Source organism: Centruroides sculpturatus, unplaced genomic scaffold (assembly GCF_000671375.1).
Source record: "Centruroides sculpturatus isolate CEXI.00-Female unplaced genomic scaffold, Cexi_2.0 scaffold255, whole genome shotgun sequence".
Taxonomy (NCBI): domain Eukaryota; kingdom Metazoa; phylum Arthropoda; class Arachnida; order Scorpiones; family Buthidae; genus Centruroides; species Centruroides sculpturatus.
Window position 1 is genome coordinate 186753 of NW_019384705.1, and position 68976 is coordinate 255728.

At 30.9% G+C, this 68976-nt stretch overlaps 2 protein-coding genes and 1 pseudogene across 5 annotated transcripts in view; all 3 read right to left on the bottom strand.

Moving 5' to 3' along the window:
* Positions 1-2181: 2181 nt before the first annotated feature.
* Positions 2182-26975, bottom strand: LOC111627656 (leucine-rich repeat-containing protein 14-like). 3 transcript variants are annotated; one of them, XM_023371255.1, is made up of 8 exons: positions 26571-26699; positions 22559-22801; positions 16176-16421; positions 13355-13573; positions 12634-12803; positions 2706-3178; positions 2512-2634; positions 2182-2429 (listed from the first exon to the last, which is right to left on the bottom strand). In XM_023371255.1, exons 2-8 carry the CDS (start codon positions 22773-22775, stop codon positions 2240-2242), a joined length of 1638 nt encoding a protein of 545 aa, XP_023227023.1. In that variant the 5' UTR covers positions 22776-22801; positions 26571-26699; the 3' UTR covers positions 2182-2239. The 3 variants fall into 3 exon arrangements, with proteins under 3 accessions (XP_023227023.1, XP_023227021.1, XP_023227022.1); XM_023371253.1 differs by lacking the exon at positions 26571-26699 and adding an exon at positions 26844-26975 and having other exon boundaries at positions 2183-2429; XM_023371254.1 differs by having other exon boundaries at positions 2183-2429; positions 26575-26720.
* A 1653-nt stretch (positions 26976-28628) lies between these two features.
* Positions 28629-30460, bottom strand: LOC111627670 (annotated as a pseudogene).
* A 13052-nt stretch (positions 30461-43512) lies between these two features.
* The window catches only part of LOC111627657 (ubiquitin carboxyl-terminal hydrolase 36-like), an 88408-nt gene continuing 62944 nt past the window's right edge, over positions 43513-68976 (bottom strand). The window contains exons 11-12 of one of the 2 annotated variants that reach the window (XM_023371257.1): positions 61671-61769; positions 43513-43940 (exon numbers count right to left, since the gene is read on the bottom strand). In XM_023371257.1, the coding sequence (XP_023227025.1) occupies positions 43821-43940; positions 61671-61769 (219 nt within the window). In that variant the 3' untranslated portion in view covers positions 43513-43820. The remainder of the gene's footprint in view (positions 43941-61670; positions 61770-68976) is intronic. The other variant, XR_002757044.1, reaches the window with a different exon arrangement.

The following is a 68976-nucleotide window of genomic DNA, read 5'->3' on the forward strand; positions in this document are numbered from 1 at the left end:
CCACCCGAGGTCCTAGGCTTCCACCGGCTAAACTGGATGAGGTTGGTGCTCTGTAAAGCGCATGCGCGAATCCGGCTTTTTGGATGCTGACAATACAGCGTTTCCACTCCGGTACTCCGCCACTAATATTCGAATATACAATAGCGATGTTATCTCTTTTTTTTTTCACGTGTAGTATAGAAATTTGTAATAAGATACATAATGCGGTTATAATAAAATATTGTGCGATTATTTTCGTATAATTAAAATTAATATGTATTTTATAAAAAATAAAATCCCGTTGTTTTAGAAGAATTTTCACTTTCGTCTCTTTTTTGAACATCAATCTTTCTAGTTTGTATATTAAAGATATTTGTTTATTGTATGCTGAACTGTTGATTGTTATAAAATGCTTATTCTGCATTGATAACTGTTATAAATTTGAAAAAAAATAAGGAAGAAATGGCATAAAATATAGTTTACAAAATAGTTTCAACGAATTTAAGGAACAGACAAAATTCGACAATTCGATTAATGGGCGCTAATAAACACAATAATAACTAACGCTTGAAGAAAGTGAGTGAAGAAAAGGGGTGTAATTTTTAATGATATTTTAATTTAAAAGTTAATCAGGATCTTAGGCCCTTAATCTCTCCGTTTTTCATCTAACACCGTTCCCGAGAAAATAGATAATCGGTGTTCTACTGTAAGTCTACTGTTTACTTTTAATATTTAAGTCATGCTTTATACAGTATTATCATTTTCTTTCTAAATATAACATATATTTATAATATCTGATTAAATATCAATTATATTCAAACCAATAATTACTATCATTAGTAAAAGTTGTTACATCTTTTCATACAGATGTGTTTACATGATGTGATTGTTATCACATTATTTAAATAGAAGTAATGACAGATAATACTTTAATCTATCAGTTACAGAGCTGTTGTCGTCTTGATATTTCTTATTTATTAAATGTAACAAATAAAATTTTACTTCGTCGTCATATTTCTACAAACAACCATGTTCAACAAACGGACGAAACTCTTCCCAAATTTTGATTTATTTTTCTTTCATAAAAGTGATGTGAAAATAGTTATTTAGAACCACAAAAATAAAAAAATACTTTCTCCGTTATTAACTATAATTATTGTTGATTTAATATTTCGTGATTACATGGAAATACTTTAACTAATAATTACAATTTTAAATGTTTACAGTATACTCTCTACTTATTGCATTCACGGATGACGTTATCAGTCGGTTACTGCTATCAAAATTAGCAGGTTACATTATATAAATATATACATTATAAAAATTTCGCTTAGTGTAATCAGAATTCGATTTTCTGGTGGATAAACAAGGTGTGGTCCTCAACATCCATCTCATTGAGAACCAAATTTTGCCTGTTCACCTCCGTCCCCAGGTGTCATGCATAGGACCCCTCCTTTGGAATGTTCTTGTGGCAATGAAGCAATAGAACAGCTCGTTTGCTGAGGAGGGCTGCATAAGCTGTCCTTCAGCCCGGAGAAATCAGAGGCATGCTTGCCGACCAATATACCGAATCCGGGGCAACCCCATCCAAAGGGCGAACGAGTTAAAGTACCTTGGTGTTATCATTGACCAGATGCTATGCTGGACGCCCCATCTGAGGAGTGTTCAAGAAAGGACAAACCTCAGGACAGCAGCACTATTGAGACTAGCTAGGCAAGACTAGTCTTGGCAGAGAAGCAATTTGAGCCATTTATAAGATGAGCATAGAACGTGTTATCTGAATGTGGTATTTGGTGGAAGGATTCTGCCAAAGACAAACAGAGCAGGACGCTGGTAGTTGCCTCTGGTAGTCAGCCTTCTACAGAACAATGGTGGAAGGTATAGAGGCTAAGCATTGTAATCATATGTACTGTATCTGGTCAGACTTAGATGTCAGACAGATGTACTAAGAGTCCATCCTGCCCATAGGATTGGACTAGACTGGGATGTAGGTGAACTGACAGACAATGGTGTTGAAATATACACCAATGGCTCTAAAGACGATAGCTTAGTAGGGGCAGCGTACAATGTTTCAATGAATGTTTGAATTACCAATTTCAAACATTAAGTGAAAGCTGTTGAGTTACACTTTGACTGAAAATTCTATGAATAAAAATCTTTTCAGTTTTTATAAATTAACATAAATTGGCAGCTTTAAAAATTAAAATGTTTTTATTATAAAAAATCTTAACATTTTACAAAATTTTGTAAAACTCTTCGTCTACACCCAAATAATCTTTTTATTACAAAATGTCTTCCTAATTTCTGTGGCTTCATTTTCCTGTGGCTCTTCGTCAATGGTAGGATAGGATAATCTGATAACCTTTAAACTATCGATTAACTGGAGAAAATTTAACTGCTCGTTTATTTCGCGACAGGCTATTAGTTTTTGTCTTGCATAATTGAGATAGCTTAAATAAAAAAAAAAAATATGTTTTACTTTATAAAATAGATAATGGAATCATTTGAAATATTATAATATAATAATTTTACCTAAGATTAGAAAATGTCGATAAAATCTTTGTAAGTCCTAGTAATTGTTGGGAACTAAAACGACATCCTTCCATTTCTAATATATAAATGGTGTTTTTCAAAGCCTTTAGAAGTTTTTCAATGCTTCAAAAATAAATTATAAATCTTAATATATAAAATGTAGAAAATAACTTATTAATTATTTTGACCTTAACCTTTTTATTGAATGATTAAAGTTATTATCACTGATATCCAATTCCTTTAGTGTAGAAATGTGATGACTTTCTGCAAGATATTCTATATCTTCCCTGTTCAATCTGCAACCTGACACATTCAAATATTGTAAACCCTGAGAATAGCAGCGATGTCTTTTTGAATGTTTGTTTTCTTCATCATTATGAATCACTACAGAATCAGTTTCTTTAACTCTTGAATCACCAACATGGAATAAAATCATTTTCAGATAACCAGTTAATCTGTTGTTACTTAAATTTAGACGTTCGAGATATTGAAACGATTTGAACATGTCACATAGCAACCATTGCACATTTGAACTTGATGATAAATTAATACTATTATAAGACAAATCCAGTGACGTCAAGTTAAAAAAAAGAACGAGATTATGACTCACCATCTTGATACCTTCATTTGTTAAAGAAGCATATGATAATGATAATCCTTTTAAAATCTGAAAGATTAAAATTTTTTACTTAATTTTAAACAGAAATATATAATGTGCAATTAGTATCAAAATATCTTATTTCAATAAAATATAAAAGTTCTATTTTCTATTGAATTTATCACATAATGATTGTAATTAATTTATTTTATATTAACAAACGCATTTTATTTTTTCTAATAAATTTTATTTAAGAAATTAATTAAATACAGGACATTCAAAAACTTCTTTAAGAATCCAATAATTTTTAGAAAAATACAAAATCATTAATGAGAATATCTATGTAATGTTGCTGAATCTAATGGTGATCATCTCAATAATTATGACCTAATTTTGGAGTCAAATAATAATTAAATTTTTAATTATTGAGGATAACAAAAAATTCAAATTATGAATATTTTAATTCTTGAAGTTAGACTATTTACAAAAACATATTAATATTTTCGAGTCTATCATTAAATCCTTTTACACAAACCACAGAAGACACAGTTATATTGGTTAGAACAGTGTTTTTCAACCTTCTTGAATACGCGACCCCTTTACAAGTTAAAAAATTCTGCCGACCCCCTATGGCCATATAAAAACTATATCAGTGATTTTAAAAACTATGTATTTAATTTTCTCTCTGTTGAGAAATTATTGTTGATTGAAGTGAAAATTTCAGAAGAATCGACAATAACTTAACACATAAAGTATGAAACTTCCTTTAATTATAACATTCAGCACAGGAAGATGTTGACCTTTTTTTTTTTGTTTAGGATCAGAATTTTCAGCTTCTACGTTTCTACTTTTTATTTCTTTTTGCAGATCAGCTCAACACTTTTTCCGCTATCATTTTCTGGGGTGGGCCTTATTTAATTCTTGCTGAAATTGTAGTTTTTTTAATGTAGCGTAGGACCTACAAACACTTGTCTTTTTCTTTTACCCGTGACCCCCAAGGGGGTCGCGACCCACAGGTTGAAAAACACTGGGTTAGAAGATAAAACTTCTTTAAAAGACAAATAATAAAAGGTAAAAATTCACATGTTTAAAAATGATCAAACGCCAACCTTTTATTGTAGGATCTGACTTTTTTACATTAAAAACTTAAGAATCTTCTCACCAACCATCAAGTCCTTTTCCAAATTTTATAACTGGTTCATCCCTCTAGTGGTAGTTAAGAGTCCATCATCATCATTTGCATAAGTTCACAATGTTCAATGTTAACTTCATAATTTGAATAAGTTCACAATGTTCAATGTTAACTCAGGATATTCTTCAATATTTTAATTCTTGAAGTTAGACTATTTACAAAAACATATTAACTAACTACCACTAGAGGGATGAACCAGTTATAAAATTTGGAAAACGGCTTGATGGTTGGTGAGAAGAATCTTAAGTTTTTAATGTAAAAAACGTCAGATCCTACAATAAAAGGCTGGCGTTTGATCATTTTTAAACATGTGAATTTTTACCTTTTATTATTTGTCTTTTAAAGAAGTTTTATCTTCTAACCAATATAACTGTGTCTTCTGTGGTTTGTGTAAAAGGATTTAATGATAGACTCGAAAATATTAATATGTTTTTGTAAATAGTCTAAGTTCAAGAATTAAAATATTGAAGAATATCCTGAGTTAGCATTGAACATTGTGAACTTATTCAAATTATGAAGTTATAGTACAAAATTATTAGACATAAGAACAAATCTCACTTCAATATTGATCAAACTTTCCAAGAAATGCTTTGGTCTTCTATAATGGATTTCCAAATTCCATGCATTTCCTGTATCTATTAAATTAATGTAAAATGTAGTTCAAAACTAAATGAACTGAGATATACACACACAAAGATTACTAGAATTGTTAAAACCAGTTTGGAACAACTCTATGTTGTTATTTGTGATTCAATTGCTTCCAATGAATGTAAATAATAATCATTGGCACAATTCTGGGCTGCAATTTTTAATCATATTTTTGATTTAAATAAATCAAATATATGCTCATCAAATATATAAATCAATATATGCTACAAATCAAATATTTAAAATATATGCTCTTGATTTTAAGTATCATGCTCCTGTACAGTACATCATACTTTTTCTGATAACATAGTGATACTGGTCATATATCTAACTGTTCCTGAGAAAATTTTTGAATTGAATTGAATTGAAACCAGAAGTTCATATGTAGTTAATCAGAGCCTCTTGCCTCTAAACTTTCCATATCTGGTCTCAACTTTCATCTTTCTAACCCCATTATTGAGATTAAAGAACAAACTGTTTGTTTGTTAAGTTATGGCAATGAACACTTGGGTGATCTGCCTAGGGGGATGCCTTCCGGGAGGTCTTTTTAAGGGAAACTGGCCCCTATTTAGGTGCTACAGATGTGGAGAAAACCCGGAAAAAAACCATGTGGCCAGCCCACTGAGCGAGGCGCGAACCCACGACCAAATTCCCAGTGTACAGGGTACGAAGACTGCTCGGTCACTGGTGGGCCAAGAACAGACAGACAGACACCAATGGGAATTTATAGGTCTGCAATTTGAAAACTGCAACCCAATAAGAGTGAAACTTTGTGTCAACATGTCATCATTAGTATATCATACTTATTTATAATAAAATACATTATTTAAAACTGAAAAATATACATATTTTTACCAGCAAAAATTATTGACATTGTCACAATGCCTGGCTGTAATTTTTAATCATATTTTTAGGATTTATTCAATTTAAAATATATCTGATGCTCTCAATCTCAAATTAGTAGTGTCTTGTTCCTGTATATTGTACTTTTCCTGATAATAACAGTATGTTGTAACTAGGAACCCAGTAGCGTAGCGTAGGGAGCGGCAAAATTTCACAATAAATAATAATAATATCTTGTAAGAATTTGAACCATTTTATTTCATATTTTTGTCTACCTACGATTCGGACCAATTGAAATGAGCACAGAATAGTGTTACCACACGACTCACCGTCCGGGGATATTGTGCGCAACCTGTCAACCTTTTTTTTTTTTGGTTGTACGATTCATTCACAATCATATCATATACACCTCCAATATCCAATAGAGCTGGGTCACTTGCGTTACTCCTATCCAAGTCTCCCTAGTCACTAACTGTAACTGATTTAGAACTGACATGCTACTGCAAATTATTCTTTGCATTGCAAAATGATATACGCATGCGTCAGGAACTTCTGTTCGAACAAACCTCACCTGCCATCCGGGTCAATGATTTTAAAAAGGTGGCAATACTAGCACGGAATTTTTCATTACTTATTCTGTGACAAAACTGAATTTTAGTCTTTTAAATTGAGATACCTAAATAAGGGGGCAGCGAAATTTTCCTCCGCTCCAGGTGGCTGATACCCACGCTACGCCACTGTGGGAACCTATTCTGAGCTCTTCCGATAACAAGAGTGATACACGAGTCATTTGATAAGTCCCCTTAGTGAAAGGCAGTTAACGAATCTTAGACAAATCACCATTATGTGCTCTACGTTAAGTAGGTTTTGCTATGGGTAGTTGGTTGAGATGAGTCTGGGTTCCATGCTATCGATAGCTATTATGCTTTAAACAATCACAGTTTAGTTAACATAGTATTTTTGTCACATGACTGCAACCTGCCATTTTCTAAGTGAAGCACGTGGTTTTAGCATTGTCGTGTAGCAGCATTAATGAAGTAGTTTTTACTTTTGTTTTAAAATGTCTAAAAAGAGCACAATGAAGCCAGCGAACCACAAGTCAGCAGTTCAAGATGCTTGTCAATTTTATCGAAGAACACCCTAAATCAGTGTTTTTCAACATTTTTGAATACGCGACCCCTTTACAAGTTAAAAAATTCAGGCGACCCCCCTTAGGGCCATATTAAAACTATATCAGTGATTTAAAAAATTATGTATTTAATTTTCTTTCTGTTGAGAGAAATTACTGTTGACTAAAATGAGAATTTAAGGAGAATCGACAATAACTGAAGACACGTATATTATGTTCCTTTATTCCTTCTTATAACAACAATGGGTTCGGAATGCTGTTGATTATTTTTTTTAGGATAAGGGTTTTTCACTTCTACTTTTCTACTTATTATTTCTCTTTACAAGTCAGCTCAACACTTTTTCGGCAATCATTTTCTGGGGTGGGCCGTACCCACCCAGGCCCCTCCCAGGCGACACCCATCATTCGGATCTAGATGACAATCAAAAAACCAACTATACTATATAATAAACAGGTACAGCCTTCTTGCTAAAATTGTAGTTTTTTTAATGTAGTGTAGGACCTACAAACACATGTCTTTTTCTTTTACCCGCGACCCCTTGTGTAAGGCTTTGCGACCCCCCTGGGGGGTCGCGACCCACAGGTTGAAAAACACTGCCCTAAATTAATGTCAGGGAAATCAGATTCTTTGTTTACTGCAAAAGATCACCAGAAATTGTGGCAAGAAATAGCCGACCGTCTGAATTCTGATGGAGTCGGCTCACATAAAGATCCGGAAAAATGGCAAAAAGTAAATGTTAGTCATATATTTATATATTCTGCATGTTTAGTATTTTAAATAATTTACTGGGTCAATTTTGTCAGCCCATCCGTTAAGCAAATATTGTTTTTAAAAATTAAAATTTATATGATAGTCATTTATGTATAGTGTATAGTTTACTGTAAGTCACATATATAGAATGAATTTTTTTTACTAAACTAATGAATTAAAGCCAACATTTAAACTTAGATAAAATCTACAAAATAAAGATTTCTATTATTACATTCTGCTAACATTTTATAATTATACAAAGTATGTCTAAGTTTCTTTGTATATTTCTATATAATTTCATGTAATTAATGTATTTTTTAGTTCATTCATTAAGAATAAAATGACAAACTTAATTTTTCCACAATTTCTGCTGCTATAAACCTTATAACCAAATTAGAATTAGTATTATGATTAAATGTCAAATGCAATACATATTATTAAATATAAACATTATTTGCATAGACTTGGAGTGACTGGAAGGCAAACATTAAAAGTAAAGCCTCACAAATAAAAAAATCATCATTTCAAACAGGAGGTGGGCCTTCACTTAATCAAAAATTAACTGAAGTTGAAGAGAGAGTTTTAAATTTAATTGGTATAACTGCTGTTTATGGAGAATCCCAAATTGATGAGGCAGGAGTTCAGGTAATAAAAATCATATTGAAATTAAAACATGCTTATTAAACTACAGTAATTATAGGAACTGTATGTATTATAGGAACCAAATGGTGCACAAGGGTTGAGTGAAAGTGCACAAGACTTATTAAACTGTATGATTGACAATACTAATTCTTGTGTACAATAAAATGATTCTACTTGTATAAGTGAAGAATATCCATCTAATCAAAATGCATATTTCGAACTGCCTTCAAGTGATGATTGCAACCCAACTGATTGTCTACATTTGAATACTTCACTAAGAAATGTTAACAGTAAGTGGATATATTATTTTGCAATATTAAGTATTTAACAGATAAAAAATAATTTTAAAAAATTTATGACCAGGAAAAAAAAGGAAACATGAAAAATCTGTTGGGAAATGTATGGCAGAAAGCCTTAAGAGAACAGAAGATGAAAAGTTGCATATTTTAAAAAATATACAACAAGCAATGAATGAAATGGCAAAAAATTTTGAAAGAAAGGCTGCTGCTTTGCATGAAATTGCTGCTTCATTAAGGAACTCTATAACAGAAGCAGAAAATCAATAAACGATTTTACAATAAAAAAGGCCCTTTTCAGGACCATTCATTTGTGATAAAGAGTAACCAAATCTATTTTCAACCAATATATTATTACAAAGTAAATTTCACATTTCAGGAAAGTCTTTTAACTATTTACTTTATGCAAAATTTTAATTTATTTTACAAATTACTAAAATATGTTTCTTCTAGCAACAAAGATGGTTACTGGTTTCATAAGTCATCTGATATGAAAAGTTCCATTTATATACTAGATAATTATTGCATATCATTCTGTGCAAAATAAACATTATGTTCATTTTAATTATTCATATGTATTTTGTAAAAATTATTTGTCACTAAATATGTACAAGTATTTTATAAATTTTAACCATTAAAAATATAACAATGTTTTATTTCAGTATAGTACAAATGCTGCTATTGTTTAAAATTTACAGAATATAAATCAGTCAAATATAAGAATTATATCATTTTTTATTTATTGTAAATAATTATAATTACACAGCTATTATACAGTGTAATTTTTATTTACATATTTACATGAAATGGCTCCTGAAGAGTCGTTTTTGAATTTCTCTGGCTTTGTTGCCAAATGAAACATCATCTCCAAGTCTGGATACTGTGTGTTCCATTTCTCCCATCATTCCATCATATAAATCTATATTCTCATCAATAGAAATTTTATGTACTATGCACATATTGTGTAAAACAACACATGCATTAATTATTAATCCAGCTTTATAAGGTGAATAATTTAACACCCTGTGCTCGTGTAAACATCTAAATCGGGACTTTAGAAGTCCATTACATTGTTCTACAATGATTCTCGTTGATGTCAAGCTGCTATTATAGTTTTGCTCATTTTGTTGCTGAGCATCTAATATAGGTGACAGAAGCCATGGTTCCATTGGATAGCCACTATCACCTATAAAAAGTAAGAAAAAAATTTTGATAAATGAATTTTGCCATACTTTCATATATATTCATTCATTCATTCATTCATTTATTTTAAATATATACATGTATGTATATATTTATATTTAAAATAAAGTGAAATAAAAACCATAGATGTTAATAAAGATAGTTAAAATATATTTTAAAATAAAGACAATTGACATATGATACAAAGATATTGCGTAACCATGGTCTTCTCTACCTTGTTTTGATTAAACTTTTAATATTTTTACTGTTCTATTTACATGTAATAAATCAAATATTCTAAACTTTCATGAGTACAAGTGAAAATATCAATATATTCATTTCACATACAACTTCAGTACCATCATTTCTAATAAACTAAGTGAATACAGTATTACCATGTAATTTGTAAAATAAAATAACTAAAAATAAATCAACTATTACTCGATAAACATATATGAAGCATTATTTAGAAAAGTCTAAGAAATATGTAATATTCAATATCAAAAATCTGTTGGTTTAATTTAACTAACCTATTAACCAAGCATTGTTATTCGTTTGGATTCTTCCCTCTATAAAAGCTCGTCTTAATTAATTAATTAAAAACCCCTTAAGCCCCAAACCTGAGATTTCTCGGGCAAGTTACATAGTGTTACATAAAATGCGGTCCTTAAAGCCATTTTTGATTTTTTTTTGAATTTTTGGAATGTTTTTTAAGTCTCCAAATTTATTCAAAATTTTTTTCCTGCGCGAAATAATTTTATCGCGATTTTAATTTACCTTTAATGACGCGTGCTTCGTGCTTAATTGCTTAATTGCTTTTTAATAGTTTTTTAATGGGAGTTTGATATCAAATTTCATTCATCGTTCTAAAGTTGTAGTGCACTGATTTTCCTTCAGTAAAGTTATTTAAAGCTAGTTTCTGATGTCAAAAACGACCTCCGATAGTTTTTTAATTAATAGATTTTATTATATATAAGTTTAATTAAGTCGTGGGGTCGGAATCTCAATAAAAATTTTAATTTTTAAAAAATATTTAATAATATAGATCTAGTTAGTATTCACCCTACTTTAAACCCTTCTCCTCCCGAGACGTCTATGAGAATGTCCCGGGAATTACAACACCAGCTGTTCTCAAGGTCATCCAGCTGTGTAAACAATGACTCGTCAGTGTCAAATTTCACAGAAAGACAAGACAAAGGAAAATAAAATTTGAAGCTTTTTCTTCAAAATTAAGGCATTTCTTTTGTTTTTTTCAGTTTTAAGTATTTTTTATGTTTAATTCATTAAGTATTTATACATTCATTTTTCTATACATAAAAGAAAATTAATTCCATATTACTCTGAATACATATTTTATTTTAAACTTTGCTAAATGATTATTACTCTTTAATTATAAATACATTATAAAATGTATCTTATGTATAGTATATTTTATAATTGATTACTATAATTTAAAATTTATACTTTTATATATAGTGAAAGCAGTAAATGTTAATATTAATTAATTAATGTATCAAACTATAGTGTATAAAGTTTAATTTCTTCAAAGCTGCAGCTTACATTGTATATATAAGAAAAAATGTTTATTCAAAATTCTTGTTAAAAATTAACTTCAAAACTGTAACCTGCATATACTAATCTCCATGAAACTTTTATATATTTATATTCAAAGCTATCATTTTAATTTATACATATGCAAATGAAACCTATTTCAGAAATAATGTTCATGCTATAGATACTTACTTTAAATTTGAACAAAAAAGCAATTATTCATAAATAGTTAAGGTAGTTAATTTTAAGCAATACAACAACTTAGTTTATTAACATTAAGCTACTTACTTTTATTTCTGCAGATAGAACATTTTTCTTAAAACACTTTGGCTCTAACATATCTCGTAATTCATTATATATATATAACTAATGGTTTCGGAAGACGATAAAGTTGTTTAAACTGTGTATCATTCAGCTGAAAAGCATCAGCTCAAAGATTAAACTGAGATTCGTGACGTCGAATTCTAATTTCCTCTCTCTCCAATTGTTCGTGAAGTAAAATCATTCTCACACTGAACGACGCCATGTTGTTTTCACTTTTGTTACGTTCCTAACGGCAGCTAGAGAGTGACCAATAACAAAAGCTTAGTTATTGCTTGTGGCTATCGGTAACAAAAACAAAACATACGGCTTGGAATAGCATTTTCACAGTTGATTAAACGTGAATCACGTGGTTCCGATAGAAACTGGTTTTTATCGTATTCGTTAGATTAATGATACTACTCAGAATAGGTCCCCTGTTCTGGAAAAAATTTTTGAATTAAAATTATGTGACTTCGAGTCCAGACCAGAAGTTTGTATATAGTTAATTGGGGCCTCCTGCCCCTAAGCTTTCCATATCTGGTCTCGACTTTCATCTATCTAACATTGTTCTCAAGATTAAGAAAGGACAGATAAAAAACAGTGGGAATTTATAGATATACAATTTTTTCATATTGTAGCCCAATAATTATTATGTACTAACTATTCAACATGGGAAAAAAAATTCACAAAAATACAGTAATTTGCTAAATAAGAAAGACTTTCTTTTAAATGGTCAAGCTATGAACAAGTAAATTATTGATATCAAACAGATAAATATTTCAATAAATTAATTTAATAGGCTTAATATTTAAAATCTGCAATTACAAAATATTTGAAATTCTAAATAAAGTAAATTTAAAACACTTTTTGGGAATTGCTCCCTAGGAAAACAAGTTTATAGATTTATTATTTATAAACTTAAATAAGTAATTTTAAAGTTATTATTTCTGTATTCAAAAATATAATTTTTTCAATGATAATACTTACGTAAGTTTGTAATGAGTTTAACAGAGATTGAAGTGAGTCAATGAAAAGTCCGGATAATCCTACTTTACAGAATTCCAATTTCAAAGGTGAAGCACGAACTTCAGTCGACTGAAGCATATACAATACAAGTTCAGATGTTTTGGAAATGATGCCATCTATTTTTATTTTATCTGAAATAATGACATTTGTAAATATTGAGTTTTAAAAATAAATACAGTAAAACTTGTCCAAAACAGAATCTGAAGAAGAAGATTAAAAAAAAAAAAGACTTTGAAGCAGAGTACTTTTCTATATTATAAACGGTGTTCCATTAACTTGTGCACTACTTGTGTTCTGTGTGGTTGGTGAACATGAAAATTAGTCTCAAATCAAGTCTCAAAGTGTTTTGAAGATCATTAGTCTTAAAAGCTTCAGAACTCTAACAGAAACTTAAAATCTAATATGCACTAATGAGACTTTCAACAGTCTAAATTTTTGTAAAAATTTGATGTATATTACAAGTTCTGACATAGTTCTAAGAATCTTGAAAGATGTTGATAGACAATAAACAGAAATGATTCCTTGAAAGACAATATAGTTCCCCCCCCAGAATAATATATGAACATTAAAGGTTGAAGCCAGAAGATATCTTTAATAAAATTCTTCTTTAGATTAAAAAATTTAAATAGGATCATTGTTAATAAATTATTTTGCATCAGAAAATAATAAAGACATAACTTACATGGAAATGATGGAATTTTTGGCTGATTATCTAAAATTAAATTAAAATCCAATTTTGTTTTACATCTCACATTAAAAGGACAATCATTCTGATAATAATAATTTCTGCTTTCACCATAATGTAGTAGATTTTCTTTTCCCATAAAATAGTTTATTTTTTCTTCTCTTATACCACAACTTAGTAAGATAACTTTAATAATATAATATATTTTATCATCACCTGAAATATGTAAAATATCAAGTAATTAATAAGATTAATACTTAGAAAAAAAATTTTTATAAATCAACAGAGTATATAATTATTTTATTAATATTTATTTACTTTATTATTATTTTATTATATTTATTAATAAGTTTTATGAGTTTTTCCAATTAATAACTTTACATTTAATTACAATTTCTTATGTATATTTTTATCAATGGTTTTAAGATAAATAAATTTTATCATCTAAAACAATAATTCAAAAGTTAATAATCAGAATATTCTGCCTTTTTTAAACAGAAATCAAAGACATCAGTTTTTGGAGTTTTTTGAAAACATTTATATTCATTTAGTAGTTTTTATTAATAAAAATCATTGGTTTTGAATATTAAGCCCAAAGAACAAATCAAAAACAGACTGCACAACTCCATAGGAAGTATAAGGATTAGTGTAACATTAACAACACAAGACCCCATGATTTATTTGAGATTGTTTATTTGTAAATTTACAAGTTGGAAGCAAAGTACTTCCAAAAATACTAATTAATTTAAATAAAAAAATTATTCAGGTGAATATTGTCTTCCTGTCAGTGATAAAGGAATTAAATGATATATTTTATTGATTCATAAGTTATGATTTTTCCAACAAAATATCTTCAAAAATCTTAATATATCAAGTATAGATAATTAAATTACCATAATTTTGTATGGATACCCAGCAGGTTATCTGTGTTTATAAGATAATTTGAAAGGGGATGCAGATTATGGAGCAGGCTATACTTGTAAAAACACAGTAGTGTTCTATTGTATCTTAATTTATTGAGCACAAATTTTTATGTCCAAGTGTTCAGAACTTAGTAGTAAATATTGGTGAAAACACCCCTGTGACACATGATATTGAACTAGTATGACAAGAAGGATTAGATACCTTGATTACTATGAGAAGAAATATGTTTTTTTTTTTTTACTAATTACAACATTAATATTTGGCTTGAGCTTAATAAAAATTTAATAATAAAACATTAGATTTTATTTATTTTCTGACTAATAATTAACAAATAACAGTAAGTTAAATATTTCGTTCAGTTTTCCAGTGTTTTTCAAATTTTTGATACACCATTACTTTATTCATATTTTTTCACATTTTCACTCTTACTAACAGTACTTCATTTATCTGGTATAGTTTATTTTATTATCATTAAAAACTGTAATTATTTTCAATACAATATTTTTAATTTATTCCATTCCTCATCTGACAACATATTATTGATATTATTTTTTTTAAACAAAACTAAAATAGATTGATTTCTTAAAATGGAATATTTTGTATATATTCAATAAAACATTCAGTTAAAAGAATGTTTATATAATCTCTCTTTATCACAAAAAAAAATTTTAAGCTTTTTTACTTTCATGTGAGACTCAGCCTTGTTTACTTACTTAACAGCCTGACCTAAATCTTTAACGATACCATTTTATTGTTTAAAATATCAAATTTTACATCTGGGAGTTAATCACTCAGCAAGTTCTCAGTCGCTAAAGAACGCGTTCTCATAACCTCTCGAGCTATTGTTGCAAGTTTGTCAAATGAATATAGCAACAGACCGATGTTTGGGGTAGTCGCTGCTCGTTCCTCCGACACATGGTTACAGTCGTCACCCAGTCCTCTAACAGAAGTTGTCAGCTCCAACCCTTCATGTTCGTGCTGTGTCTCCTATTTGGATTAACTTCATCACCAAACGGACTTATTAAGTGCCTAATATAATGTCAGATTAACTATAACTTGAATTAACATCATCGCCGAACCAGAACACTTGATTAAGTCGTCAAGAACCTCAAGACCTCCTAACCAGATCCAAATATGAATCAACCAAACTCCAGGTATTTATTGCCACGCAAACTATTGTAAACTCTCTCTCTCAATAATGCTCATTTAAAGCCTACTATCAAAACTAAAGACACATTGTAAGACATGTATTGCCTATCATTACCCATTAAATGGTTGTTATGTTAATCTAGTCTCTGAAGGAATCACTTCCAGTGCACTGCCTCTCACTCCATCCCAAATCAGATCGCCCAGAAACGCGACTGCTCGCGTGACCTATTTCCAAATCACTGTCTCAGTTTCCAGGTCAATCAAGATCTGGTGGTGTCTATCCGGACAAGGCATCGAGGAGGTGTTGACCCTCCGGTGACATATAGGATGTTCAAATGAGCATACAACTCACTAGTAGTAATATGAGGAGTCTGGCAATGTTTTAGTTCAGACTTAGTAATGCTATCAGCCAAGCAGTGTAGTAAAAATCTGACTTGTTTACAGTGTTCCATCAAGTCTGACTCTAAATATCACAAAACTCTTCTACTGGTATTACTTGGGTTATATTTTTGTTTTAGTACGCCATATTATATTTTGTGTGTATACATGTTTGTGTATATAAAATGCAAAATAATCAATCACTCTTAGCAATCTTATACCTTCCATTCAATTGAATATTCCATTTCAACTAATTAGAAAATTCCCATTCTTGTGTTAAAATACAAAAATCTATCAACAGAAGATTTCTTGCTAATTACATCAACCTTACACATAATTTCTGATAGAAGTTAATTTTAAAACATACCTATTGGAAATCCTTGAAGATCCAAAATTCTCAGTTTTGATTTTGATAATTTTGAATAATTACTTAGATAATTCATAAAACTATTAATAAGAGCAGAGGTATACATTTGTTGTTGCTGTAAATATAAGTGATTTGTTTCATCGTAGATACCCCTAATATGGGGATAAACTGGTTTCACTAATGATGAAAGGCAAAAAATTGGATCTGACCATACATTTAGCAAGATATGAATAGATGGAAGATTTCCTGAAAGAATACAAATAATTTTAAGTTAATGGGAAGATAACAGTAATTTATATTCCTAAACATTAAATTATGTGTTACTAGATTAATATATAAAAAAATGTTTATATACAATATTCACATAACCATACTTAACAGAAAAATAATCTGGATTATTAAATATTTATTTCTGAGAATTGTGCATGACATTCAAAACAAACTTGATTTTTCATTTACAAGCATGTTTTGAATTGATATGAATTTATTCCAAATGACTAATATAATTTTCTTATAAAAGAATATTTTTTATAATGCATTATTTAGCAGATGCAGACCATTTACATTTTGAAGAATCAATTATTGTTATTATTTTTTCCTACATGGAATTTATATGGTTGTCTAGTATTATGCTGGACAAAAGTCAAGGTATAACTATGGCAAAATGTTTTGTTTATATGCTATTTGCATCTGTGTTTAAGAATTTCCTGACTATGTGACATGTCTAGAAAAAACATATGTGTGACAGCCTTCTGCATTATGTATATGTGCTTTTGTGAAGTCCTGATGTTTCAAGACATTTGTGTAGTGTATGTGGTATGACATACCATTGGCACAATAAGTACAGTACTTTATCTATTCTCTACAGATACTTATTTCCTGAGCAAATACTGAGTATTTAATAATTTTTTCAGTCTATGTATTTTGTATGTTGTAGGTGTTTGGCATAAATATGTCTTAAATATGATTTTGTTTTGTTTGTCAGTGAATGTAATATTGTGATGTTTTGTCTATGATTATGACTAGTTACAGTGTGTTGTTTTCTATGACTGACTGAAGTGTGTACTTTTAGTATGGTTCCTGGCTTTTAGTAGTTCGTGTTTGCATGCAATGTTTAATACATTATATTGCTATTTGGTTATGTTGATACAGTAATCAGTTAAAAGCTTACAACCTGATGTGATGTACAGTTTCATGCATAATATGGCCTTTCCTACAAGTGTCATCTGTGAGTGTTATGTCTTTTAAAATGTGCTTCCTGTAGTGCTTTGTATTTAAGAGCCAGTCTTTTTGGCAATTATGAACTCTTCCTTATCTCCAAAGATACATTCATGAGTTAGCCAGCAGTTTGAAACAGTTCTATCAATGTTCTTATTACTGTTGTTATGTATATTTAATACACAAAAAATTTTTAAAAGAATGTTTAATCCATTTAATTCTTTATGTATTACATTATAATATATATATATATACAAGATTATATATTACAACTTTATAGTCATATAGAAATATTCCTTTCTTAAAATAAACATACCATACATGTTGACAATCTTTTCAAGATAGTTCTCCATATTTAACAACTGACAATAATGAACTAACATTAGTTTAATCATATCTTTCAAACTATTCATTGTAGTAATTTATGAGCCTGTAGTTAATGTTAAATTATAAATAACTGCATTTGTATTGTTTAATTGATCTATAAAAAAATATGTTAATTAAATATGTTATATTTTATTTTGATATTAATTATTATTAAATAATTTAAAATTTGATGTTTTAACTAATGTATATTGTGTTTATGAAGAAGGTATATGATGGATTTTTGTCATATGATGTACAAATATTTAGGCACAGCTTGTTAAATCATATTAAATACTTATGAAATATTCTTGAAATACAGTATGTGGCAAAAAAATCAAAAAAAGTGTTTTTTGTCGCAGGTGAATGAATGAAGAAGAATCCATTTTTGAAGATGATTATTCTCCTAGTTAAGTAGTTCATTGCTGAGCTGTTCAAGAACTGGCACCCTAAATATGCAATGGTATCATGCATGATACCATTGCATGTAATCAAATGTAATCAACAAATTCAAATCCAATGGCAGTATTGAGTACCAATGAACAGTATAAACACTACAGTTGAAGCAACATCACCATTTGTTACAGCATCTATTGCAAAAAAGTTGCAGAAAAGTCTTCAACATCTATTAGTCAACACTGGTGTGAGTATGAGAAGCATTTGGGTGCATTCCAAAGAAACAATTAGCTTCATACATGTTGTAATTGCTTTATTATATAGCAGAGAATAATCCAGATTGATGCCTCAAGTTTTCTGAATGGGCAGCAGCCCAAATTAGAATCTGACAGCAAACATATACTTGGAGATGTTGAAAAATACTGTCATGCCATTAGTCCTGGATAAGGATGTGATTTTCCACAATATTTTCAACACAATGGTATACACCCTCATTATGACACTCTTTTGTTAGATGTTGGTGAATCAATTTCCTGGATTACAGATATGTCATTGTGGACTGATTGAATGGCCCATGTAATTCCATATCTCTCTTTGTTGGATTTCTTTTTTTTTTTTTGAAGATACTCAAAGGCCATTATTTATCAGCAGAAAATTAATGATATCAAACATATAAAAAGGAGAATGAGGCCTGTGACATTATATCATCAAATATACTGTCATAAATCTGAGCGGAAAGATATATAAGCATGTATAATACATACTGGTGAACATATGCAACTTTGTGCATTTTGCTACATATGAAGACTTTTGCCACACACTATATAAATACATATATGATCTATATAAACAAGTTAAGTTTCAGTTTTGCTTCAGTTAAAAGTTTGAATGTAATAATAAAGTAAAGTGAAAAGAAACTCAGACAAATGTTTCATTACTTTATTTATTAATAAATAAATACATTTTTTACTTTCCCAACTCTATTATATATAACAGAGAGAAAGTATGGTAATCAGTCAAAAAATGACCCACTTTCAAAATTTTTTACATTTTTGGACTCAGGGAACCTTGAAATATCAAGAAATGCAAATAAATTTCGGGTTTTTTTTCTGTATTTATGGATGTTAGTGTATGTATATGTGTGGCACAATTTTGTTCACCCTCTTTGAAGCTTAATAACTCCTGTACCTTTTGTCAAAAATTTCTGAAATTTCGTAGGGAGGTTTGTGTTTTAGGGGGATTGACACTATTAAATTTTGGTGGTTAAAGGTTGCTGAGGTGGGGAGATAAAGGGAGTCGTGTGTTATATCTCGAGTAGGGTCAAACTTAATGACAATTTTACTTGTTATTAGCATTTAAAATTTTTCATAAAACCCATCAGTACCCTCAAAATTAAGCTTTTTGACATTTTAAAAAATATAAAAATTTTTTAAATAAAATATAACAGATGGCATCACAAAATTTTAAATTTTCCAGGAAAGTTAAGCAACTCGTTGCTGAAGTTTTTAATTTGTTATGAACATGATGTCTGTGATAAATCATCATTAATTGATTAAAGCATCAAGTTTATTTTGCAGTCTCTTCACTTGAATATGAATCTGTATCATGAGTTGGGTCCAATAGATCTCTGGGATCTGTTCCAATGTTTAGTCATCCTTATTATAAAACCTTGAGGGGTTTTTGTTTCCCATCCAGTTTGATAGACAAATTTATGGTAATCCCAAAACTTTTTCAATTGGATGGAGCTGGAAAACATTGGATAGGATATTTTCTTTAACCACAAAGTAAATTCCGAATTCTCTTTAACTTAACCTCAATTAGTTTCTGTCTAATTTTAACTTTGCTTGTATCTGAGTAATCTGAACTAAGTCCAAAAGACACATCCAGTCATGTTAGGATAATGTTCATGTATGTAAGGAACACAAACTTTTCAATACATTCTTGAATGTGGACTTCAGAGTTAATGAACCTTTCAATTCCATGAAAAATGGGTCAATGTGTCCTTTTACCCCAATTGCCATCCACAACAACATCTTTTTGAATTTCTTGGTTGGAAGTGGTTTGGTGAATTTCTTTATAGAATATCTGGTTGGACGAAGTGTGTGAATGAGTAATATAACTCATTGTTCATAATAACATCAGGTTAAATGGTCTGTCTTGTCCCTTGACAAAGCTGGACAGACCTGACAATTTTCTTGATCTGGATTTACTTTAGGGGCTGTCCTTTGGTTCCTGTGCTCCCATTTCATTTCCTCCACTATTCATTTCATGGTTTTATAAATCCACTTCAAACTTTTCACTAGTGACCTGTAGTCCAGTCCAACTTTTTACTTCAAATCTCTAGAAAGACTTCCATTAGTTTCTGTCTAATTGTACAGTACATTGGGTCATCTTGCAATTGCTGTCTATGATTTTCTTCCATTCTCAAGCTGTTCTGAAATCTTTTCAAAGTATCAGAAATCCTGCTTTGAGCATATCCTTGGGCAGTAAAGTGAATGATATAGCTTTCATCATATTTCCCCATACATATATAAGCATTACAAAAAAAAAATATGTTTTTATATTTAATTTTTAATTTTAATTTTAACAAAAACTCTATGAAAGATAAATTTTTAACAGTATAAAAAATTAATAAATTTCTAAAACTAGATAAATCATAAATAAATAAATGATTGATTACATTTATATAATAATTACTTATTCAATGCATAACTTTTTAACATACATTACTTTTTGTTTTTGTAATGAAGTAAGCAAAACTGAAAAATCAACATGTTTATACAGTTCATACAGCACAGTTATCATTATTTGACAATTATTTGATGTTTTTTTATTAATACAAACATCAAGTTCAATAGTGAATTTCTATCAATATAAAATTTTAATTATTTCTTATTACAGTGGTACTTCAGGATATGAAATTAATCCATTTCAAAACTGAGATCGTATCCTGAAAATGTCATAAGATGAATCATTTTTCCCCATACAGTTACATGTAAAAGCAAATAATTTGTTCCAACACGAAAAACACACTCAAATTAAAGCTAAGTAGTACAGAAAAAAAAATAACTATAGTAAGGAAAACACTGAAAAATGTGTTTTATAGTTGTAAATGTATAAATAACCATAATAAAATAATAATTGATAAAAAAAATGTAGTTTTATTTGCACTTTACCTTTGAGGATATACGATAGTGGAGGTGTAAACTGGTGGCAGAAGAGAGGGAGAAGAGAAATGATGCTAAAACTTAACTTACATAACACAATGTAACAATAACTTAGAAAAGATATATAAAACAATACTAATTTTTTAATATTTTCTAAGTTACTTTTAAGTTATTGTTACATTATGTTATGTAAGTTAAGTTTTAGTATCATTTCCCTTCTCCCTCTCTTTCGCCATCATTTTACACCTCCACCGTCGTCTATCCTCAAAGGTAAAGTGCAAATAAAACTACATTTTTTTTATCAGTTATTATTCTATTATGGTTATTTATACATTTACAACTACAAAATTCATTTTTCAGTGTTTTCCTTACTATAGTTTTTTTTTTTTTTAATGTACTACTTAGCTTTAATTTGAGTATGTTTTTCACATTGGAACGAATTATTTGGTTTTACATATAATCATATGGGAGAAAATGATTCACCTTACGACATTTTCATGATACAATCTCAGTTTCGGAACAGATTAATTTTGTATCCTGAGGTACCACTGTATACTCTAAAATATTAAAAGCACCTTCTTATTTTGATGATATGAAACCGTGCTTTACAATTTGTTTATGCTTCTAACACAATAAAGTGTTATAAATTAAGACACATGGCGGGTTTTCTCATCTTTATTTAGTTGATACGTGTGAAAATTTTTACACGTTTCGGGCTCTTAAGCCCCTCTTCAGCCAACTAAAACATTAAAAAAGAATATAACATACATATAAAAACACAAGTATTGTAGAAATCATNACGTAAAGTCGTATGGTGAGTTTTTGTTCGTACCGTGGAGCAAAAATATGTTTGAATTTCATGTCGTATCCTGAAAATTTCGTATGCTGGGGCATTCGTATCCTGAGGTACCACTGTAACTCTATATCAAATGTCCTGATGAAATTTTTCACCCAAATATCTGGTTGTAACTTGTTTGATGTTCTTTTTGTTATGTTGGACTCTGTTATTATTCACATGAATGTGGAAGAGTTGTCTGTTACAAAAAGAGTTTAAAAAATTGGACATAATTAGATGATTCTTAATTCTTATATTATTACAAATCATCTATGATCTGCACAAGTTGATATTCCTAATTAAATGATAAATTTTTAATGCTTTAAATACATATCAATCAAAATTACATTTAAGCAAACATTTCAAATATAGTTATAATTTCATATTTATAAAGTAAGTTTTACCATTCTTTAAAGCAGACTTCATGAGAGCTGGATAAAAAGAAGTTGGAATATACGGAAACATTTTCTTAAAAAACTGTCCATCACTGACTGCTACATCACAGCAACATTCAAATAAAGATAAAAAAGATGAATGGCAATCAACATTAAGTAATTCATAATCTACTTCTTGAAGAACTTGATTCCAGGAATGGATGTGTGAACTGTTTAGCAAACTCATTTTCTTTCATAATCAAATCAATTGCACTGTGTGAAAAATAACCAATATCAAAATTCTGTATATAGTATTATTATTATAAAACTATAATATAAATTTTTGACATTAATAATTTTAGCTTTATTACAATTAATAAATTATATAAAACTATATGAAGCGCACATTATATGAATAAAAAGTTAATTATTTCTTTTATCATTTTAAAATAAAATTTTAAAAATGTTAATTACAATTTTTCTAATAAAATTTAACCTGCAATTATAATTTAAAGATCTTTCTAGCATATATTGAAATACAGGTATTCATCGTACAACACTACTTCTGATTTTGCTCTAATACAAGTTTGGAAATCTTCCATACAAAATTTTTAAGTGTAAACTTTGTTATTCAATATATATATNAATAAATAAAATATATATATATATATATATTTTTTTTTTATTTATTCAAGTAAGCACGCACGTTATCTCAAATTTGCCCATGGACTTTAAAATATTGAAATTTTCAAATTATTCTGTGCTTTCATCAGGTTAACTTTATTGAAAACTAATAGCACAAGGAAGAAAATAATTGCACTAACTTTCCTATCAACCAGGTGTCATTGTTGTTGCTTTCAGACTTTAGCCCTTAAGACTGTCACTGTGTTTTCTTTTTATAGATTAATCTTCTAAAATTTATTTAAAAATTTCTAGCTAAGTGTTATTAAACTTATTTTTAACTGTAGATAAGCAATTAGTCGTAAAATGACAAACAAAATACATCAGTATCTTGGTACTTGAACACAAATTCTAGGAAAAAGTTGTTTGGTACTCGACTGAACAAATGCAACCCTCTAGAACAGATTTTTGATTAACAACATATTTTTATTTTGTCATCCATAAAAATTTTATATGATAAAAATAAAAAATATAAAAATGTTGCTGATACTCCTGATCAAGCTCAACAATGAAGCTCACATAACAATATTTTGTAAAAAAGAAAACACCCTCATTTAAAATAAAATTGATGTGTAATACAGTTTTAATTGTTATTGTTAATTATTAATTGGAAATAAATTATCGATTGCTTTAATAAGCATATTTCTCTTAGTAATGAAAAAGAATAGTATACTTTTCGCTAACTTCTGGAATGTAACCCTATGTTTTGCATTATTCCTTTGTTTCGTATGGTACAAATTTGCATAAAACAGCACTTTTTTGGAATGTAACTATCGTGTTATACAAGGAATACCTTTATACAAATTTAGGGTAACTTGAGTTGTAGACATCTGTAACAAATACAATTTGAATAAACATGTGTAAATTCTGAAAAACTTATTTTTTTCACCCAATCTTATAAAAGAGAAAATAAATATTTTCAGAGCATTTGTATAAGCAATAGATAGCAGTATAAAAGTGGTAAGACTGTATTCTGTCAATGATGAAAAACTTGTGGCATATCGAAAAATAAGATAGTCTTGTTGAGTTCCAACTTTTGCATGTTTTATTGAATTAAATTTATTCTTCTTTAGTTTGTGACTGTTCATGTAGCCCATTTTTTGAGTGTGCGTGCCTATTTTCTGTTTCATAAAGTGACAACTGCATATGACTTTTTTTATGTTGCTTACTTTTAAACTCATTTGGGACAGCTGAAATTAAGGGGTAAAAAAGCATTGATGTGGAAGATGCTATCCCTTATGGCTACATCTTTGCAGTAAGTTGAAACTATCTTTTTACCTATTGAAGAAAATGCTATTGTAATACCTACATTGTATTAGATGACATCTAACAATCTACGCAACAAGGGTATTAGAAATGTTACGTGGTTGTAGGTAGAACACCTATAACAACAGACTAATCTGAAATATATTTTTTTTAATTCTAGGAACAGTTCAGTTATTAAACTAGATGTTATCTTTTATGTTTTGCGTGTCAGCTTATTTATTTCAGAGTTTCATGTTCCTGACAGTATAGGAAAGACATTGTCTGCAAATGCCTAAGGCACTGATGCCAATATTACAGTGATGTTACTACTATTAAGCACAAGTTAAGCAATGCTTATGGGCCCATAAAATAAGGGAGCTCACTGTTTCTACAGAAAAGTATAAATGTGAAATTATTTTTAATTATATAAGAAAATTATTAGTAAATTTTTAGTATTTGTTCTGATTAGGAACAGTTAATTTTAAACAAACAAATACTATTTATTTTAGACAGTTTTTAGTTTATTTTTCCTATTACACTTATCATTTTTCAACAGTGCAAAATGACAATGCTTTACACTATATAGTATTATAATACTATATTACAAATAATACTAATAATAACAAGAAAAAATTTACAAATAGCTGTTTTGTTCTGGAACTGTTTTATTGTTTTTCTCAGAAACATTGCACTCAGCTGTTTTGAAAAAAAAAATGTGGTCTGATTGTATTTAGCCAATAATACAATAGCAGAAAGTATGCTGTCCAATGGCATCACTTATACATTTAACAAAAATAGCAGCCCACCCGTTTCGGTACTATTTCAGGATCAATGTGCCGATTAGATTTAATTCATTGTTAGTTCAGTAGGTGTGTATATATATATATATGTGTGTGTGTTAATGTTTTGATAAAAAACTTTAATAAATGTATTCATCAAACAGACTCAAATTTATCATCATAAAGGTAAATATTATGAAATATAAATAAATTAGTTATCGATTCCGAGTACTTCAGGATTGTTCCACAAACCAAAATGTCCCAGAATTATTCAGAACCTAAAAAGAAATGAACATTTTGTGATCAGTATCAGTACATTGCTTTACTTGTTCAGTGTTTTCTTTTTTCATATTTCAAAATACTAAATGTAATCCTTATGCAATTGTTGTGATTAGTCTTCTAATTCTCTTGTTATTTTTATCTTTGTTACTTTTTGTTACACTAATAAACTAAAACTAATCATTTTTATTTTCTTTATAAATCTTTTTGTAAATTATTTTATGAATTTTTTTCCTTTTTTGTTTGATATTAAATTTGCTTATAAAAGAATTTTTAATATATCTACTTATAATATTTTCTAACAATTTAAAAATTTTGTTTAAATTCCTAAACCATCAAGAATTTGGAGGGGATACACCCAAGTATTGTAGAGCATTTTGCAATATTTCACTTAAACAACTAGAATTTCTAATTACGTCATTGTCGACACGCATCAGCTATTGTAATTTTATGTCGGAGTATTGATTCAAAATAAATCCAAACATTAGATCTACCTCGCCGGCAAAGTTACTTTTATTGTATTAAACGATAAGAATCGCCACGCAAATGCAACAAATTTCTCTGTCATTTTGTGACGGTCAGTAAAAGCGTGGCGATTTTATAATTTAAAAATGACATTAATTTCCTATATGAACCGACTATTAAGCTAAACAATAGAATTTTTGTTAATTGTTTTTAATAAAATGTAAATAAGGTTTAATTTATTTATAAATTTTCAGTAAATAAACTTTGTAATTATTTTTCTATTTTTAATATTTTAGCAGTCTGTTTTCATACTAAAAGTGATTTTCCTGTAAGGCTCTAAAACCTTAATGTTACAATCGACCCCCATATAACACTGTTGATAATTCCGTTTTATATGAATTCCATGTTGTACGAGTCACTTAGATTTTACAAATACGTGTGCCGGGCTGTGAACGGCTCACGTATTTGTAAAATCTAAGTGACTCGTACAACATGGAATTCATATAAAACGGAATAATCAACAGTGTTATAGGGGGTCGACTTGTACACGTTATCATGAAAAATATTTTTGAATATTGTAACAAAAAATTTACCCACGCCAATTTCCAAATGAACCGAATCATTGCAGAAATGTCTTGCAGGCAAATTACAATTTGAATATCGTTAATTTACACTTTATCACATGTTTATTCCACGACTCATTCGTTTGACAGTCACATGTTCGATTACAAATTTTAATTAAAAAAAGAAAAAAAAATAATCTTGTCAATTTATGTAGAATAAACCGCAAAAAAGAATAAATATACACGAATTTCGAGATTTGTAATATACATTAAAATTATTTTTAAAAAAAATAAAAAACTAACCTTTTATAATTTTACATTAATGACAAACATTGCGACCTTCGTACTTTCAATGTCGATCAGTGTTGCCAATTGTCTTGTTTATATTTCATCGTGTACCCTACACTACCCGCTCTATAATAAAAATACTGAAATAAAAATCGTCAGTGCCCTCTAGAGGCTAAATTCCGTCCATCCGCCATTAATTAAAAACTAAGGGCTAGTTAAAAATTTCGTGTGATAGCTCGCACTAAGATTTAAAAAGTTAAAACACATACTGTATGTCTATAGTGAGATGTTTGATAGTTTTATATTAAGTGATGTATAAAGAATATATTTCAACCGTTTGTTTTTATATACAGTATATATAAATAAGTTTGCGCGCTGGACAACTGTAAATTTCATTTTTATAATTTTATTTATTAGAAAAAAGCATTATCTTTAAAAAGTTGTTGGTCAGAAAGTGGGTGACCAGTTCAAAGTTCGCGTTTTTTCTTTTCTTGCGCCCTCTATCGTCAGAATCGGCCCGTAGCCGACGGGCGCCACAGTGCTCCCCCTAGTGACAACGATATAGTGATCAGAGGTACCGGGGGTTGAATCGGACGTGACGTCCTGACCGGGTCGTGGTGGTTGGTGCTTGCGTCGGTGTGACAGGATTGCTTGTGTTATTGACCGGTGGAGTGGATGTATCGTTTGCAGTTGTATCGATGAATGCTGGTTTGAGTCGATCTATGCTGATGACAGCTTCTCTGCCTTTTATTAGTACGGTGAAATGTTTATTGGATCGTGTAAGGACTTGATAAGGGCCATTGTAGGGAGGGAGCTTGTAGGGGTTTTTTCACAGAATCGTTTCTAACGAATACGTGGGAGCATTCCATTATTGAGGGATGTAGAAAGGTGATAATTTTATCATGTGCGGACGTATGGACTGGAGAAAAATTGTTCATGATATTGCGGAGGCGCTGAAGAAAGATGGGTGGCTCAAGGGAGTTATTATCTGTCGGTTGTACGAAGTCGGCAGGTAAACGTAGTGGTTCCATATACCATTTCCGAGCAAGTGTTCCCGACGTCGGGTTTAAACGTGGAACGGAGCCCGAGCAGAACTGTAGGGAGACTTTCTGTCCAGCGGTTGTTGTCACTGCATCGTAGGGCTTGTTTGAGTGTGCGGTGAAAACGCTCTACCAGCCCATTTGTTGATGGGTGATAGGGGGTTGTGCGGATTCGTTTGATTCCAAGGAGTGCAGTGAGTGACATGAAGAGTTGGGACTGAAACTGTCGCCCCTGGTCAGTTGTTATAATGGAAGGAACTCCGAATCGAGCTACCCATGTTGATATGAATGTTTTCGCTACCGTTTCTGTCGTTATGTCCGGGATTGGTGTGTCCTCCGGCCAGCGTGTGAATCGGTCGACACATGTAAGGAGGTACACGAATCCTTCTGATGGTGGAAGTGGTCCCACGATGTCCATGTGTACGTGGTCGAATCGGGTAGGTCAAACTGTTGCAGTGGGCTTCGAATGTGGCGGTTGATTTTATTCCGCTGACAAGTTATGCATGTTCTGCACCATTGAGTGGTATCCTTGAGCATGGCTGGCCATACAAAGCGTTCCTGATTTAGTTTCCGGGTTGCACGAGTGCCTGGGTGGGAGAGATTGTGAACGGAATTGAAGACTTCACGGCGAAAGTTAACCGGAATATATGGTCGTATCCTATTATTTGACGTATCGCACATGATTTGTAGTTTGGGATTGAGAGTGAGAGGTTGTAGCTGTAAGGAAGATTGTTGGGTAGACTGTAGTTTTTTAAGCTCTACATCGTTGTTTTGTTCCTGTGCTATTGCGGTGAAGTCTAAGGAAGAAGGTAGCTGGATGTTGTTGATTCGAGAGAGAGTGTCAGCCACCGGTCCACCAGATAGTGCGTTTGTCGTTTTTTCTGCTACCTTTCAAAATATCGTACATAGGTGCTTGGATAGCTGCAGCATTTGGGAGAAAGCGATGGTAAAAATTTAACATTGCCACGAAACGTTGTAGTTCGGCAATTATTCGTGGCCGTGGAAAATTTTTGATGGTTTGAACTTTCTCAGGTGAAGGTTGTATGCCAGCGGGAGTGATTAGGCATCCGAGGAAAAGTACGGAGGTCTGACCAAGGACGCATTTCGATGGGTTCAGGGTAAGTCCGTGTTCTTGAAGTCGTGTGAAAACTTGACGGAGGTGTTGTAGATGTTCGTCCTTGTCTACAGATTCAACCAGGACGTCATCAAAATATGGGACACAGAAGTAAGTCCACGTAGCACTTGGTGGATAAATCGTTGAAAGGTCTGTCCAGCATTTCGCAGTCCAAACGGCATGAATAGATACTCGTATAATCCGAACGGCGTAGTTATGGCAGTCTTAGGTACGTCCGCTGGATTGACTGGTATTTGATGGTAGGCTCTTGCTAGATCTAGGGTGGAAAATATTGTCTTCCCATGTAATAATTGCATACAGTCTTGTATGTGTAGCACAGGGTATCTATCAGGGTGAGTAATTGCGTTTAAATGGCGATAGTCCCCGCATGGCCGCCAGTCTCCATTTGGTTTTCTTACCATGTGTAAGGGACTGGCCCATGCACTCTTTGATGGCTGAATGATTCCCTGTGCCATCATGAACTCAAACTCTTTGCGAGCGGCGAGAAGAGTGTCTGGAGGTAGACGACGTGGTTTGCTAAACACAGGTGGACCCTGCGTTTCTATGTGGTGGTAAACCTGAGCCTTTTGTTTTGGTTTGTCCAATCGTGATGGATTAGTGTTATTAGGGAACTGGGCCAAAAGTTTGTGGTATGGTGAGTCGCCAGACACGACTGTGATGCTGGTAGAGGCTGGTAGCTTCTTCGTTGTCATCCCTTTGGATGTAAGTTTAGTTGTGGCATCAATCAAGCAGTTATGTTTTACGTTGACGAGTAGGTTGAAATGTTTCAAAAAATCTACGCCCAGGATGGGTTGAGCAACATCAGCGATGATAAAGGGCCAGCTAAAGGTTCGACAAAGATTTAAATTTATTGTGAGTAGTCTGGTTCCGTATGTTGAAATTTGAATGCCATTTGCTGCATAAAGGGTGAGTTTTCCTGGATGGACAGGTTGAGCTGCGAATTTTTTTGGTATGATTGATGCGTCTGCTCCTGTGTCGACCAGAAAGTGAAGTTCGGATGAAGGGTCGGCCATAAAGATTCTATTGACTTGGCATTTGCTCTCTGTGGCCACAGGGAGCTGCCTGTCTAGTTTCCTGATTTTTGGAATGAACAAGGTGGGGTGCATTTTTTTGCATTTGCACCAAAGTTAGTGTGGTAAAAGCATAAGCCATCTTCTGGTTCTTTGTAACGGCGTCGCTCACGGGATGGACTTCGTCCATGCGAGTCCTGGCAATTTCAGAAGTTGTATCTTGGGCGATGTTGGTATCTTGGTGCTCATACCAGGGTAGCGAGTTCATTCACTTGCAATGTTAATTCCTGTATTTGTTTCTCGATTGGATTGCTAATAGAGAATTGTTCCTGTTGGCTGATTGGCGTGTGGTTTATAACGGTCAGTTCGTGTATTTTGTCAGCCATTGTGGCGAGTTGTGACAGAGTTTCATTCGAGGCTGCCAGAATAGCTTGGATATTTCCTGGTAGTCGTCGAAGCCACAGCGATTTTAATAAGTCTTCACTGAAATAACCATTGCCGAGGTCACGCATCTTAGTAAGTGTGACGGGCGCTGGTCGCCCAATTCAAGTCCTTGTAATAGTGTTCGCAATTTGGACGTTTGGCTTTCCGAGTATATGTCGATCAGCCTTTTTTTTTTTATTGTTTTCAGGTGGCTTAGTTACCAGGTCGTGTACCGATTCTATTGTTGAAATAACGTAGTAAAATTTGGTTATGTCGGCGGAAACGTTAGCGATGGCGAACTGGGCTTCGAGTCGGGCAAACCAGAGAGTGGGTTTGTTCTTCCAAAATGGAGGTGGCTTGACTGCCACTCGAGAGATTTGCGGAACGCCGGCTGACTCCATTATATCAGTTGACGAAATTTTCGAAAATAGAGATATAAAATTGTTACTGACCTTCTTAAATTACAGGAAATAGTTAAGTTTCGTTTTTCTGATCTTGTGGTTGAACGATGGAGATGGATTATCCTTGTGAGGCACGTGTCTTCTTTGTTCGGGTCACCAGTTTTGGAGTTCGTATTTCGCTCGATGTTGAAGAGAATAAATCCAGTCGGAATTTAATATCTCTTTCTTTATTTATGAATATATACAGTTATGTACAACACAATATATTTACAGCCCGACATCGATCGAAGGTTAAAGTTGCTTTTTGCTGACCGCTTGTTCTCCCATCCGTTTCTAGTCGTTGTTGGTCGGAAAGTGGGTGACCAGTTCAAAGTTCGCGTTTTTCTTTTTTTTGCGCCCTCTATCGTCAGAATCGGCCCGTAGCCGACGGGCGCCACAAAATAATCCTTTCAAACCGATTAATATATTTACGTAATACGTGACGTAAAATCATGATGTGATCGTAATACATCACACATGTTGTTAAAAATATATTCTAACAATACGTAACGAATTGTTACAATGTATTGTTCGTTTTTTCTGTTGTAGATAAACCATTGTAAAGACAGGAGACGCCGACGAAAGGCGGAGAAGGCTCTCTGTGTCCTGAATCATTAAGGCTTGCTTGGGTGAAGACAGGAGATGCTGACGGGGCAAAGAGAATTCTCTGTGTCACGTTTCGTTAAGGCTCGCTCCAATAAAGAGGCCGACGAGAGATGGACAGTCCTCCGAGTGTCCCGCATGATTAAGGCCCGTTCGGATGAAGGAAAGGCGGAGAATCCGCCTTTCCTCGGCGTCTTCTGTTTTTACCCGAGTGGGCCTTAAAGATGAGGGACACAGAAAGCCTTCTCCGCCTCGGCGTCTTCTGTCTTTAACCGAGCGGGCCTTAAAGATGAGGGACACAAAGATCCTTCTTCGCCTTTCCTCGGCGTCTTCTTTTTCACCCGAGCGGGCCTTAAACATGCGGGACACTCGGTGCACTCTCCTTCTCTCGTCGGCCTCTTTACTCCCGCGGACCTATAAAGATACGGGCTTTCTGTGTCCCTCATCTTTAAGGCCCGCTCGGGTGAAAAGATGAAAAAAAGAAGATGCCGAAGAAAGGCGGAGAAGGCTTTCTTGTGTCCCGTAATATTAAATTTCGCGCAGGGCGAGAATTTTTTGTTTATTGAGGTTCGGTATATATTTGAAGTAAATTTTGTGGCCCTAACGTGCGTTTTATTACGACCTGGCACATTAGTGGCTTTCTTTCTACCATTATTATTAGTTGTAGTAGTATTGTATTCATTAGTTTAGATAGTAACGATACGGTGAGTTTCCAATAGTCGAATTTGAAGTATTCAGAGTATACAAAAGTATTTAAAATTAGGAGAATTAAGTATCTAACTTTGGTATAAATCGCTTTAAATTTTGTCTAAGTGGTGTTAATTCCTTTGTTTTAATCATGATCGTGGACTTCAATTCATCCTAGTTCTGAATTATTAAAATATAATACATTTTTAAAATAGAAAGTTTGTTAGTTTTATATTAAACGAGGTCATTTTAACACACAGTAAATGGCATAATTAGGAAAATACAGGACTTTCTGAATATAAATACGATAATACGACTAGGCTATATCACACCTGTATAGAACCGAAAATTCAATATAGCATAATTATATGGGGAATTACATCCGATTACAAATACAACAAAATCATCTAATGACAGCCATTTTTAAATTAAAGTAATATGAATCAATCTCCTATTGTTTCAAATAGAAAAAATTGACAACATACAAACATTATATGCAAAACAAAGTACTGTATACTTTCCTCTTTTAAATTTATAAAGCTTAAAACGAATAACAGTCATCTTTTAATTAAATATTATAGAAAATCATCGCAGGAAGGGAAACTACTGTAATCGATATCTTGCTCATTTACATCTTCTAGACTTGCTATATTGATTAGGTTGATAATTTGATCAACGATAGATTCTTCTCGTGAGAACCCTCGGATACCTCCAGCCATAACTTTTCTTTCACACTTCGTTCGTGCATTTATCTATTAATTCTTGCCAAGCGATGTCGGGAATTTTTCGGGGATGGTCCGTCCGGATATGTCGGGCCCCGTCCCTCATCATTGTGGGCCTGACCGAACACACAATGGACTTTCTAAAAGAGGTCTTTTTTAGTGCCCACGTGGCGGAAAGAGTTTTAAAAAAAGTGTTTTTTAAGTCATATAAAATTAATATAATATCAATGTTTTCGTATGTAACGAATAACGTATTAACTTTCGTTTATGTTCGGTGTTTAATTTTTAACAAATGTTCGAATAAATAAATCATTTTGCAAATACTGTATTCTATTCGTTTTTCTTTTTGTAATTTTATGTAATTAAGAAGATTTGACCTAATAATTTGCCAAATATATTTAAGAATTATGCATTTTTAAACGGTTTTTTTTCCTTCAAAGTTTTAGCAGTGCCCTTTTTTAGGATAATCAATAATAATTATGAGTCATAAATAGATATTTAGTGACGTGGATTATAAAGTATAATAAATACAATCAGATACATATCATTCTGTAATACAGTATCTTATTATGGTACGCAGTATATATACCGTTCAATCTGTGTTGTAACAAAGTATTTTATCACAAAATACAGATTTTTTCAAATAGAGATACTTATAACTGATTTTCTCGTTCATCAAACTCTCGGAAAAAAGACACATTTCAATATTTACAGAGTAATAAATAATAATAATAATAATAAGGTTCAGTCTATGTGATATTTTTATTTTCATTTTAGGTATTTTATGGAATTTTTTTTCACTCGTTCTTAGAGGAAATACAAAAATTCAAAAACAGTTTGGCTTTGCAAATTATAATTTTATGAAATGGCGTAATGACTTAATTTCAGTATAGAAAATCTATTGCACGAAGAATGATAAATCTTTCAAGTTTTACTAATATTGATATATTCGGTGAAAATATACTAATTGTAACTTGGAAACTAATCCTTATTATGGACAGTAGACTTAACGAATACAATATTACTTGTGGACAAAAACACCAATTAAAATAAACGTTGAACGAATCTGAACGAACCCAACGAAATTTAAACTGTTTTAGAAAATCAACTTTCTTTCTGTTGTAATCTAAGTATATAATTGCAGCCCGAGCAATTTTTAATTTATTTAATTTAAAATATATGCATTCCACCTCAAATTAGTAGTGGCTTGCCCCCGTAAATCATACTTTTCCTTCAACAATAGAGTCGTGCCCGTCATCTAACTCTTTTCAGGGGAAATTTTTGAATTGAAATAACGTGAAGTTCGTGTATAGTTAGAAATGTAGAATGAAATATCTTTGTATAATAGTCAGGACAAAATACAAAAAAAAAAAAAGTATTTTTGAAGTCTTAATGAATGCTCATTCACAATCACTCCCTGAAACACAAGTAATATTAGCAGAGTTAACTTTTCGTCTCTGCTTATAGCTTATTCAATACTGTAAAAAGTTTTTATTATTTTAAATCGTTTAATTTAAAATATATGTTCTCCACTTCAAATTAGTAGTGTGTTGCCCCTGTAAATCATACTTTTCCGTTAGCATCTATTAACTGCTTTTGGGCAGGGAGGTTTTGAATTGAAATAACTTGATTTCCGATTTGTATCGGAAAAAGTTCATACATAGTTAATAAGGGCCTCCTGTAACTAAAGTTTCCGTATGACAAAATTTGGAAATCAATGTAGGATTCGTCCGAAAGCTAAATTGTCGCGTTGTAAGAAGAAAAAAAAATTCTTAGCCGCCAGGAAATAAAATATCATAACATGAGAGATAAGAGCGAAAGTTTCAAAGTTAGGTCAACACTCGCAGACCAAGTCAAACGGATTAATCGATCAAATTAAGAATTTAGGGGACAAATCGTTTAAAAAGTCAGAAACTCAAGAAAGAATGGTAGTTTCTCCCTAGCTCAGTATGTTTATCCTCTGTGTCGATTTCCCCGTTGTCTCGGACTTAATTTTTCGTTCGGCCGTATTATAAAAATTTTTCGGTGTATTTAATATTAACTTTATCCAGTTTGATGTTGCATAAATACGCAATACGCGCAACCCCAACGGCGACCGAAAAATCTTTTCGAAAAGCGAAAAAATATCGAAAACATAAGAATTTGATTTATTCATGCGATGGCCGAAATTGAACGAAAAAGATATTTATTCAAACAAATTTCGGACAATTTTCGGAAATGGTCAAACCTCGAGACGTGTAATTTAAGAAGATCGTCCACGGTGGACATTCCGCACCATGTAAATGCAGAAGATAATTTATTTATCAAATTCCCAACACAAGAAAATGATTGAAGCAAAATTTAAAAAAGAAAATTAATTAAAAACTTGATTTTTTTTAATACAAATTTTTACGTAATTCGAACATTGTTGACGCGTCTTTTAACGTTTGTTCGAAATTCGTCACACATGACGATTTCGCAGCAGTGGTGTGCCGTCATTAGAAGCCGTGGATGCGCCGCTTCCCTCGAATCACGAGTAGATTTATAACTTAACCCAACCGATAAGAATTTACCTGTATGTTTTTATGATAGTTTTCTGTATAGTTGACAGGAGTTTTAAAAAATCCATTAAAATATTTGATATATTTATTCCGCTCTCCAATCTTATATTACTCACGGATTTCAATGTTAAACCAGTGATATTACGATTTCGTATGTCCCATCTTTAAGGGGATGTAGGAAAAAACGCGTACAATTCTTGTATAATGTTAAAAAATTAACTGTTACTTTAGTAGCATAATTTACAACTAAGTTTAATGAATGAGAGAGATGCACGAGGTACAGAAAAAGCTCTAGAATTTATTTTCCTTAAATTTGCGATTTATGTATCCGTTTGTCATAAAAATTTGTCTTTCCACTTTTTCCCGAGACTACAAATATTCGAGTACAAAGTAACCGGTTTCGACTTATTTCTACTTAACAAGTAGTTAAATAATTATGCGATTAGGGAATTGAGGACATAAATAAAACCCTGACGAAAGAGCCGAAATATTAGTTAAAAGCTTAACCGACCCAATCTCTAGCCGAGTACAGTGGGACTGATTTCTTCGAAATATTACATGTAATAAAGACAGACATTTTTCCAGTTCAACGAGAGTGATCGAAAAGTGGTAAATTTTGGAAATTTCCGTGGACAACACCTGGTCTTAAAACGAATTAGTTAGAAAACAAAGACGGACAATCTATTAAGTTTTACATATTTATACTTCTACAGCTATGATGAGAAACGTTTAACATTTACAACAACCCTGTCTCGTCCATTGAGATATACTAATGATGAAACAAAAGAGACATTAAATAATACAAGGTTAGGGTTATACAAATAATTTTCTGAGGATTCTGTAAACATATTTCATTGAATAATGTGTTAGGCATTATTGTTTTTCACAAATTTTCATTCAGTCTATTGTAGATTATAGTTTATCGATTTAGGTCACGGCTGCCCCCTCTCTTTTAAAAAAAAAAATGCTAGAGTCCAGATGAGATGAAATTTTTAATTAATTACAACAAAATACATAATTTATTTAGACTAGCGCTTAAATTTCAAATAATTGGAAAAAAAGAAACAGATTTTTAATCAAATTTAAAATTTTCTACCCATAACATCCTTCAAAATTAACTTCAAAAAATAATAATATATTATAAAAATATAAAATAATAGCTAGGGGCGCCCCTAGTGGTTGTTTTTGGCATACCGTGGCAGAAACCGGTTTTCCGCTTTTATATACAGTAGATCAGGGATGAGCAACACGCGGCCCGTTAAACATGTTTATGCGGCCCGCCAAGCATTTTTAAAATTGAATTTATTTTATCGACTTTCTCCCATCAATATATTGTTATAAAATTAATTATAATAAAATGGTAGTACATACTAAACCGAAACAATTTTTTGTGACGAGTTACTCACTTGTGGGCGACTTGTTCAAACATGTAATACGAACGCGCCGAGTCTGTGCTTGTTTGTGTTTGCTTCTGTCACACAATCAGACTGGTAAGCTGTTAACTAGCAATTTTAGCAATTCTTGTGTTTCTTGAAAGGCGTGAGCGCAATATTATTGTCAAAAAGGTAATATTAGAGTTTTTTTTTATTCAAAATTAAGTTTTCCTACAAATTTTTTTTAATTTTCAAATTTTTAATCCATAATAGCATGTCGGAAAAGCAAACAAAAAAACGGAAGGTTGCGGATGAGCACCGGCATTTCCAAGAAAAGTGGAAACTTGATTATTTTTTTACTTTCGTCCAAGATAAAGCTGTATGCTTAATATGCTCAGAGACTGTGTCGACATTAAAAGAATATAACATAAAAAGGCATTACGATACAAAACATGAACAACAATATAAAAACTTAACAGGACAACTCCGGATAGATAAGTTTAATCAAATGGAGANATAAATCATATTTTCTCTGAACTGAAATTTAAAGCTGTGACCAACATAGATGACTTGTAAATCATTAACTATGATCCACAAATATTAAGAGAGGATTTATTAAGATTAAAAAACATATTGCTGAAACTTAATTTTAAATTAATTTTGAAGCAACTTCAGTTATATGCTATTCTTTTGTTAGAATTCAGTCTACCAAATTTTATCATTCATGATGAAGTACTTAAGTATTCACAATCTATTACTTATTTAGGTATTATCTTTGATAATGATTTTAAAAATCATATAGAAAAGCTTCATCATAAATGCTTTAAACATTAGGTGTGGAATTTTTTGGTAATTCTGTCAATGTACCTGTCAATGTATTTCTTCAAAAATTGTTCCCAGATCTTCATTTTTTATACAAATTTTCAGAATATAATAGTTTAAGGATTCTCCATCTTCCAGCACCATCAAATTCTTTACTTAATAAACTAATAAAGGAAATACACACAGTACATTTTTTTTATTGAATACAATATCTCATTAAACAGCTACAACTTCTACTAATACCACTAAATTTTGATTGGGCTACCATTTGAAAAATTGCAGACCTATAAAGTCCTACTGTCGTCTGTCTGTCATTCCTTAATCTCGAGAATGAAGTTAAATGAATGTTGAGATCATATGAGCTGTTCACAGGCCAAATCGATTAACTCTATTTGTAAACCTTAATACAATTGTTATTATTTTTACATTTTTCACATAACTAATTTTATATAACATTACATTAAAGCTATGTTTTAATATAATAATATATAAAAATACATTCTACAATGCTTATTTAAATTTAAAGTTTAACAGGAATTTTAAAAAATAACTTATATTATAATAAGTTATTTTTTAAAATTTCTGTTAAACTTTATACTTATATCAATTTTTATACTTTTTGTTTTGTGGAGTTAATCAATTTGGAAGTGAGTGGCTCATATACGGAAAGCTTAGGATCAGGAGGCAATCATTAACTATATATTAACTTCCAGTTTACACCAGAAATGACATTATTTGAATTCAAAAAATTTTGCCTAAAAGGAGTTAGACAGATGACTGGTTAGACTCTACTCTAGTAAAAAGTGCATGATGTTGTGAGGCCCAAGCAATACTCAAGTTACACATTAAAAATATCATAAAAATGTCAAATCAGGGGATTGGGCTTCGATTCTAGTGCTTGTAAAAAGTGGAAGAAAAACCTAAATAAAATTGGGAAATAATAAAATTATTAATTGAGAGAAAGAAAAGATAAGTTTTTAAATAACCTTAAAAGGAGATTAAATGTCAGACTTATAAGACTTCGAAATGCTTAAATATGAGCAGGAGTTTCAAGGTGTGATTAATTTCCCTTGATCAAATGAATCATTGTGTCGAATTAAACCTTTGGTAGCCCGAAATGGTCTGTTATCTATCTAGATACAGGAAAATGATCGATCAAAAGCTAGCGATCCGGAGAAAAGAATCTTAAAAACCTGGATCTCAAGGACAAAGGCACTTTTCCCTGCCTCCCCTTGTGAAGTTAACTGTGCAGACTTTTCCCAGTTTCCGACTGTGAAGTCGGAAACTGGGAAAAGTCTGAACAGTTAACTTGGACTGTTCTGGTTCTCAATGCTCCATCACCGAACTTCCCAACACCCATAGAAGCATCACAACTGACCACCCCAGGGTCATCTACTCTACAGTCCAGCTCCTACAGTGGACGAGACAAACTATAGATTATAAGACTTAGCATAAATAAATGGGTTTATTTGTCACTATAGCTATCTGTCTCACTTTCCTTCATCCCATATATGATAAATCCTGACATTTGGATATCCCAAATTCGGCAACCTCACAATGTGCAGGAGCAAGACATTGCTGATTTGATGTGAACATATATTTTAAATTAAATAAATTAAAAATTGCAGTCCAGCATTGTGACATGTCACAATAAGTAATTGCTTGTTAAGTTTGCCTTTCTTCCATAACAGAATTTTCTATTTTGACAATCTTTTAATATACAAGTGTTTTAATGGATTTAGCTCTCATAATTTTATTAATATTCATGCTCCATTGAAACAAACTAGCAATACATTCTGTTTTTATTCTGAATTTTAGATTGACTATTTCACATACATTTTTTTAAATATAATACTTTTATAAATATTATGGAAATTGAGAATTGTTTACATTTTGATTTTAGTAAATTCAAANAAATAAAGTTTTGTAAATTATTAATAAGTGTTACTTTATGTGCGGCCCGCCAAAAAATTTTAAAATTTAAATTGGCCCATTTATTAAAAAGGTTGCTCACCTCTGCAGTAGATAATCACTTAATTACGTTTTGTTAAAAATCCTGCTAATAGATGGCACTGCTTGTACTTTAGATTAAGTATAAATAGATGAAAAATCTTGGTTATAACCGAGGAGGTTGGTGGTCCGGTCCGCCCTAACGCTTGCGTTGAAGCTTGCAGTCTGGGCTCAAAGCACCAGTTTCCTTTTTTTTTTCCCCTCAAGCGCTCCACCATCATGCTTGCCTTGAAGCGTGCAGCTGGGTTTCAACCCACGTGTCGCCTTTTTCTTCTTTTTTTCTCTCAAACTCTCCTCCATTAGGCTTGCATTGCAGCAATGCAGTCCTGGTTTCGCGCCCCCAGTCTCCTTTTGTTTTTTTTCCTCTTTAAAATTTCATTTATCTCGGCAGTTACGTCCACACACAGCTAAGTTACGTAATGTCGTAGATCGCATTTTAAAATAACTATTGGGTTTCTGTAAATCAATTGATTTATATCCTCATCCGTAGTGTTCGTTTTAACGTAGCGCCATCTATTGGCAGGAAATTTAACGAACCTATAAAAATAAATATAATTTTCATAAAAATAATATAACTTTAAAATATATATATTATATTCACTTAATAACGTTTTGTTAAATCATTTTATTAAATTAAAAACATAAATCCGATATTTAAACAAAATATAAATTTTTATTTTGATTTTACAATTAATGCAGGTGGCGCAAGGTGATTTTACTTCATAATTAAAGATGCGGGACACAAAGAGCCCTTTGTTGCCGAGTGGTCTTCGTACCCGGAACACTGGGAACTCGGTCGTAGGTTCGTGCCGTGATAGGACAGGCTGGCTGCTTGGAGTTTTCCGATGTTCAAGCACCCGGAGCTCAACTGGGTCTCTGTCAAATTGATTAGTTTGGTGTCGTTTGAGGCCGTCGAGAGAGAGGCAGCGGATGGTGACGACCTTCCCCAGTGCGTGTGGCGTGAGACTCTCCCAGATGCGGCAGAGTTCTGAGTCCATTCTACTTGGTCAAGGTTGTGAGGGATCAGCTGGCCCTAGGCCTTGTTAAGGAAGGCAGAGGGAGTGACGAGTCCTCTTGGAGTTTGTCTATTTTCGCAAGGACTGCCTCTCCGTCCGCACTCGTGACCACGTTGCCATCCTTTCTGAAGTCAGAACGAGGAAGATTCGGAGGAGAGCGCCGCTGAAGTCGAGGAACCGCGGTTTTGCTGCTGTGGGAGGCTGCGGTTTCCTTGGCCTAGGCGGTGATCCTCGTCGATTTTCCCCAACTCGTCCTTTGCACCAGTATGCGACATTCAGACTGGATTCGACACGTTTACTTGGACTTGGCCTTCTCTTATTCGGATGTTCTCACCGACTTGTCTCCCAAACATGACACTCGATCGACGACAATGGATTTGACTTTTGATTGTGACCACCTGGAGGCGACATTCGGCCGATCTTTCATCCCAAATAGCTGTTATGAGGATTGAGGTTCCTATTAGATTAGGCTAGGTTAGGTCCTTCGCTCTTCTCATAACACTGTTCGGGAAGAAAGACTGTGTGATAGATAATAATGTTGACCTTAGATAAAAAATGAATGAACTTCTCGTTTTCTCATTGTCTTTGTTTTCTGTGTGGTAAAGTTGGGGAGGGAGAAGAATCTCCCTCCCCAACTTTACCACGTAGAGGACGAAGTGGCCATTTATCGCACAAGTGAATATTTTCCGAAATCTCTGATGGTAAGAACTCTTCTTTCGTTTCATTTTTAACACGTCTTATTCTCGTATCGTAATTTACTGTTTTTCTGTTTATAGATACACCGAAGATGTTCTTTGATTACATACACACGCACTGACACACCATCACCTGTACACAAAGATATATACACCGTTTACCCTTTACTCGAATTCTCGCACTCATGCATTTGCACATCAAGCGCCTCGTTCTGTGTAATTCGACACAATGAAACAACTCGAACACTCGCTTCCCATAAATCCAACCCCTGGGTCCTTGTCCCGGGAAGTGGAAACGCCAATTTTAAAGATTAAAACGTTTTTAAATTAGTGGCCGAAGGGCCTCTGGTAATCACACCTTGCATGAATTAAATGGAATTTCACATATTAGCATCAATAATCGTTTAGTGATGAATTTTTGTTAAGACCAAATTATGTTATCAAAGCTATAATAGTCATAAATAACTTGAAACCAATAGAAGGGCAGTGAAAAAATTAATTAGCCAAATTATTAAAAAAAAAAAATTGATATCCAAAGTAAAACATTCGAAATGTAAAAATGGACTATGTATATTCATTCCGTCCTTATCCCGAACAGTTTTTAGAAATCTATCTTTTCCGAATATTCAGCTCAGTCAGTTCTATCACACGGTGTTGTAGTCACCTAAGAGAAGGCCCTCTATTCCATATATAAGGAGATAGCCAGATATAGTAAGCACAGAATTCTAAGGAGTGAGGAAATTGTAGAGATTTAGAAGAACGTTACAATTTCCTCACTGCTTAGAAATGAAAAAGACGCCATCGAGAGAAAATAGTGCCTTGGCCGAAACAACTAAAACGCCTTCGATGGGCAAATGCAACGCTTCTTCCATTTCCCACAATTATTAACTCCTTATCACCTGTTAGAAGGATTTTAACTTCAATATTGCAATTGGTAACTTGACAAAGATCAAAATGGGTTTTTCATTGCAAATATTTTCACAAACAAACTATAACTACCAGCAATTATTTACACTGTAGTGACATGGTCACAATGCCGTGCTGAAATTTGTAATCATATTTTTAAAAACTGTATCAGCCTTTGGGCAAAACAAATTTGATCGTTCTAACATTTATAATTGTAATTATTTTAAATTAATGTTTTGTTTAAAATCAAATCAAAACTCTACTCGGTTAATGTTTTTGATGAGAATTTAATCAAGAAAATATTTCACATATTAAATAAAATTGACAAGTAATGATTGCATTTTCAATAAATTCCGGTTTTCATTCATACAGCAAACAAGATATATTTTCAACTCAATGAAAAAGATGGGACAAAATTTTTTTTTATCAATAAGTTAAAAGTGCATATTACCATTATTTTATATGAACATATTTATTTTTAATAGTAGTGCTGAAACAAATCTGTTTCAAAATGTATTGTCTTTTTTTTTCTTTTTAACATTGTTCTAAAATAACATTATAGATATAGATAAATCTCTAGTGTAACATCATTTAGATGGATATTAACAGCTTGAAGTATGTGATTAACAAATAGAAATATCTGAAGTATATAAACTTCTTTTGACGGTGAGAGAAATTTAATAAAAATACTGCTGTCACATAATGTAAATTTTTCATTAATGAAGGGAAATTACATATTTTAAAAATATTAATTCAAACTTAAAAAATATTTACACTATATAGAAAATTTTTAAGCATAGTTTATTTCATTTTTTTTTTACTTTACTATATAATATACACTCATATTTTCAAATTATGACTCAAATATGATTATGTCATTGTTCTTGTAACCATTTCATAGAAATGGAACATAATAATCTGAATGGCAGCTGCGGATGGTGATTTAATCATTTACAAACAATTTGCTGGAGAACAAACAGAGATGAACAATAAACATGTAATAGTACATTTATATATCTATGAAATAATGTACCATTCATAAGCAGTATTCTATATGCTGCTTAAATTTAATGAGTTATTGATACATACTGTTATAGATATTCTGAGGAGGTCTAATAATTTCATTTTTATTTATTAATACCAAATAATTTGATAATCTAATATTTGATTCTAGTTGAAAATAAATTACAACAAAATTAAGATAATTAAATTCAATTATATATATATACTGTATATATTATTTNCACAGGTTGCAAATATATATATATATAAAATTATGCTCTCTGTTCTAAAAGCCTTCACCATTCCTAGAATCATATACAAAATTCTGTCATATGATGCAGAGGCACATTCAAGTTGAATCATGTCCACTATATATTCATTGTAAATGAGCAAGAACTACAAAATTCCATAAATACATTTTCTCCCATTTTTATAGTTCATTATCTAAACATACTTAGAACTTGCATCATGCTCAAGCAATCCAGTATGTACAACTTTTAGATAATCTCCACAATAACAATAGACATAAAATGACATATACAAACACATCCATACACATTGCATTAATTTAATCTTGTATCTTGTCCCTTACAGTTGCGTTACTGTACTTCGAATAATTCCAGTGATGATGATGATTGTTGAAAAACTTCCTGTTGTGAAAATGTTTATTCTGCCTATGTGAGTGATGCTAAAATTAGAAAATAAAAACAGATCCTTAGTTAATCCAATTATAACTATAAAAGTTTTAAAATTTATTATTATAAATCAAAACAAAGTAAACTTGAAGATATTTTTCTCACTTGGAATTATATTATGCATATAATTTCTAACAAATATCCATAGATGAGGATGAGAATTATTTATTGAGGTTGATATTATAAGAAGGGATACACATGCAGTCTTTCATAAGCAATATGTGTACAGCCTTACTACGTACGTAAGTCTGCACATACAGCTCCTGTGAACGTGGAGAACATAGCTCATTATTATCCAATAAACTCTGTATATCTCACAAAATTATCAGTAATGAAACAACAAATTCTTAGCTAATTTCTCTGCTTAAAACATTAGACTGTTTTATATTAATTTTGTATCAGAAGCAGTAATTTTGGAAGTAAATATTAAACTTTTTTACCCCTAAGTATTTCTTTAATTCTAAGATTCTGTCAGTTCTAACAAGGAAACCAATATAAAGCAAAATAGTAATGACATCATTTTTAGTTTCAATTTTATTAGAAAGTAATGCTGTTATGTGTAAAGAAAAATAAAACATTGTATAATCAAGCTAGAGCTATCATTTTAATTCTAATATAAGTATTTTTAGTCATGAAAATTCATTTCATACCAGTAAATAGAGCAAGGAATTTATAACTTATTGGATGACAATCATCATGCTATGTGCCTTAACTGTTAAAAGTCTCTGAAATGACATTATATTAATGAGGAATAACTACTGGAAATTTACAAACTTTTAAGATACTAATAATATCAATTATAGTATGGAACGAACATACAGAAAATGAATAGGAAAAAATTAAGAAAGACTTCATGCAAATGTCTTTGATGGTTTTGGAAAAAATCAAAATGGCAGATGAATGTATCTGTGGCAGAAAGGAATTTTGTGTTATCTAAAGATATTCTTGAGAATAAAGCTGTTTGATGAATTTGTAATTGCAATTTAAAACTAGCACATGACATATCCTATCATTCAATCCACATCCATTTTAAAATAATTTTTTAGACTCAGATAATTTGTTGTTTATCAGCACAAAATTATGGTAATTATTTCAATTATTTGGGTAATGTAAATAAAAAAACTTTTTAAATTTCAATAGTACTTTTCTCTCAATTCAAAGCTGTCATAGTTAATAAGGCCCCATCTTTTATTTATATTTAAGTTGTTGCTTTAGAAACGGTGCTCTTTTTTTCGCTTAACTTAATTATCTGTCATATTAATTTCAATGTAAACACAAAAGCAGTTGTACAGTTTAAATCCTATTAATCCTTCACTCAATTCAGTCAATAATGAAACCTCTATTAAGCAGAGCCTGGCTAGTTTGCCTATTCATTCTTTTGGTAATAGTCAATTCTAATATTAAAAAACTATCTATTGAAAGCTTATGTTAATTTAAAATGTTATTACTACTAATATGCATAATAGACATCCTTATTTAGCTTCTTGCCAAATTTTGTGCAATAATTGTATATAGTTTTTGTTCCTTGCTATTTAGATTAGATCTTGTCAATTTGCAGTTTTCATTGCTTTGTAAAATGAATTCTTTTAAGGAACAGAATGTTTTTTGGTAGGAAGAAAATTATTCTTTCAGAATTTGTTCCACAAGGACAAATTCTGAATCAAAATTTTTATATGGATGTTTTGAGGTGCCTATGTGAAAATATCACACGAAAAAGTACTATATCTTTGAAAAGCACAGAACTGGTTGTTGCATCATGACAATGCCCCCCGCTTAAATAGCTATCTCTATTCAACAGTTTATTGACAAAATAAAATGGCCTTGGTTCCCCACCCTCTTTATTCACCAGACTTGATATCACGTGACTTTTTTCTATTTTACAGCTGAAGAAAGTTCTAAAAGGATAGTGATTTGAGAACATTGATGACATTCAAACAAAATTACAGTATGTGCTTAACATCATGAGGAAAAAAACAAAAGTTCTAGGAATATTTAGAAAACTGAGAGAAGCATTGGATATATGTATAGCTGCAGAAGGAACTTATTTTAAAGGCAACAACTCTCAATAAATTAACATGCACATCAGACATTTCTTATTGAACCAGTCCCAGACTTTTTGACTGCACATCTTATACTGGAAATTGTAATAAAGTTAAGATCAGTTCATTATCATTAAAAAAATGTTTTTCAAATCACTTGGCTAATATTTTATTTCTGTCTTTACCCTTTTTTTAAAATAGTCATTCTACAGATACACAGGTTGCAAATATAACTTAATATTTAGAAATTCAATATTTAAGTTGGATAAATAATTATTTTCTTTTACACAATTACCAAAATTAAAATCTTGAATTGTCTTTCCCCCTCATCTGCAGTCAACTATTTTGAGTAACTTATTTTTTATTGTGCCTGTATAAATCATATTTTCTCTGAACTGAAATTTAAAGCTGTGACCAACATAGATGACTTGTAAATCATTAACTATGATCCACAAATATTAAGAGAGGATTTATTAAGATTAAAAAACATATTGCTGAAACTTAATTTTAAATTAATTTTGAAGCAACTTCAGTTATATGCTATTCTTTTGTTAGAATTCAGTCTACCAAATTTTATCATTCATGATGAAGTACTTAAGTATTCACAATCTATTACTTATTTAGGTATTATCTTTGATAATGATTTTAAAAATCATATAGAAAAGCTTCATCATAAATGCTTTAAACATTAGGTGTGGAATTTTTTGGTAATTCTGTCAATGTACCTGTCAATGTATTTCTTCAAAAATTGTTCCCAGATCTTCATTTTTTATACAAATTTTCAGAATATAATAGTTTAAGGATTCTCCATCTTCCAGCACCATCAAATTCTTTACTTAATAAACTAATAAAGGAAATACACACAGTACATTTTTTTTATTGAATACAATATCTCATTAAACAGCTACAACTTCTACTAATACCACTAAATTTTGATTGGGCTACCATTTGAAAAATTGCAGACCTATAAAGTCCTACTGTCGTCTGTCTGTCATTCCTTAATCTCGAGAATGAAGTTAAATGAATGTTGAGATCATATGAGCTGTTCACAGGCCAAATCGATTAACTCTATTTGTAAACCTTAATACAATTGTTATTATTTTTACATTTTTCACATAACTAATTTTATATAACATTACATTAAAGCTATGTTTTAATATAATAATATATAAAAATACATTCTACAATGCTTATTTAAATTTAAAGTTTAACAGGAATTTTAAAAAATAACTTATATTATAATAAGTTATTTTTTAAAATTTCTGTTAAACTTTATACTTATATCAATTTTTATACTTTTTGTTTTGTGGAGTTAATCANAACAAGAAAAATACAAGTACAAAATATTCAATTTAAATGAATACAGAAACTTATGATTTTTTTTAATTCATCTAAATTGAACTGTTCAATTTGTTATAAATGTAAACCATTTGTTACAAATATAAACCATTATTCTAGACCAGTCATTCCCAAAGTGAGTGCTACTGCCCCATTGGTGGTAAGTAAATCTAGGAGGCAAAAAGAAGCAAGTGGGTGGCAGGGGATACTAAAGGCAGGGTGCTGACCAAACAGTTATCGTAGGAAAGTATCGGGATCACAACTAACCTTTCCTTTACCTCTGTTAAAACGAGTAGGAAGAAATATTGCATTTAATAATTTCCAGATGTGGAGAACAATGTACAGTAAGGACACAAAGTATGAGATTCCTAGAAAAGTTTTTCTAAGAATATTTCCAAGTCTTTCTTACACAAGGGAAAGGGGACACTGGGTATAAGTTTATGGAATTGAGGACACAATGACTTGAAAAAGTTTGGGAATCAGTTCTAGACTCTTCTAAACTTAAATACCATTTTATATTTAATTATTATTTATCTTGACAATAAACAAGCATTTGATTCTACATCATCATCTCAGCTGTTAGATATTCAGCCTTCAATTATAATTTGGCTTAACAATTACTTTGTTTTAATGGCATTTAATATAAAACTTTGGGATTTTTCTTTTCATCCATTTCTCTGATGTATGGCATTTTTCAGGGCTATATCCTATCTAGTCTTTTATTTATCTGTTATACAGATTACATCATTGCTCAGGTGAATCTTTTTTTAACATTATTTTTATATGCCGACTATATGAAAGTGATTAATTCAAATCCTAGCCTTCTCTAAGATGACAAAATTATTAACAACTATTCTTGGGTCATTTAATCTGAAAATTAACCTAGATAAGACTGTGGTGATGTGTTTCATGCTAGTATGAAATAATATTCTCTTTCCATTCATCTCCAATCATCTGGTTATCTATGTCAATATGATTAACAATCTTGGTATCATATTTGAAAGATATCTTACCTTTTCTAATTACATTTGCAAAATTACTAAAAACCTAGCTATCAGATATGGTATACTCTGGTAACACTATGATTGCATTTCCACCATTCCAGTTATGACACTATTGCTGAAGAAATATGACACAGGACATTGTTGTGAAGGACAATCAGATGTGACTGCAGCAACTGAGGCCTTTTCTATTGGACTGCTAGATGCAATGTTTTTCCAGGAAGTGAATGTAGTTAACAAGCAGAGTTTATTGCCTGTCCTCATGGTATATCATTGGCCAAAAGAATGCCCTCAAAGTTATAAGAAACAGCAATATCATCATTAATGTCAGCTTTCCAGATTCTTGCAATAGTTTTCTGGGGCATGGTGACAATGCTTGCCACCACTTGCATTTTTGATTCAGATTCATGATCGTCTCTATGTTTTGAGTAGAATTATTTAGCAAAGAAACTCTTCTCTCATACCCATTTCTCCAGTATCTTCCTAGCAGCTTCAACACACTTTGTATCTGTTCCATTTGCATTATGTTCAAGCATGATCACTTCTTATGTTGGAAGTCTCTACTCATCTTGTGACTATACAGTACATTAGGGCAACACACACTTCTTGTAATTCCTTCTGGCATTGATAAGCATTTTGTATTAGTATGACTTGACCTTTGATAAAACATCATTGCTCTTTGTGAGTGGAACATGTCTTAGGACATTGTAGAAATAACTTTCACTTCTGAACTAACTTTTGACTCACTGAGGATAGAATGATGAAACTTCACCATTGAATGCGTGATATTTTGAGAAATCAAATAGCAGCACTGGTTTGTAAGAGAGCATCATAATCAAGAAGTTCAATTAACCTTCTATTTTCAGGTTGTATTGCTCATGTAAATCTCTTTTCTACTGCACTCTTTTAATACAGTAGAGCGTCGATTTTCCGAATCAATTGGGGACTGGGGTTGTCCGGATAACTGATATTTCAGATAACTGATTTACGTACGAAAAAATAGTTTAACGTATCCAATGTCGAAATTTTNGCTCTCATAATTTTATTAATATTCATGCTCCATTGAAACAAACTAGCAATACATTCTGTTTTTATTCTGAATTTTAGATTGACTATTTCACATACATTTTTTTAAATATAATACTTTTATAAATATTATGGAAATTGAGAATTGTTTACATTTTGATTTTAGTAAATTCAAAAATCTTTTAACAAAAAATGTATATTTTTCTTGAAACTACAGTAGAGCATCGATTATCCAAAACAATTCAGGACTGGGATTGTTCGGATAATTGATCATTTAGAAAAAATATATTAAACACAAAACTGTAATGTATACATTTTGTATCATATATCTTACAAATACATATCTTATATAAAGTAGTACATTAAAGTAGGCCTACAGTTTAGGTTGTCAGGGAGGGAAGGAGTGCTGCATCACCACAGCACTAGTGGAAATTTGAATTCGCTGAATGGAATGCTTTTGGTTAACCAATGTTTCGATTGATCGGTATTCAGATAACTGATGCTCTACTGTAGTTATATTTTTATTTGTTTTGAAATTTTAATCGGAGTTGTTATTTTTGTTATCAATGGGAGAGACTATTTCATGTCATTAATTAAGGTTTTGCCTGCAATTGTAACAATAGAGAATTTTTGTACTTTTTGTATAATCCTAGAAATACTTTTCCTTATCTCAAACCAGAGTTCCAATAGATTTGAAGACAACATTGCCACTGGAATGGCCAAGTGGAAAGCAACACTTCATCACTAGCTGTTTTTTCTTTTTTTTTAAATTTCTGCCAAAATCTAGTTCTTTGTGATAGCTCCAAAAATTGAAAGGACTATCTCCTTTCAGGTCTACAGTCTCATTTGAGTCAATGGCTAAATTTTTAGTCTTTATGGTCCTTCTTAGTCTGCTTAAAATGGCTTTACTATAAGCTTTTGTGTCATCAAAATATAAGCTTTGAATCTAAGAAGATCTAAGAGTGGCAAAGGATACTTTTTCAATTATTATTGTAAGCTTTATTAAATTCATGTTTATGTGATTTTCTAGTTTTCTTTGCAAAAAAAGAAAAATCATTTTTTTCCTTTTCATCCTGTAACTACTTTCAATATGGGCTCCTTTCATGTGATACTTGTTTCAATTCTGGAATTGATTCTTCCATAGAATTGCCAAATCTTTAACTGCAGTAACAGCAAATGCCACTTATCTAGATATACATGAAATTTGAAATGTTTGTCCACAAAGAAGAATAAATATTGCATTGTCAGTGATGTCCTTTTCAAAAAAATGATCTGTGAATTGTGATTGCATTTTAACATATTAAACTAGCTAGCAAAAACTATTCACCACTGAAAAAAATAACAAATTTCGGAAATAAGAGAAAGATATAGCAGTTACAAAAAATATACTTTCTAATTTTCTTTTTGATAAATAACAGTATATATTTTGAGTAACCAGTATGCAAGGTAACCATAATTAAACACTACTATAAGCATTTGAAGCTTGATTTAGAATGACAGAACCAGAATGGCACAAATTTAGTAGGGAGACTAATAAAAAAAAAATCAGAAATCGATGAAAGGATTTCTGTGAATCATTTCATCGTGTTATGATTCTACTATAAGTAAGTTTATAGTTTTATTGTTTTAACGATGAACAGGTTTTTTACTTCATTATTCTATTTTATTGTTTTAATGGTAAAACAGTTTGCAATGTCACGGTTTTAAATGTTATGGTTTTAACAGTGTACTTTATTACGTAGGTTGTTTACCTGTCACTGCTAATACTACTTCGTGTATCGCACCATCATATCTAATCAAATATCTGCAAATAGTAATTGTCATCTGTATTTTATCAATCGTCACCATTTCTGTGCTCTCATAATCATTTACACCACAAACAGTTGATAAGGGACTCAATGTCCGAAATGCATTCTCTAGGAAATAAAATGTGATTTTCTACAGCTTGTCCTGTTTCTGAATGGTGGTGTAATAAGTCTAGCAGAAAAGAAAAGATGTCAGAGAGATCACAAATTTAATACTTTTTCAATTATTACTGTAAGCTACAAGAAGCGTATTACAGAACTCATAAATTTATTTACATTAAATAATTTAAACATTTACAATCTACAATAATTTTATGAAAATTTGCTTTATTAAATTTTTTATCTATCTCTTGGAAGATCTTCAATAGTATGACCATGAGATTTCCTGGCAATGATACCCAAGCCTGAGTGAAATTATTAATTTCTGCAGCCCAGAAATAACAAGGCAAATTAATTTTTAAAAAATGCTGGCAAACTACATTGTATAAATGGGTATGTAAATGCAGAGTGCTATAAAACATTTTTTCTGTCAAGCTAATTGCTAATTCCAACAATCAAGAAACAAGCAAAAATTATTTTGATATCATCACAACGCTGAGCTACAATTTTTTCAAATTGCAGCCAAACAATTTTTGTAACAAAATCCTATATGTGAGATCCAGGATTTTAAGGGATATTAAAATCCATTTTTAAGAAAATTTTAAAATAACATCTGTCTTCATAGTTAGGAAAAACATCTCACCAGATAAGGATCAAATGACATTCTCTATCAACAAATGGATGAGAATTTTAACAGTCAGTTGCTAAATGATAACATCCATTGTGAAAGGAGAGGAAAGGGACACCTTTACATCAACAAACTCACACCTGCAAAAGCAACCTTCAATTCTAAACAACTGCCAATCACCTGACCACTTTCCCAAGCTAAATGCATAAAAGGACAAGATACCAACATTCCGGGGTTTTGTCATAATGTTCCAATGAATTAATAAAAGTAGAAATCTAAGATATACATGTTACAAATTTGGCAAGTAAATGCAGATAACATACGATTATACAATGAGGTGGCTATTTTGTCTTCTATGGGTCATAAGTGCTCCCATAAAAGTGGATGTCTGCTCAAAAAGGGAAATACACAGTCCCTGGAGAAGACACTCGCCATTCTTCGACGATAAAGCCTCACCAAGACAACAGAATGATGTCTTACTGACGATCAACAATAAATTGAGATATTTTGTTAGAAAGTTGTAAACTCTCTCTCTCCAAGTCCAAGAAAGTAGAATAGATTCGCAGCATAGAAGACAAAATAGCCACCTCATTGTATAATCGTATGTTATCTGCATTTACTTGCCAAATTTGTAACATGTATATCTTAGATTTCTACTTTTATTAAACTTTTATTTGTTGACTTTAAAAACCGGCCTGACTGTCTATTACTTGGAACCGGGACATCTTATCTACTTTCCCACTGCACTCCGCACTCAATCGATTTAAAGATCCTCCTATTTAAAGCCATCCAGTGACCCTGTGAGTGAGTTCTACCAACTCAACAATCACAGGGCTCAGACCTTCACCCATATTCTCACATATACCTACCAGGACAACTCTGTGCTATGTTACTGCATCAAGATTCAGTGGTGGATTACAACCTGCTGGGATCCCTAAGCACAGAAGATTGGGGCTCTCTCTACATAATTTTACATGATAAACTAATAACATCTAATTGCACCTCTGAATTATTTACAAATTATGATGTATAATTGCAATGATAAAATTGCTTTATTTTTTTAATTTCTGGACCCTCTAAGACCTGGGGTCCCTAGGCATGTGCTTCACACAATTAATGGGCAACCTGGTAGTGGTTACTAGTTATGTTTTTTCATTTACACGTTTTTTTTTTTTCCAAATGGTCTCTTCAAAAATGTCTAACTGTGGTTTTGCTTTACTTCTAAATAAGTTATGAGCCTACTTTAGAAAACAAAATAGTATTTATAATATTCCAAATATGGAAAAATATATGTGCAAAAATACTAAAGTATCATCTAAAATACTCATGTCAACATTCAACTAAATCACAAGGAATTATTATACTCTTGTAGGAATTATTGTTACTTAAATTGACACATTGTTGCTTAGGAAAAATATTCCTACAAGAGGTCCAGATTACATGCCTAAAGCTGATCAGGTAACATCATTGAGAACTGCTGATATATTATGGGAGTGGAAATTGCAGAGAACATGCCTGAAACAAACAAACTGAAGTAGCATATCAGAAGAAAGTGGTATCACAAGCTTGGTATAGAATACCCAAAGAAATTCATCCACTCTATGCTGAAATTTTGCAAAGCAGTTATTAAGGCTCAAGTTGTGCCTACAAAATATTAGGATACCATTCAACAAGAAATAACTTTATGTTATGTTTCTCAGGCATACTTATGCTGTGAACTTTGCTGTCATAACTGTGAATGACAAGAGTTATACTATGGTAAGACTGTGATTTGAAATAATATTTAAGTTCAATGTAGCATTTTGTATAAATCGCATGTTTCATTTATTCTTCATGTACTGCATATGTTATTATTGTAAATCATGATCATAAGTTAAATATGATACTTTGTACATCTGTTGAATAATGTGTTGATTTAGTATGTTTCATGGATAATGCAATTTCCACAGTTAGTATTGTATATGCACAATAAGCCAATAAATTATGACAGACCATCCAATTTAATTCCATGCACTTTCATTTCTTTTTTTCACTTCAGACATCTTTTAAAACAATGAATGACTTCAATGATTTCAGCATTTAATTTCAGTTAAAAACTTATCAAGCACTTTTTAAAATTGATTCTATATTTTGTGAACTTTTCGGTTTTTTTCATCATGAAAAAACCCAAAAATTCACAAAATATAGAATCAGTTTAAAAAATTTTCTCAATCATATCAAATGTTGTAATAGTTGTTTCCTTAGCCAAACATAAAACGTTATAGCAATTTATTGCTTAAATTTTATGTTAATGATGATACATGGTTAAGATATATCAGTTAATAAACAAGTAAACAAAGCTAGGTTTCTACAAACTTATCCAAATATATATAATAATAAGAGATGAAAAAAACAAACAAAAACCACTACCTTCACTACCTCTGTTCCAGAACAGTTGTTACTTTTTGTATATTTTCTTTCCAAATATTGGCAGTATTTGTAAGAATTTATATTTGGTTAACAAAATAAAAACTTCATAATAGTGAAAAAATTGTGTAAACTTGTTCATTCCAGTAATTAATGTACATTAAGTTCATTCTAAAGTTTAAAAAAAAATAAATTATCTAAAAGAGTATCAATAGTGCTTTCAAAATGAAGTCAAATGAAACAAAGAATGGAAATCAGAGCTTAAAAAATCCAGCAACAGTTACATAACTTTCCAACCAAACTATAAAATTGTGTGTGGCACTATGTGTTATGAGATTTTATTTAAAAACTTGTTATAATAGAGAAATTGCGGCTGTCGTATTCAGCCCAAAAAGTGAACGGCGGACAGTCGAGTGCTGCCATCTGGCAATTCTAGACGGTTGATAATGGCATTCGCTACGTCTAGCATGGCGTAGTAGAAGATCGGTTTAAGCTTCTTCATTTTTTTCTGTTTGGGGTTAAAATTATGACCTATTTTATTAAAATAATGAATCTTTAAGCATTTACGAATAATATTGTAAAGAAATAGACAATTTTAATCCAGAAATTATTTAATTATTCAATTTTTTAGCAAGTGATGTGAAGTGCCTATAAAATTTACATATCATAATAGCTTATCTTAAAGTAGGTTTGTTATTCCACAGCATCTTCTACCATCAACAGCATAATACGTTTTTGTAAATTTTCTAAAAATTAATTTTCCGAGCTGCTTTCGAATTTACATAAACTACTACTACCCTCAACAAAGGTATGAGGTATTCCTATCGTATGGCAGGAGACACAATGCTAATTAAAAATAATTAGTGTTATTAAACATCCTATAAATAGTTTAAAATAGTTTGATTTGTTTATTTACCTTTGCTGGTAACCCTTGATGTTAAATGTGTCTGCCATTTTTTCAACAAATTTCCCGTGAGTCAATGTGCGACGTTCACTGAGTCAGGTGGTGTTGTGAATGTGTGACGCAACAATTTCTTCTTGGAGTTAAAACGTAAACCGTGCACTTCTGCTTGTCTGTACAAGTAACATTTGAATTTGTACCACAACCTCTCTATTATTAATTATTATAAACTGGCAAAATACTTAATTTTGAGGGTGGAGATGAATTTTATAAAAAAAATTGCTAATGCTAATAACAAATAAAATATTCATTAAGTCCAACTCCACTTGAGATATCCTCCTACCCCTCAACCTTTAACCATCAAAATTTAATAGCATCAATCCCCTAATATACAAACCTACCTGTAAAATTTCAGAAAGGCACAGGAGTTATTAAGCTTCAAAGTGGATAAACAAAACTGTGTCCCCCACATACACACTCATTCCCACACATAGGAAAAAACTCCAAACTTTTTTTCATTTCCCAATATTTCAAGATCCTGAGTCAAAAAATGTAAAAATCTTTTGGGATTATTTTTTGACCAATTGCCATACTTTTCCTGTTATATAACAGTTGGGAAAGTAAGTGTATAAAAAATATAACCACTGAGTAAATTTCTAACATTCCCATCTATGAGAGGGTTAACCTGCATAATTTCAGGTCAGACAATAAGTCATAAATGATTAAACAATACAGTAATTTGATGAAAAATCATAGGTTGGTTAATGGGATTATATATATATATATATATTTTTTAATCACAAATAAAATTTTTTTTGGTTGGAAATATTCTTTAATAACTTGACATCCTTCCAATGTGAAGTATATCCATCTTTTAAAATATATTTTGTAAACTCTGTATGGGTAAGACTTTCATTAATAGAATTTCGATGTTCCAGTATAGATGCTTTTACTTATAAAAGGGATATATGATGTACAAAAATGATAATCACATTTAGTGTAAAGGATAGAGTATGGAAACAACATTGTACCTTATGATACACAATAACTAAACTTACTACCATGATATCCAGCTGTAATCATAGCCAATTGATTGCATTCATTTTTTTTCTAATAGATCAGTTGAAGATATTAGAAGAAAAGTTTTGTGTATCAACATACTGATAGAGATATGTTTGTATAGTTTGTGGCTATAGTAGGAAGAGCATTAAATTTGTGGTGTATCCCAAAATTTAAAATTATAATCCCAACAGATGTGGGGATAATAATTTAAAAATGTGTGAGTCTAAAAATGAAATTGTGTGTTGTTCAGTTTCATACTCAATCATAAATGTAATGAAAGGATATACAGTCAACCCTCATTAGAATGTCCCTTCGATAGAGTGGCACAATCATTTACAGCCATATATTTACGAAGAACAAATCTTTCCCATGGAGTATATATTTATATATTAAAAAACCCTGTTATTATGCCAACTCACTTAATGCCAGTAAAAATTTTTGGAATCCCTTCCACTAAACAGTTTGGTAATGAATTATTTTGGTGGAATGTTGGGTGTGTTTCACCCACAGCAGATAGCAATGAGTCTTGACTTCTTGTTTTGAAATCTGTTGCTCTTTCATAGTGTTCTACCCTACTGTATTGTTAACTTGCTGTAATATGTTGTTTGAGTGTCTTCAATAAGAGTAAACAAACAGTCATTTTGATTAAAGAAAAACATAAAATTTGTTTATACAAAGAGAAATTTCCAAATGCTAGTTAAAAACATTTTCTTTTTTGTGGAAGAAACAATCAGTTGCAGATGCATTGGACACAACTTGGAAGAAAAAACAAAGTGGCTGCAAGAGCCTTCCTCTAAGGCATTGTGTCTTACATCTGCTAAACATGGAGAATTTTGAAGATGCCCTAGCAATGTAGATTAACAAAGTTAATGCCAAGCATGGAATTGTAACAGAAGCTGTAAAACAAAACAGAAAAAACAAAAGAATTTGAAAGACAGATGGGAATTACAGACTTCCAATATAGCAATGGTTGGTTGGCATGATTCAAGCAGTCATGGACTTTCACAGCATATCAGGCAAGGTGAATTTGGTCATTCACTTCAGCTCTTGAAACAGCTGAAGTGAATGACCAAAGTTGTATCAGATTCTCGTGAAACATTGTCTGACACAACTGGACAGTATGAGTTACAAAATCTTTATAATATGAATGAAAGTAAATTGTATTACTGCAAGCAGCTAGACAACACAATTTCCTGTACACCTGAAACAATCCAAAATTGCCAGAGGCACACACAGTTAATTCCATCACTTTATAGGCCTTCAAAGCAAAATCATATGGTAGAAGTGCTGACAATGTTTTGAACCAGTTTCAATAACAGCATCATTGAAAAATCCCTTGACTTCAGAAGAATGTTTAAACCTTGATGACAATTTGCCAACTCTTGAAGAAATAAACATACAAGACATCATGTGAACTGCAAATTATACAAAAATTCTGATTCAGATGATGAGACAGAAAATGGAGCATCCACCATCTTCTAAAAATGCAAAAAAAAGCATTAGAATAGTCAAAGCCTTCCTAGAAGCATACTGTGCTGTTTCTGATGTAATGTCCCATGTTTATGCCATAAATGATATTGATGAAATCCTTAAGCATAAAAAAGCAGTCATTAATACCAGATTTCTTTGTCTGGAAATATTTTTATGTTTTGTATTTACTTGTAGTGTGTGTACATTTTACTCCTTCATTCAACTCTTGTTTTTGTTGTAGAGGTATTTACAGGTTATAATAAATTTTCTCTTCTTCAATATTTTCTGAATATTTTTCTAATTTCAAAATAGTCCCAATAAAGAGGGAAGATCAGACAGTGGCATACTAACAAGGATTGACTGTATATTATTTGTAAGCACATTGCTTACAAACAGATTAAAATCTGTCAACTTCTCCTCCTGTGCAATGAGGACATCATCAACATAATGTAAGGATAAGATTTGAAAATTAAGAGTTTACACTCCAAATTCTCATTAGTGTTTCTGCCAACAGTGAAGACAAAGGATAATCCATTGAGACACCTTATTGCTGTAAATAGATTTTATTATTGAATATAAAATAATTATTGCTAACAATAAACTCATTTGCATTCCTAAGCCAGAGAACAACATGCAGTTTGAAACCTTTGTCTATCATCAACATTTCAAAAAGAAGTGCTCCCACTCTCCACTAGTCAAATCATTTTTGCAAACAAAATTATTCATTTGACTAACAAAATTGACCATGCATTTGTCAAATTATGAAAAAACCTCCAAAGTCCTTCATCAGGTTTTAAACAATGTTTTCTGGCAGCAATTCATACATGCCTACCACTAGGCAGTGTTTGATCATTTTCTATAAGCTGGGCATTGACTTCCCATCGGCAAGATGCAAATTATGTTATTTCACAATGTTGAGACATTCAGTAATCATTAGAAGTGAAGAAAAAAAAATCTAGCACTCATTGTATCTTCAAATAAAACTCAAAAAGAATGTGACAATGAACTTAATCTTGCATTTGTAAAGGTTAATATATTTAATAATTTCTGTTCTCAAGCAGTGAGAACGAGTCAAAATGACATCATTTTGATGCAATCAATGAGCAATAGAACCTACATGCAAGAACTTAAATCTAGTTTAATGTATCTGATTAGGCCTATATTATAAATAAATTGCAGTTAAAGTGTATTGCAGAAAATTTCTTATTTTAACATTTCCTGTTCTAGAAAATAATCAAAATGCTTCATATATGATTACAACTTCAAAAATAATTAAATTTTATTCTTTATTCTTTTATACCTTTTCCATCAATAAAAGCGTTCCTGTATGATAAGTTCTCCACAGCAATACTTAATTCCAAAGAACAAAAAAGAAAACAAGAAGCAATCAAGTATGAAAATTTTGCTATTTGAATATTATTCTCACAATTTAGTCAAATTTATCTGCATAATTATTATTTATTAAATTATAATTTTGCAATCTGAAACCAAAACATTTGAATTCATGTCACTTTTCAAAAAATATTTTCAACCTTAATTATTTCCATCATTTTAATTAATTGTTAATAAAATGATCCAAAACCTAAACTATAATAATAAATTGTTTAAGTCAGTTTTATTATTACAGTAATTTCTACCTCAATATTCATTATTTTTCAGAAAAGTTTCAGTGGTTTATAATACCAGTAAATTGCTTATGTTTTGAATAATAAATTTACAGTTAAAGATTGTCCTTCATTTTTAAAATATCTATTGTAATAAAATGTAACAGAAGCATATTTTAAACATAAAAACATTTTAATTTACTTTGTTAAACAATATTAAGGAAAAATTTTTCTATTTCATTAAAATAGCATAGCATGCTGCACAAACACAATCCTACAGTGCATCTATAATTTTCTCTAACTGTATCATTTCATTTCATATGAACATTTCAATTAATAAATTCAGGCAGATTATGAAATTAAGCAAAACAAATGGGGTATTTCTAATTTAAATTAACTAAACTTCAAAATAATGTATATAATGTAAATGTAATTCATATATTTCACTAAAGAAAGTAAACACTTTGTAAACAAACATTTTAGAATAATTGTTAAATTTAACAGTAATTTGTGATAGTTGTATTTTATAAAACATATCAAATAATAAATTCTTTTTTCAATAATTTTAATGCTCAACATTCATTTAAAATGTGGTAAAGAGAAGTTTTTTCTTATTTACCCCATTTATGTCTGTTCAAAATTTACACATGAAAGTAATTATGATGCTGAGGTTTATTCAAGACATTTATTTTAAAAGTGACCTAAGTCCTTTTTCCAAAAAAATTAAGTCAGCTGTTATAATATTTACATTTCTACATTATTTTTCATTTTAAACAATTTGCAGCTTATATTTGAAATTCATTAAGATTTTGGAAACAGAAAATTAGCTGGTTAAAAAAACAATGAAAATTTTATTTTGAAAGTGACCTAAGTCCACCTTGACAAGTTTCAAACTAATATGCAGTACATTATGGAGTAAAATGTTTTTAGTTAATAATTAAAATAATAAATCTATTATATATAACATAATTTTTATAACAATAATGCATCAATGGTGCAGCTCCATACCTCAATAATCCTAATACCTATAATCCTAACATAAAATTCTTACATCCTAATCTGAATATAAAGATTATGTTTAATTTATACTTGCTTGAATATGAAGAAAATAAAACAAGCACTGTTAAAGAATACTAATGAAGAAACAGTAGGTTGGTTAAAAATATGTTGGATGTGTTTTTTGAGAACTGAACGATATAAAATGTTCTATAAAACATCAATTAATGAGGATACAGAATTTAAAACTCTGGATTTACTCTTGCATTGGGAGAGATCAAGAAACTTTAATAATACTGAATTGACACCACTGTACAAAAATGTAAGACCAATTTCAACACCCAAGTACAAACATATGATGGACTTATTACATTATATACCACCTGCACACCATGATTATTTTAACCCCCCCATATATCAATATATATAAAGTGGAAATGAATAAATTATAAATTACGATATATAATATCAGTGTAATATTTCTTAAAAGTGAATAGAAATTGAATATTTTTTTTATTTATAACATAATATATTGTATTGTTTTATTTATTTTAAGGATATTATTTCTTTTTCAAGAAACTTGCACTTTTTAAAAAATTAGAAAAAATTATTTCATGATTTTGAAAGTGTAAGCAGTCCATTTATGGCCAGCAAAAATGTGTTATTTTTTAAATAATGTTTATTATACTGATTGGTTAAGTACATTAAACACTTTTAAAAACATAAATGCACTACAAATGCATTTATTTTGTAACTTATTTCAATATTAGTTCAAATTACACTTTTTTTATGTACTGAGTATTATCAGTAAGTTCATTGATGTAAAAGTTCTTTTCTTAATTATTTAATTTCTTAAAATGTAGTGATAAGAAAATTAAATATATTTTTTTAATGTTCTCTACTTTCATAAATTTGGAAATGCTCTAGCATGTTTTATTTAAACATTTTTAACAATAATCTTGTTTGGTACTTCTCAAAAATTAATTCAAAATGAGAATTTATTTGGGTGGCATATTTATCTGCTACCCAGTCTGGTAAATACTCATATTGCCAATATTTGGAAAAATAAGTGCTGTAGGATTGGAAAGAAGGATATAAAGTGCTCAAATATTTTTCCTTATTAATAAAATCTGTATGTAGTACCTATTTTCATTTTTCCCCACCCTCACAAAAACTTAAAAAAAAATTGAAAAAACTTAAGGTGATTGCATCACCTTCACTTACCTTATATGAAATCTAAATTATCTCAGCCAAAGAAAATAAAACCATAATAATACTTCATAAATTAAGCAAAAGAGCAATTATTGCAAGACCTATGCAAATAATTTGATTTGATTTTAGTACATACCTCATATTTTTCATATTTTTTAGAATCCCAGGCCTTTTGGAATGGGTTATATGAATACATTCTTTTCGAATTTCCATGCCATTTCTTAATTTTCTTCATCTAAAAAAATAAATTTACATATTTCTTAATTATAAGCAAGTTTTAAAATAATTTCTATTTTTAGACTTTTGAAAATAAAAAATTAAAAAACTAACAAGAAAAATACAAGTACAAAATATTCAATTTAAATGAATACAGAAACTTATGATTTTTTTTAATTCATCTAAATTGAACTGTTCAATTTGTTATAAATGTAAACCATTTGTTACAAATATAAACCATTATTCTAGACCAGTCATTCCCAAAGTGAGTGCTACTGCCCCATTGGTGGTAAGTAAATCTAGGAGGCAAAAAGAAGCAAGTGGGTGGCAGGGGATACTAAAGGCAGGGTGCTGACCAAACAGTTATCGTAGGAAAGTATCGGGATCACAGCTAACCTTTCCTTTACCTCTGTTAAAACGAGTAGGAAGAAATATTGCATTTAATAATTTCCAGATGTGGAGAACAATGTACAGTAAGGACACAAAGTATGAGATTCCTAGAAAAGTTTTTCTAAGAATATTTCCAAGTCTTTCTTACACAAGGGAAAGGGGACACTGGGTATAAGTTTATGGAATTGAGGACACAATGACTTGAAAAAGTTTGGGAATCAGTTCTAGACTCTTCTAAACTTAAATACCATTTTATATTTAATTATTATTTATCTTGACAATAAACAAGCATTTGATTCTACATCATCATCTCAGCTGTTAGATATTCAGCCTTCAATTATAATTTGGCTTAACAATTACTTTGTTTTAATGGCATTTAATATAAAACTTTGGGATTTTTCTTTTCATCCATTTCTCTGATGTATGGCATTTTTCAGGGCTATATCCTATCTAGTCTTTTATTTATCTGTTATACAGATTACATCATTGCTCAGGTGAATCTTTTTTTAACTTTATTTTTATATGCCGACTATATGAAAGTGATTAATTCAAATCCTAGCCTTCTCTAAGATGACAAAATTATTAACAACTATTCTTGGGTCATTTAATCTGAAAATTAACCTAGATAAGACTGTGGTGATGTGTTTCATGCTAGTATGAAATAATATTCTCTTTCCATTCATCTCCAATCATCTGGTTATCTATGTCAATATGATTAACAATCTTGGTATCATATTTGAAAGATATCTTACCTTTTCTAATTACATTTGCAAAATTACTAAAAACCTAGCTATCAGATATGGTATACTCTGGTAACACTATGATTGCATTTCCACCATTCCAGTTATGACACTATTGCTGAAGAAATATGACACAGGACATTGTTGTGAAGGACAATCAGATGTGACTGCAGCAACTGAGGCCTTTTCTATTGGACTGCTAGATGCAATGTTTTTCCAGGAAGTGAATGTAGTTAACAAGCAGAGTTTATTGCCTGTCCTCATGGTATATCATTGGCTAAAAGAATGCCCTCAAAGTTATAAGAAACAGCAATATCATCATTAATGTCAGCTTTCCAGATTCTTGCAATAGTTTTCTGGGGCATGGTGACAATGCTTGCCACCACTTGCATTTTTGATTCAGATTCATGATCGTCTCTATGTTTTGAGTAGAATTATTTAGCAAAGAAACTCTTCTCTCATACCCATTTCTCCAGTATCTTCCTAGCAGCTTCAACACACTTTGTATCTGTTCCATTTGCATTATGTTCAAGCATGATCACTTCTTATGTTGGAAGTCTCTACTCATCTTGTGACTATACAGTACATTAGGGCAACACACACTTCTTGTAATTCCTTCTGGCATTGATAAGCATTTTGTATTAGTATGACTTGACCTTTGATAAAACATCATTGCTCTTTGTGAGTGGAACATGTCTTAGGACATTGTAGAAATAACTTTCACTTCTGAACTAACTTTTGACTCACTGAGGATAGAATGATGAAACTTCACCATTGAATGCGTGATATTTTGAGAAATCAAATAGCAGCACTGGTTTGTAAGAGAGCATCATAATCAAGAAGTTCAATTAACCTTCTATTTTCAGGTTGTATTGCTCATGTAAATCTCTTTTCTACTGCACTCTTTTAATACAGTAGAGCGTCGATTTTCCGAATCAATTGGGGACTGGGGTTGTCCGGATAACTGATATTTCAGATAACTGATTTACGTACGAAAAAATAGTTTAACGTATCCAATGTCGAAATTTTTATCTGTTGTGTGTCGCTTCGCGTTGAATTTTCGTCGATGTTAAGCCTAACAAAGACTATTGTATCGTTAAAAATTATTTTTTTATTTTGTACAAACAAAATAAATATATTGAAAAATATAAAAATAATAAAAAATTATACTTCAGATGTTAATTTAGTATCAAAAACGTAAAATATTTGAGTAGCCCAAGACATAGCCAAAGATTGAAGCGCCACAGTACTGGCGAAAATTTAAATTTGCCGACTGGAATTCTTTCGGATGATTGACTTTCGGAAAATCGACACTCTACTGTATTTTACAAATTGAAGAATATTTATTTTATAATTTTATTCATTTAAAAAAAAAAAAAAAATGTGTAAACATATTTTATAATGTGGTGCCCAGTTTAATTACTATTTTATTTTATGTGGTATATATTTATTTTTTATATTGTATGGTTTAAATTGTCTTTTTTTCATTTCTAGCTTTATTTTTAAATAGTTTTTTATGGCATAAGTTCTTTGTTATCATTTGCTATATGCCTTTTTACAAGATTTCTTTTATATTATTTTTATGGGAGCGATTATCTTAAATCATGTTTGACTTCATCTAGTGTATTCAAAATAAATAAATAAATGAATGAATGAAAGTTAACCGCTAAGCAGTTCTATAAAAATTTGTGTCCATATCATCATCAAAACATGTGCATAAAATACATTTTCAAAAATACAATGCTCAATGGTACAAACAGTAGTGTAGATTTGTAATATACACTAGAATCTACTTATTTCAAACACTTTGGAGTTTATCTATACTGATAATCACTGAAAATTCTGGTTTAATTGACTTCTAATTAAAAAGATAAGTTTTTATTAAAATGGTTTAATATAATAATTAATAATAGTTCATCCAGTATTGTTTGTTGCTTTCTGACAGTGTTGTCTAAGATATAACTGAAGTAAAAATGTCACCGGTTTAAATTACAATATGGTGATAACAATTAAAATGATACGTTTTCAATACTTAAAGCACTAATAAGACTTTTTCCAGATTGGTAAAACACTTTTAAGATTTGTAAATTATTATGTTACCAACATATTGAGACTAATGGTGTGAAAGAAAGCTAAAAAATGACCATTTATGTGAATATACTAATTATAACCAAAGCTCTGTGATTACAATAACACAAAAATTTTATAAATGTATTTTAACTTGTAGGCTATATTTGGGACATGTAATTCTGATAACAATATCTATTATTACAATAACAGATACTGTACTTGAAATAATTAATGAAACAATATAGGTCTAATAAATCATTTCAGAATATAATTCTATTTTTAGACAGATAGTGGCAATCTTTCAATGATCATTCCAAATATGTATCATTAACAATGTCTTATTCTAATATATGCATTATACCTTCATATTAAAAATATAACTATGATCATCTTAAACAAGTGGATAAAATAAAATATATTTATTTTACATAATTAATAAAAAATTTATATATATATAATCATCTTCATTTATACTTCAAATCTATTAATGAAATAACTTTATCAGAAAACAATATCATTTTGAATGAACAAATATTGATTTTAGTGAAAAAAATCCTAGTTTCACTAAAATACCTTTAATTCAAACTATTGAAAGATATTTCTATTATTTTCAAATGAAAGAAATAATGCAGATAACAATTAAGATACTGCATAAGATTTAGTTTAAAATTTCATATAAACAGAAATCCTATTGCAAATAGTTTATAGTCCACACAATGAAAGTTGGGCCTTGGGTTGGTTCATTTTTTCATCTAAGGGATGATAATTGTTTACGAATGCACATGTATGCCCTTGGGATTCATTTAGACTTGAAAAGGGGTCAAGCCTCAACCAAATGGATATATATCTAGGTGGTGGTGGTCAAGTACTGTACATGTCGATAATAAGTTTCAAGGATTTTTCGTTTAACTGAAGTATATTTCATATATTTTTAAGCCAGTGTACAGTGCAGCAATGAGTGAAAATTTTAAAAAGGAAAAAACTATTTATTCCCAATGTCGCAAAGCTGTTCATAATACAACTTAATGCAAAAGCTTCGTTTTTTTTTTAATAATTATTATAAGCAGATTATACAGAGTAAACTCAAGGATCATAAGAATCTTAATGAAGTAACAATAATACATATAATTTAATTTGTTTTTCTAGACTTCGTCAATTGCACATAGAAGCAGCAATAATTGCTTGTGTTACGGTAGGGTGGAGATGGGAGACATGTGTTTGCATATGCCACTTTCTATGTCAGAAATCTCTTCAAAGTTTCATTGTTTTTCTTATTGATTTCGATTATATTTAATTTTTTCTGATGACATCTTATACTGTAATAGGATTAGAAGTTTCATCTAATTTTACTATTTAGGATTATGCATTTATAATAATTTTCAGATTTTTTTTTATAACATTTATAAGTAGTCTCTTGTTGGGAGATGAAAAAAAAAGAGCAATATAACCCAGTACTAAAAATTCTGGGCTTTTACTAAACAGATTATATATGCTATGCAATCTCTATTCTCTCATCAGCAAGTATTTCTGATATAAAATACACTTAGTTTTGCAATACTGAATATTATTCATAGTTATATAGTATTAATTGATGTTTACATAAACATTGATACTATGAATGCCCATTTAGTATTATTGTTTCTTTAACAATGACATTTAAAGACAAATACTGTTAATATAAAAACAAAATATCAGTTGCTGTTTAATTATACAGTAATATATTTCATAATAAATTACTTATTAAAAATTCCTGTAATTTATATTTTTCAATAAAACTTAAAAATACAGTAACTGAAAATTTAAGAAATAAATATTGAACATATCAAAACTTAGAGTAAAATTTTTCTAAAAAGCATAGTAAAGTTACTACAGTATAAAAATTTTAGAACTTTCCATTCAGAAATACAGAAGTCTTATCTTACATATTACCAGGTGAATTCAAAATTTTGCACCTTTATGTAAATTGATGCAATACAGTCAATTCACATAAAGGTGTGAAATTTCAAATTCACAGAAACTTGTAAATGAGGAGATAGTACTTAAAACTAATAAATAAACAACTTTTAATATTAAAAGGAAACACAAATGATAATTGATATGACCACTTGTTTAGCTTATTTGGATCTTGACAAATTTATTGTTTCACCTGCATTAGTAATTTCAAGGGACAACAGTAGGAATAAAATACTGTATTTCATTGCAAAAAGGAATTCAATGGCAATTGGTAATTTAAAATTTATTGACTATCATGGGAGAGACAAAAACAAAAAAAGCACAATATATCTGACTCTGCAATATAATGGTGACTATACACATCTCTGGTCAATTTAGAAGCCCAAATTTTTTGCTCTAATAATTACTTTGTTACATCTAAAAAAACTTGAAAACTGAAATTGTGTTATACAGTTTTCTTTATATTTTTAAATATATAGTGTTAAAAATTAGTGATGAAGAGAAGACAAACTTTTGGACAGATCTTGACCAAGTGATGATGTGTGTTGGATTGTGACTTTCTTATGGGCCATTGTATGGATTGTTCTAGCCAGATTTAACAAAGGATTAAATGGTGGAGATTGAAAGAGGAGGAATTAAGGAAAGAGTTTAAGGTAAAAGTGTTAAAAAAAATTCAGTTCCTGGATGATGTGCAAACATGGTGGCTGCTGAATAGTAATTGCATTTTGAAAGTTAGGGAAGAAATTTTGGGAAAAACTTCAGGGAAGAGATCACCAGAAGGAAAGGAAAGGAAATTTGGTGGTGGAATGCTGAAGTACAATCTGCAATTGAACAAAAGAAAGAGTGGAATTTGATGAGAAGGCCTGAAGATAAAGAAACTTACCATTTGGCAAATTAAATCACTAAAAAAGCAATGGTTATTGTGAAAGCAAAGGCTTTAGAAGAGGCTTATAAAGTTTTCGAAAGGAAAGGTGGGGAAAGGCAATTGATGAGAATTGCCAAAGCAAGAGATGAGGTGTCAAAAGATTTTACCTCTATTAAACTGATTAATGATGATAAAGTAGTAGTATTTGAAGATTACGAAAGTGTCAAGGAAAGATGAAAAGTATAGTTTAGGAATTTATTGAATGAGGAAAACCCAAAACTTTATACGAGGATGGAGAGGCAAAAAAGGAAGGAGTGGTGCAAGATATTAGCAGAGAAGTGGAAAAGGTGCTTAGGGAAATGAAGATTAGGAAGCAGTAGGCATGATTGGATTCTGGTGGAGACTTTGAGAGGTTTGGGTAAGGAGGAAATTGATATCCTCTGAGACCTTATGAAGAAATTCTGGCAGCAGGAGAAGACCCCAGATGAATGAAGGAAGAGTATTCTTGTGCTGGTCTTTAAAGATAAAGGGGATGTACAGGATTGTGGAAACTACAGAAATATACAGTTATTGTCCCATACTATGAAAATTAGAGGAAAAAATTGTCGAAAGAAGGATTAGACAGGAATCTGAGATTGGAAAGGAACAGTTTGGCTTTATGCCAGAAAGGAGTACAACTGATGCTATCTTTGCTTTGAAACAGCTGATGGAAAAGCACAGGAAAATGCAGGATGATTTGCACATGGTGTTCATAGATCTGAAAAGGCATATGATAAGGCAAGAGATATGGAGATGCTTGAGGGAAAAGAATGTTCCAGAAAAACACATTAAGTTCGTCAAGGAAATGTGTGAGGGAACAGAGACCCAAGTTAAGAGTAGTGTGGGCACTACAGAAGGGTTCTTCTGTGGCTACACGCCTGTTTTTCTTTTATTATTATTATTATTATTGTTGTGTTTAGTGGGTTATACTCGGTACACACCGGTGGCTGTGTACTATGCCGGACCAGAGTCAAGGCATAGCAACCAAAACAAAACTAAAATTAAATGTGTGTGTCAGTGTCAGTGTCAGTATTAAGGAATTTCCTAACAATATGGCATGTATTCAATATAGTGGCCTTCTGTAGTGTGATGTATGTATTTCTACTCAATTGTAATGTTCCCAGGCTTTTGTGTAGCGTGTGTGGTATCACACCTGTACAGGAGAGAAC

Coding starts and splice junctions, on each gene's coding strand:
- LOC111627656 (XM_023371255.1), bottom strand. CDS start 22,775: ATGAGTTTGCTAAACAGTTCACACATCCATTCCTGGAATCAAGTTCTT. Junction 13,574..16,175: donor TCTTCAAGGATTTCCAATAG/GTATGTTTTAAA, acceptor TACATATTTCAG/GTGATGATAAAATATATTAT. Junction 2,635..2,705: donor TTTAATCATTCAATAAAAAG/GTTAAGGTCAAA, acceptor TTATTTTTGAAG/CATTGAAAAACTTCTAAAGG.